The 72089-nt window shown below is 30.3% G+C and overlaps 3 protein-coding genes and 1 long non-coding RNA gene across 4 annotated transcripts; all 4 read left to right on the top strand.

Annotated features, from left to right (window-relative positions):
- Positions 1 to 2851: 2851 nt before the first annotated feature.
- LOC129966600 (uncharacterized) lies at positions 2852 to 6173 on the top strand. Its single transcript, XM_056081092.1, has 2 exons — positions 2852 to 2987; positions 4734 to 6173. Exons 1-2 carry the CDS (start codon positions 2982 to 2984, stop codon positions 5424 to 5426), a joined length of 699 nt encoding a protein of 232 aa, XP_055937067.1. The 5' UTR covers positions 2852 to 2981; the 3' UTR covers positions 5427 to 6173.
- A 9914-nt stretch (positions 6174 to 16087) lies between these two features.
- Positions 16088 to 21139, top strand: LOC129966535 (uncharacterized). The gene is made up of 2 exons (XR_008784267.1): positions 16088 to 16267; positions 19874 to 21139. It is a non-coding gene; the product is annotated as an uncharacterized LOC129966535 (long non-coding RNA).
- A 5601-nt stretch (positions 21140 to 26740) lies between these two features.
- Positions 26741 to 37927, top strand: LOC129966800 (uncharacterized). The gene is made up of 2 exons (XM_056081366.1): positions 26741 to 26865; positions 36945 to 37927. The coding sequence occupies exons 1-2, from the start codon at positions 26828 to 26830 to the stop codon at positions 37660 to 37662; spliced, it is 756 nt and encodes a 251-aa protein (XP_055937341.1). The 5' UTR covers positions 26741 to 26827; the 3' UTR covers positions 37663 to 37927.
- A 751-nt stretch (positions 37928 to 38678) lies between these two features.
- Positions 38679 to 41053, top strand: LOC129966429 (piggyBac transposable element-derived protein 4-like). The gene is made up of 2 exons (XM_056080852.1): positions 38679 to 39599; positions 40937 to 41053. The coding sequence occupies exons 1-2, from the start codon at positions 38679 to 38681 to the stop codon at positions 41051 to 41053; spliced, it is 1038 nt and encodes a 345-aa protein (XP_055936827.1).
- The last annotated feature ends 31036 nt before the right edge of the window (positions 41054 to 72089 follow it).

The raw sequence follows: 72089 nt of genomic DNA, 5'->3' as shown, positions 1-72089 counted from the left end.
TACAGAACACAGAAAAACGACACTAAACAAAAGTTACAAAAAATTTCCGAAAACGAATGCAGTGAATAGATAAGCGAACAGTTCTTAGTATAAACAATTCTAACGTGGCAAACAATGATTCATTTATTGTGATGTACATTTCAATTAAATTTGGTATATGGTTTTTGAATTAAAAAATAGTTCCGAGACATTCAATTAAACGAAAGTGTATAGTTTTTCCTATTTATATATATGTGAATAAGACAACTTAAAAATAACAAGGAGATAGATGAATGGATTATATTTTTTTATACCAGAGTTATTGAGCCAAAACATTAGCTATTAATTTTACCAAAATTGTAGGCATAAAAGAATTTTTGAATGAAATGCATCATTGCGCTTAATGTTTTCCTGAATATTTGTTTTCTCTCTCTATATGAATGATATAGCTGAAAAGTGTACGTGTTCAATACATGAATTGTAACAATCTTATTTGGGCCAAATTATTCAAAAGCATTTCAGCTGGTTTAAATAAAGATTGGCTATGGGAAAGAAACACAAGCACAAACAAAGGGAGGGGTGGAGGGGGGGGGGTTAGTTCTCATTAATATAGGATGAAAGATTTTATCTTTTTATTTATGTGTCCTTTCAATGTGCTTATTAATTATTAATTAATATATTTACATTCAGTAATTTTTTCAAAATTGGACAAAGCACAAATGTCATCTATTAAATATATGAGAATGAAGTGATCGAGAATTTTTGAAACCAGTTGTTTCGAAAATTTTTATGCCGTTTTTCGTATTTTGATTTATTCTAATATTTAACAAGCATTTACAATTTCTAAAGAAACATATCATGATTTTGAAAGAGCAGCTATTACTGTGGCGTTTATTCTTCCATTAAGAACACGCAGATTCATTTTTTCGAAATTACATTAAAATAAAATGAACATCTTAAAAATTTGTTGTGAGAGTAAAAACTCAATAATATATTTTTCTTAAACATTCATTTATTTATTCCATTTAATATTGTTGAATTAAAAACTGAATATTTCTAAATTTATTCACATTTTTTTAACATGTTCCGTGATTATTCAGAATTAACCAATTATTCACAAATATTTTGAGATACAAAAGCCTTGATTATGAAACTGAAACATATTTTTAAAATGAATTCATCAAGCACTAAAATCACATTCATTTTTAAAAAGAAAGTGCAGTTTACCTGAATTTGTTCTCCATACCTCTTTAATAATTACAATTAAAAAGAATCTTAAATATTCTTTTACATTTGTAGAATAGCACAAACTTTTATTGAAAAAAATTAATTAAAGTCTAATTTTGAATATCATAATTAGTTTAGGATCCGGTTAAATATTTTCATCTTGGTTTATACAGTAATATTTCCGAAAAAAATTATGATTTAATTTTATGATTATTTTTTTATATTTACGTATTGTTTGATTTTTATGATTGAATTTTTTCGTGTCAAATCACACAACTGTTTTGTAAAAAGAAAGTTTAGCATTTAGTCACATTTTTTCTTGAAAGGTTAAAAAAAATTACAAAATACTGAAATGCAGATTTATAATCGCAGAAAGAGGAAAGGAGAAAAAAAGGTCAATAATAATAAAAAATGATCATATCTAGTTTTCTTTATTCCACTAAAGATGGCAGCACGATCTAATCCTCCATTATAATGCCTAGTTTTTTTTTCCAGTCCTTGTTTTGTGGTGCCATCTCTATGACATAACTTAAACGAAAAGGTAACAGTTAATGAACAATAAATATTTTATTTTGAAGATATGAACGAGCTATTTTTGAGATGAAAGAATAGACTTTATGTTGAAATGAGATAAGTAATTCTGAAAGTAATTCAGTGAAACAATCTCATTAAAGAATTGGAATTCGATTATTTATAAAATATAATTTCAATAATTAAGTTAGAAACGATCTCTATTATTTTCTAGCAATTCAAGTTGCCGAATTAATTCCGTTTCTCCAATTATATGGCTTCGAAAACAAGGCAATTTGTCATTAGAAAATTAAGTCTCCGTTTTTCTAAATAATAACTAAAATCATCCAAGCAAATGCAAAAAAAGTTCGCATTTATATCTATATTGCAGTTTTATACTGAGGATATAAACTGCAGCTAGAATCATTTATAGATTAAAGTTTCGCATTTTTTAAACATTTTTATGCTTAACATCTTAACATTTTTCTCATATAAAAATATAAATTATTCACATCATTCTTTTCATTTCTTTGATTTAATTATTGTAATTCAAGCTTTCCTTAAGATTATTTTACTCAAGTACTTTTAAAACAATTTCTTTAATTCATATTTCACAATCTTATTTTACAAAAAAGATCCCAAAACATAAGAATTGAAAAGACCTTGCATTCTTTCAGGAAATGAAAACAATTGATTTTTAATTATTAGGCATTTTAAGATGAAATTAAATTTTGCTTATTAATATTGCTCTTCAAACAAACAGCAGGAATTTCAGTTACAATTTTGAAAATGTTCTCAGTGAAAAGACTCGAGGACAGTATGTAACAAATTTTTCTAATTTATTTTATAGATCCGGTTTCCTAATTCCTTTTACCAGAAAATTATAGCTTCTAAAATTATTTAATATGTAGTTGCTTAAGTACATTGTTGAAAAAAATTATTTCACACTGCAGCCCTATTTTATTTCACATTTTTTTTTTTTTTTTTTTTTACTTTATGCAATTATTCCAATCTTAATAAAAATTTGTCTTCTGTCTTGATTAATATAATTTACTCTTCTTGCTAGGTTTTTGAGGTGACAAAATATAGATAAAGACTGGAGTCATAAAGAAGAAAAAGAAAAGGGGGGAAAAAAAAATGAATTGCTCTCTGTTAAGTGAATACAATTCAGGAATGCTCAATGTTTTATTCGCAGATGGTCCAACAGTAAATAACTCATCATTATCAGGGCGCATAATTACTTTCACTAGTTTCTATTTCACAGAATGTGGGTAAGATTTTTCTTTATTATAATGAGTTAATGAAGTTCATTTTAATTAAAAAAACAAAATTACTGCATGTGGGGCCACTTAAAGCTTTATGAATCTTGTGAGAGAAGAAGAGGGATGTTTTATGTGCTATTACATGAAGGAAATTAATTCCCAATTATTTTTTAAATTCCAAATGATATTATATGAAAAAAAAATATTTATACGGAAATGTAATTCTTAAAGTCTCAAAATCACTTCATAGATCCTTTATTTTAATGTTATACTACAAATATAGAAATTTATCAGGTTTATTATTATTATTTTTATTTTAGTTGAAGCTTAAAATTCTACCAGAAAAAGTTCAAACAATTCACAGATATTATTTCTTGTAACAGAATATAACTTCAATGACCCTTTTATGCAGAAGTAAGAAAATTTGGATGAAATAAATCGATTTTTCAAAATTTAATGTATGTTAATAAAAATTTAATATGGGGTAACATACAGTTTAATTTCTTTTACATTTCTAGCTCTGTATTAGATTCAAATTAATCTAAAAACTATTTTTCAGAAGATCTAAACTCAAATTTTTTCTCAATCCGATAATTTAATCACTTAGCATTATATATACTTTTTAGAAAATAACCTTTTATTTGTTTTATCCTTTTTCATATCACTTCTAAATTTTTTTTTTTAAAATTTTGTATTAAATTTATTGGCTAAAAATATTTCAGACCTTATATGTTCGATAAGCTGCTTTGTTAAATATTGAATGTAAAGTTATAAAGCATCTAGAAGTAAAGTAAACATATTTTAACTCAAATTTTGTTCTTAATATAGTTTTGATTTATTTTGCAGCAAGATGAAAAGTATAGAGCATAAATTTAGTATTTTAGAATTTGAAAGCTAAACTTTACTAGTATGTTGACTTATAATCTTATTTACCACCTTCTGTCATGGAAATGGAACTTATATAAATATTTACATAGTTTTAATCTATTGCAATTGAGAAATATCATTGTGATGGATTGTAAAATAATATTATACTCTTTTTCTATACAAAATATGAGTTTTGACTATAAAATATCATTTGTAAGTCAAATACGATTCACTATAAACCTAATGTTTTTTTCTGTTTGAAAAGCATAATTTTAAATGATAATACTACGAAGTTTCAATTTTTTTTTCTTATTGTAGCCTGAAAAATTAAGCCTTTTTTTTTTTTTTTAACTCTTCAACGTCGGTAGTATTGAAACAGTTCAAAAACCAATTCTTGTAATTTTTTTTTATTGGTATATTTCATTGATGTCAAATGATTTGTTATTTTTATCTTCCAACAATAGAATCAAAAATTAACAGTCTCCTTATAGATTTCGGATCCTCAAGTGATATCTGTAGTTAAGAGAGTTATTTTTTGCCGATTAACGATTGTAATCAATTGTATACAAATTATGTATAGATTTTACGTAATGCAATGATGAATTAAAAAAAATATATATATATATATATTATAGTAAATATTTTTAAACATTTTTTTTGTAGTGCTCAATATTTTTTTAGAGAAATATACTATGATTTATAAATCGTCCCTTTTTCCTAAGAGATTTATGATGTACTGATGAAAGTATACTCCAAGTTTTCTTTATTTCTTGAAGCTTATTGTTGTCATAGCAAAAACAATGCATCTAAACTTTTGCAATCGAATTAAAACACATCTTAGACTTTGTTAAGAATTTTACATGATCCAATCTCTTTTCTTTTTTTTAGGCCACCATGAATTTCAATATAACAATGCAAGATGTATCATGTGAACCTTTCTTCAACGTCTCCCAAAAGTACCTTCTCCTATGGAGTTTTTTAAACATAATGAAGTGCGTGTACGTCGGTATGTCAATAAAGAAGAAACGACTACCACGTTTGGTTGTGGCAACTCTATTTACCGGATTGACAGTCATTTACTTCGTAGAGACTCGTGCTTTCACCTGGTTATTGGTCTTGCAGATACTAGACCTCCTAATGATAGTGTACATAATACTCACCAGAAGAAACAACAGACTTTTGATAGGACTGCTAATCCTATCAATTTTCTTTTTGACGCCTTTCGGTTTCGTTATTGATGTAATTGTTATTGTATTCATGATAATTGATTTCCCGGCTATAATATTTGAAAATTCGCCGTTCTGGTTACTGATGTATGCGAATTGCTTAGCCGTGTCCGTGGCGATTGCAAGTATGAACAGTTTTGGACCTGCTCCTTACAAGCTCTTAGTGAATTCCCTCTACATTTGCTTTTTCTATATATTATCTTGGAATTCGGCTGATGTAGTAAAAGTACTTCCTGTGTTCATGACGATTACAACTTATATTCTAAAGCAATTTAATAGGGACGAGCCTATGAGGCTGGATGCTCCTGGATTTATAGAAATTTCGACTGATTTCCTTCCGCTTCACTTTATTTAAATTGATATTTAAATTGATTTAATTGATATTTATTATTTAAGGATTCAAATTAAACTCTAATTATTTTGAGGTACAAACGGAATTAATATACATTGTAAGATTGATAAATTTCACGCTTATGTATAATTCATTAAATTTAAAACAAATCTAAAAAGATTTACTCTGATATGAATGATCATTAATGTCTGAGGGGGATGGTGATATATTAACCCCTTTCATTTGTACAGAGTAAGCACTGGGACATATAGAAAGAGAATAATTTAAGATTAAAAAAATTTTGTTGATTGTAATTTAGAAATAAAAAATGAAGCATGCTTTATGAAATAGAAAAATAAACTGAGAAAATCCATCGTTAAAAATGTAAATGAATAAAATGTGATTTTTTTTCTTTTTTTTGCTTTATGCAGCATTAATATCGAGCAAGTTAGCGTTTTGGTTGTATTAACTTGAAACCGTAAGGTATACTTCAATACTTATCTACAAAAGTTTCGTTGAAAATATTTTACATTCAAGTTTTATTCAAATTTTTATTGGATTTCACGGCACCCACAATCCAATTGCTGTAAGATTTCAGAACTATTCCTATTATTATAAAATTCCCTTGAGTTTATGTTAAAAACTCTCTCTTCTAGAAATATAAAAAAAGATTTAAATTTTTAGAAATCTAACAAGTTTAATATTTGTTCAAATGGTTCAAAAAACTTTACTGTCATTAATTTTGTTGCACGTGTCTTCACGCACTGCTCGATTTTCACTTCAGAATTTATTGTAGCGAAAATAAAATTTTTCATTGTTTAAGATGTGTAAGTTTTTTTTCTATAACATTGAAGTATTTCTATCCAAAATTGAAAACGTGTGAATTTAGATATTTTTTTTTTGAATTTGTGATATGTGCCGCTAAAATTTTTTCTTGAATTTGTTATTTTGCTTACTATTGAAGCATGTTGCATTACTTATTGAAATGATGCAACAAACTTCAAAAAGTCATCCCTTTATTGAAACCCTTTAATCGATGCATAAATGATAATCGCTTACTGAACTAGTTATTAGTTGAACTAATCCAACAAATTCAAACTAATTTTTCAGAACAAGTTATAATATTGTATTTTCATAAAATAAGGTATTGAATTATATCTTTGTATTATTTTAACCATTTGACAACAGGACATATACATTCCACTAACCTTTTAAAATAATCTTAAATAGTTCTAAATAAAAGTTTTTTTTGATGGTGGGGAGAATGTATTTGGCAATCATGACCTAGCATGACGGGGGTTTAAAAACGTTTGCAAAAAAAAAAAAAAAAAAAAAAAAAAAAAAAAAATCGAATAGATTTGTCTAATACAGGAGCTATTATCTTCATTTTCTGTTCGATTGCAGAGAAAAAGATTATAAAGAATATTGGTACTCAAAGGGTTTGAAGGGAATACATTTCAAATTAGTGTTTTTAACTTAATTATATTTGAATAAATATTTTATAATGCAATGTTTTCAGATTTCTAATGATAATCCAGTTCAAAAATTAACAATAATTCTAGAAAAAAAAATCCGATGTATGTTAAGATTTGTTCTTCCTGAATCATAGATTAGTTAGTTATATTAAAGTCCCGTTTTAAGCAACACTAGGGCTATTTTAGGACGCACCTAGTAATTTTGAGCCGTGGTCATTTGACGAGGACGACACCTGAGCTGGCACCCTCCTCTCCACACCACACCAGCGGGAGAACGTTTGGCCTTAACGGATTTAACGTGTAACAGACCACCTTACACGACGGTTCTTCGGTGGAATCGGGTCTCGAACCTGAAACCTTACGGCTCACGAGCCGAGATCTTACCACCAGGCCACCGCGGCCCTCCTGAATCATAGATATCCATAAAAAACAGAATTCTAGTTTAGTGTCTCAGTTCTATGGATACGCGAAAGTATTGTAATCGTCAAAAAATTCAAACTCTAGATTTTGATGAATCTCCATGCCACTGAGTTTGAAAAACATATTTTTGGCACATATCAGTCTATCTGTGACAAAGTTAATTCAAACCCGCTTTGAATTAAACCAATGAAAATTTGATCTACGGTCTACATACCGAATTTTCAGATTTCTATCTAATCTAGCATTTTAAAAAGTACTAGCTATAAGTAAAGACTGGAAATTTAGGCAGTAAAAATAATAAACAAACCTACTAAGAATGCCATAAATACAAGGGGCATCTATAAACAGCATCCTACAACGCAAACGGATGAACGGATTGCAACGAAATTTGGTATGTAGACTATACACGAGATGCAGACCCGGGATTTCCGAAAAAAAAAAAAGTTCCAAAATTTCCACCAGAGGGCGCCTTTTCCGGAAAAGAATTAAATGTAACACAATAAACTACCAAAGTGCAATATAGAAACAATATTAACAATCCAAAACAAGAATTATGAGTAATAAGATGCAAAATCGGGAAAAGCTGTCAGTTCCAGAAAAAAAAATGTCGAGATTTGCATGCTTGCGAAGAAGAGGAAACTTTATGCAAAACAGGTTAGGGTATGAAACGTTTGCAGACGTTGTCATGCTTTATGTGGATGTTTCCCTTTGTAATGATGACGGTATCTTCAGTTGAAAAGTGCGTTATTGGTGAAGTTGTTTCACGAAAACAAGGGGAATGCTTCTGCTGCAGTTCGTGAATTTCGTTGTGTAAAGAACCTACGGCGTGGACCAATTTTCTACTAAGGTATCCGGGCCATGATTAAGCTACTTAAAAAGTGTGGTGTATCGTGGAGGTGTTGCGACGTTGAATGACTTAAAGAACTCCATAACACTTCATGTGCGAAGCATCACAACTGATCAGTTACGATCTACTGTTGAACATACTGTCCATCGATTTGAAATTTTGCGAGTGAATGAGGATGGTCACATGGAGCACTTTTCCCTACATCGTCCTGGACACGATTAATAACTGCTCCTCTTGTGCAATTTCGTCCTAATCTGTTCTTCCTCCCCTATAACAAGTACTGCTCCCCCCTCACCTTTACTTAATGTGGTTCGATGGCAAGGTGATCAGAAACTAGTCAATAAATGTTAATACTGCTTCTGTATTCCATTTTGGCCGTTTATTCTGTTAAATTTAATGTTTTTCCGGAAAAGGCGCCCTCTAGTGGACATTTTGGATTTTTTTTCAAAATTCCGTGAGTGCATCTCGTATACAGTTTAAAAACCAAATTTCTTTACAATCCATTCATCCATTTGTGTTGTAAGATGCTGTTTACAGGAGAAGTTTAATTATAACCACCCTGTATGTAAGAAATATTCAATACAAAAATGTATTTTCTCTGCTCTGTTTAATAATGTGTTCCCCACTTTATAAATTTAATAGGTTTAATTTTGAAAAATGACCATTCTGAGTTTAATGGAAATAGTAAATTAATACTAAATTCATCAGCTTATCATTATTAATTAATATTTATAAAGAAAATATAGTAGAAAATGAAAGCATTTTATAATAATGCTGTTTTCGCATTCTAGCATTTCGATGTTGTCGAAACTGAAAGAACTGCATGGGAAATGCGGAATGAAGATTTTGTTTTCTCGAAAATATGTCAATGAGACAAAATAAGAAATATATTTTTTATTGCGATAAATAAAAAAAAAAGGTAGTATACAAAAATATATAATTTTTTGAAATATGACAAGCCGTATTTGAGAAAATATACAAAAATCATGCATTTACTTAAAATATAGCATAACACATTTATTAACGATAATTTGCACAATTTTCTTATTTTCAACTGTTTATGATTGCAGAAAAATATTCGTTTTCATAAAAATACATTCTCTACCGAATTAAAATTATATTAGTAGGCGCCTAAAGAACAAAGTAAAATGTAACTCTTTAATGGTGGTCAAATGATTTTTCCGAATGGTCGAGCACAAACGAATGGTTGGCTTTGAATTTTCGAGACTTCTTTTGCCTCAGTTGAAAAAGGGGCGGCGGTGGCCTGTTGGTAAAGTCTTAGCTTCAGAATCTGAGGGTTTCAGCTGGAGAACCGATTCCACGGAAGAACCGTCGTGCAAATGGGTTTGGTGCATTTTAAATTCATTGGGGCCAAACGACCTTCCACTGGTGCAGTGTCGAAGTTTGGAGATGGGGCATCAGCTCAGACGTCGTGCTCATCATTTAACAGCGATTTAAAATTATCAGGTCTGCCCGAAATAGCCTTAAAACGGGACGTTAATATAACCGAACTGAATCGGGTGAGAAGGATCGATAAATGCCAGCATATTTTCCAATACGAATGATCGACGCTGGCCACTGGAAGCTCGGAGCTCGAAATCCCGACATACGATAGTACAAACTATCAAAAATTCAACGCAAGAAGGTTCTTGATGCATAATGTGGCGCCAGCTTTCGAAAAAGAAAATTTTCATGATAAATTTACTGAGCATTAGAATGGAAGATTGGATAATGAAGAACACTGAAGAATAATGCTCTGAAGATTGGATGAATTCCTTACTAGGGCATTCATATAGAATGGAAGATTGAATAATGAAGAATAATACCCTGAAAATTAGATGAATTCCTTATTAGGGCATTCACTTAAAATGATAGATTGGATAATGAAGAACACTGAAGAATAATGCTCTGAAGATTGGATGAATTCCTTACTAGGGCATTCATATAGAATGGAAGATTGAATAATGAAGAATAATACCCTGAAAATTAGATGAATTCCTTATTAGGGCATTCACTTAAAATGATAGATTGGATAATGAAGAACACTGAAGAATAATGCTCTGAAGATTGGATGAATTCCTTACTAGGGCATTCATTTAGAATGGGAGATTGAATAATGAAGAATAATGCTCTAAAGATTAGATGAATTTCTTACTAGGGTATTCATTTAAAATGAAAGATTGGATAATGAAGAACACTGAAGAATAATGCTCTGAAAATTAGGTGAATTTCTTACTAGGGCATTCACTTAAAATGGAAGATTGGATGATGAAGAACACTGAAGAATAATGCTTTGAAGATTAGATGATAATGTAATTTGTAGGAAGGAAAGGATAACTATAATCAATATATGAATTTAGAGAAAAACTACTAACAAAATTAAGGCAAAGGAGGAGGGTAAAACCAGCAATGTTTGTTATCTTTTTCTTATTTGAAAATAATTAATCAACAGCAAAACAACATTATTAGTTTTAGCAGTTTGATACAATGAAGAATTCCCTAATGCATACAATAAAGATTTCATTCAAAATAAGATAATCTAAGATAGAAGATTTCAGGATTATTTAAAAAATTCTTGTAAAACTTCTGAGATTTTTTATTCAAAAAATTCTATTCAAAATATAAGATAAACCTAAGGAAAAATAGATATGGAATTAAATTTTTAGAAGTCTGATTTGTACTTCTTGAAAGAACATTGCTTGTAATTATTTCCTCATATACGCATGCCTGTTTTGTTTGATTTTTAATGCAATACTGAATAAGTTTAGGAATAAGTTTAGGAATAAGTTTTATAAAAGCTGCGTTATTTTTTAAATTTTTTGTGTGCGAAATATACAAAATATTGTAATCTCTAAAAAATGCAAACTGTAAATTTTTACAAATCCCAATGTTTGAGATCTCTTCGAGTCAGAAAAAACATTTTTGGAACTATGTCTATCTGCCAATACGGTAATTCTAAAACGCTTTGAGTTAAATGGATGAAATTTGGTTTATAATCTTAACATGAAATTTCATAAATTTCTATCAAATTTTAAACAAAATTCATTTTGAAGTAGCCTGTCTGTTCAGTTGTTGAACTATAAGTTAATGTGATAACTACAAACCGAAGAAAGCTAGATGGATGAAATATTAACCTCAGTGTATATTGCTATTAAATGTGGAACCAAATACATCAGGAGATTGATTATCTGTCCGTCTGTACATTCAAAAATATGTAAACTCGATAATTCAAAAACGTAATGACTGAAATATATGAAATTTGGTATGTGATTTTGTGACTACAGTTACAGTTAAAATTTTGGTTTCAGTCTGTTGGAAAAGAAATTCAAAATTCACTTCCAATGTTCTGGAAGTGAATTTTGAATTTCTTCCAATTCACTTCCAATGTCCTGGAAGTGAATTTTGAATTTCTTTTACAATTCATTTCCAATGTTCTGGAAGTGAATTTTGAATTTCTTTTACAATTCACTTCCAATGTTCTGGAAGTGAATTTTGAATTTCTTTTACAATTCACTTCCAATGTTCTGGAAGTGAATTTTGAATTTCTTCCAGTTTACTTCCAGTGTTCTTTAATGGCGTGATAACCGTATTCCGGTGATTAATCACCAAAGATTGCATGCTAATAGTTGCTTTCGTGACTATTGTTAGCTAGTGTTATGCGTTTAATAATACAAAAGTATTTTTATGGAGAGTACACGAGAAAATTTCAGGAAGATCATCCCCACTGGTTTATTGAAGCAGTATAAAGGTCTTCAGATTAGAATAATTCTTTACTTATCTTTCACCAATATATCAATTTTTATGACTGCTAAAATGCAAACCAAATATTTTGGTATGCAAAGAAGGTTCTCGTTTTAAGCGATTAAAGTCGTCGCAATAAAGAAAAGTAACCTTTAAAGTTGATACAAATCCCGATAAATGTTAAAGGAGTTAATATTTGCGAAAACAGATTTCATTTTGTTAATATGTAAGCACATAAAGACAAATATATTTTAATCTAAGATATGGATCTACTTAAACTAATAGGTAACGAGAAAAAATAAAAATAAAATTGAAACAGTGGAAAAGGTATTTGATTATCATCTCCAATTGATCAATAATAGATAATCTATAACATATCAGCAATCAAAATAATAAATAATGCCATGTTTAAACCTGCTGAGGAAATTCCGTTGAAAATTGCTGTTTTAAAGACAGCGCATGATTAAATAGTTGAGATTTCTAAAATAATTCCTAAGATGTACCTTCTGAGGAGGACAATAAGAGTGTACATGCTAATGTAATTGGGAAAATTCAGATTGAATCTCTTTGAGACTATAGTCCCCTGGAATTTTGCCAGTCCTGCCATTCTATAACTATGCCATTGCTTAATGGGAAGACTAATCAAATAGATCAGTGTCTCCTTTTCAAGCATTAAATCTACAAAAAGGTACTTCTTAGTTTTGAATGTGATCTACTATTGAAAGCATTATCTTTTATTAAAAGTATGAGGACTTTTGAATCCGTTGTCACTTAGCATACACAAGACTTATATACACAAGGCATCTCTTCTACGAATGAACTGCAAGAATTTCATCAAAGTTCCATGGGCTCGTGTAAATCTGAAATATAATACTAAAGGGCACTCCTTCAAAAAATCATTGCATTTTAATGTTTCATAACATTTTTTTCTTCATCGTATATGACGAAATCTATTTTCATATCTGAAGAAAGTTCTGATGGAATTTATACATTTTTTTTGTAACGGGTAAACTATAATTACAATATGTGAAAAAATTAATATTATAATTAATATTCTACGAATTGAACAAGATTGAATTCCCCGATTGACTGGTTAAGATGTTTGAAATATCAAAGTCAGTTTGTATAAAATATAGTGAATAAACATTCTATCTATAAAAAAAAAAGCTTATGTTCATTTAACCAGTTGACTGTTTTCGACGAGTATACTCGTCATGAGGAAAGTACAGCATTTTGCTTTATCACGAGTTTATTCGTCAGGAGTAAATAAGTAATGAAAATTGGCAGCTTGAATTACAATTTTAGTAAAATCTCAAACATATGCGTAAATTTTAAAAATGTTTAAAATATTTTGAGGCCAAGTCGAAATCAAAGGAACAAATAAAATATTATTATACGCTGTACCATGGTTTGCTCAATACAATTCTCTAACAGCAAATTAAAATAATAAATTAATTTTTTATGTTTCTTTTCGTTTATGTGCAAAAAAATTTATGTAAATAAATAAATGTGATTATTGAAATAAAAAATAAAAATAATTTCATTATGACGTAATTTTATATCACACATACTCTGTGTTTGATCAGTATACACGACATCGCTAAATTTTTGCGACACAATTTAGATATACATTTTCCGAAGACGTCGAAACAGTTAACTCCATCGATTATTCCATCGATTAACATCACTAACATTTCGCAATTGGAGAAGAGAGTATAAGTGAAGCATTTCACAAGTGGAAATTTTTAACGTAGTTTCTTATCCTCGATTTACAATATTTTAACTATACGAGTGGCGCAGTTTAGCTAGGATTGGCTCTTGCGCAACTAAAACTCACAACCACTATCACCACAAATGGAAAATGTGTATTCAAACACAAATTTCATTCGCTAGCAAGTGCATATGTTTACTTGATATGTCTATTTGACTTGTTACAATTGGACAATAAGACTAACCCAGTCTTTGAATCAAGAAGTGAATCTTTTGTTCAAGTAGGTCTTTGTCGGAGGGAGAAATATGGCAACACTTGTTGGAGAAGTTTAGTTATATTAACGTCCCGTTCTAAAGCAACGGTAGGGCTATTTTGGGACGGACCTCGCGATTTTGAATCACGGTCAAATGACGAGTGCGACACCTGTGGTGGCACCCCCTCTCCAAACTTACACACCACACCAGTGGGTGGACGTTTGAACCCGACTGATTTAACCCCTTAACTGTTTCATTTTCTTTACTATCTAATAAGATGACACCTTCTATTTTGGGAATATTTTCTTATTTTGATTCAAATAGAAATCCATTGCATACTTGACTTATCTATGTATTTGAAGTAATTTTAATATTGAATTATAATCATCATGAATGGCTTATTTTTTTGCTTGCAACTATCAAAATTCGATAAATCGATGCACGTATGGCACTCGGGCAAAACAGTTAAGTGGTTAACATACACCAGACCTACTTACACGCTTTTCGGTGGAATCGGGTCTCAAACCTGAAGCCCTCCAAATCAGAGGCCGAGACCTTTCCAGCAGGCTACCAAGGTCTTTCAAACACACATTTTATTCGCTAATAAGTGTATATGTTTGCTTGGTACGTCTATAGTGACTTGTTGTAATTGGTACAATAAGACTAACCCAAGTCTTTGAAACAAGGATTGAATCTTTTGTAAAAGAAAGACTTTGTCAGAGTGAGAACTATGATAACACTTGTTGGTGAAAGCCATTTTGGAAACATTCAAGTGATGTAGAAGGTTTTAGATCCAGATTATGATGATAGGTTGTCTTTCTGAGACTTTCAGGGAATATTGGTACGCATTTCTTTTTGCTTCAAGGAAAACTTCTGTCAACCAGTTGGGGCACGGTGGCTTGGTAGTAAGGTCTCGGCTTTGGAATCAGAGGGGTTCAGGTTCAAGATTCGATTCCACCAAAGAACCGTCGTGTAAGCGGGTCTGGTGCCATCTTTCGGGGCCAAATGTCCTCCTTCTGGTGTGGTATGGAAGTTGGAGAGGGAGTGTCAGCTCAGTATTCGTCCTCGTCATCTGACCGCGGTTCAAAATTACGAGGTCCGTCCCAAAATAGTCCTAGCTTTATAAACGAGATGTTAATATAACTAAACTAAATCTGCCAATCAGTCCGATTTCAGAGAGTAATACATTGCTAAAAGTACGTCTATAAACTAAATTTGAATAGGGCTGGTAGAAACAGTCTGAGTATAGATATTTCAATTTTCCGACTGTAGTTCAACAGATATCTGAAGCTTTAATCCTTGTTTACGTTGAATCTGTTTATCGGGGAGATGCATTCTAAATTCTTATTGGAATTTTAAATTTGCATTCGAATGTATTCTCTCACACACTATTCAAAACGGTGCATCATTTCGACATTTTATTTTTTTCTACTTTAATGGTTCAAAATACTTACAGAATGTTATAATGATGGATATTCATTCTTTAGGGAAAGGCAAGGAAGTTGCATGTATTTAATATTTTCGTGTAATAAACAGGTTCATGTATTATGCATCGAATTATCTTTCCGACTGGAAAGGTTTAAGAGTGTAGCGAAGGTGCATCTCCCCGAAAAAGACACTGCTACACCGAAGACATTTAAGCAATAAGAAACGTAATCCGGAATATTCATTATAAAATACAAGTATTTTCGCAAATCTTTGCATAAAAATCTCTAATGATACATTTTTTTCGAAATTTATTACTCATTCTAAGTAATGAACTGTATAATGATATGTATTTAGTTCGCCTTTTATAGCAAACGACACAAAATTTAGTACAGTTTTCCTTAGTAGATCAAGGAGGGCCGCAGTGGCCTGGTGGTAAGATATCGGCTTCGGATCCGGTGGGTTTGAGATTTGATACTCGATTCCTAAAAATAAAAGTCGTGTAAACGGGTCTGGTGTATGTTAAATCCGTCGGATCAGCCCCAAAATAGCCCTAGTGTTGCTTTAAAACGGGACGTTAATATAACTAAACTGAACGAAACCTTAGTAGATCAAGAATGAACAAATCATTACCAATTTCGAATCTCAAAAGTGTATCTGGTTCACAGAGGTCACAGTAGTCAATGATGAGACTACGGGTTACATGAAACTTCTCTGTTCCCTTTCATGATATATTTAAATAAGACATTCTATTAATCCGTATAATTTTGATTTTTAGCAATGGCAACAGGTAGTGCTTACGCTTGGCCAGATGAAGCATTATATACTTTCATTTGCAAGTTTATTTTTAGGCTTTTCTGTTGAAATTTTCATCTGTATCGTTTATAATATTCGCGGTGAACATTAAAATTTATTTTAAAACAGAAGAACTAAGTAATTGATTTCATTATGGAGCATATAACAGCAGAGACAAATGGAAATCTTATATCACAGTAAGTACATAGTATACCATACAGAATGAATTTTACCCTTTAATCGCATTATTGGTCATTATGACTGTTAAGATTGCCCATTATGACTGTTAAGATTGCCCATTACGGCTGTTAAGATTGCCCATTACGGCTGTTAAGATTGCCCATTACGGCTGTTAAGATTGCCCATTACGGCTGTTAAGATTGCCCATTACGGCTGTTAAGATTGCCCATTACGGCTGTTAAGATTGCCCATTACGGCTGTTAAGATTGCCCATTACGGCTGTTAAGATTGCCCATTACGGCTGTTAAGATTGCCCATTACGGCTGTTAAGATTGCCCATTACGGCTGTTAAGATTGCCCATTACGGCTGTTAAGATTGCCCATTACGGCTGTTAAGATTGCCCATTACGGCTGTTAAGATTGCCCATTACGGCTGTTAAGATTGCCCATTACGGCTGTTAAGATTGCCCATTACGGCTGTTAAGATTGCCCATTACGGCTGTTAAGATTGCCCATTACGGCTGTTAAGATTGCCCATTACGGCTGTTAAGATTGCCCATTACGGCTGTTAAGATTGCCCATTACGGCTGTTAAGATTGCCCATTACGGCTGTTAAGATTGCCCATTACGGCTGTTAAGATTGCCCATTACGGCTGTTAAGATTGCCCATTACGGCTGTTAAGATTGCCCATTACGGCTGTTAAGATTGCCCATTACGGCTGTTAAGATTGCCCATTACGGCTGTTAAGATTGCCCATTACGGCTGTTAAGATTGCCCATTACCTTAACAATCGAAACATGTGTTGGTCATATGCAAATTATGTTTGGAACTCTTCCATTCAGTAGACTGAAGAATTCGGCCCCTTCTCATGAAAGAAAATCGTGTTCTTTTTCTGAGTGGCGTCTTAAATTTTATTTTTGCATTAATTAAGAAACGTATTTAGTGTAACCAGGTATGAAGAAATGTTTAACGTACACGGTTAACTCGTAGAAAAAAAAACGACTTGAGTAGATGTATACACAAAAACAGCCCATTTGCCTTTAGCTTGATAGTACAGTAAAAAGGATTGAATCCTCTTTCCGTTTTTACGACTTTGTCCAAAATTTGAAACATTTATTTCGTTTGGATGTAAATGTGGTCAAATTTATTTTTGTCATGTTAATGCACTCGCAAACGAAAAAAATACAAAGTCAGGCATCCGCATGTTAACGATTTTGATAATATATTTTTGTCTTCTGACAACATATCAAATATATTTAATATACCACTTTTCGCATTTACTTTCTGTTTGTTAAACTTTTTCTCGTATAAGGAGGCATTTTACCAATGATCTTGACTTACAAATTAATGACATGTTTCAAAACAGTATGGGAAGTATCGAAGTGTAGGGAAGAAACATAATATTATTGGTTCACGTTGTTGAGTTGGTTATCCATAAACGGCCTCTAAGTTAAATAGAAAAAAAAAAACCCGAATAAAATAATAAGTATTAAAAAGTGTTGCAAAATTAACTGTTGAATGTAATGATTACTTCATTAGATTAGGAGTAATTTTTTTTAATTGTGCAAATTTGGAAATTTTTATATTTTTACCCCAGTACATCAGGTATTCCCTGTAATTTACTTGTATATTGGGATTTCCCTGTAATTTACTTGTATATTGGGATTTCCCTATAAATTCTTTATTTTCCCTGTGTTTTACTTTACTTTGCTTTATTTTACTTGTGTAGTTTTGGATTTTTCCTGTACTTTATTTTACTTGTGTAGTTTTGGATTTTTCCTGTACTTTATTTTACTTGTGTAGTTTTGGATTTTCTGATCGCGCATTTTAGCTTACTGCAATCGTTAACTATGAAGATCATTCATAATTTGCTTCGCGGGAGCAACGTAATACTCAGCCAGAAAAAAAAACTTTTCTTTTGTCGAAAATACTTTTGTCGATATTAACGTTAGTCGATCATCAAACCCTCTTCAGAAAATATTTCTGCAATATTATAAGACGGCAAGGTTTGTTTGGAGGTAAGGTTTATATTTATATTGTTTCGGAATTCCATGGTGAGACAAAGTGGTCACGAGCACCTCCACATCCACAATTTGGAATATCAATTATAATTTTGTGAGTTTAGGGAAAGATGAAAATTAATTGAAACTAGTTTAGACGAGCGCATAAAGCTCTAAAGTCATGAAATTTGGTATAATTATTAAAGTGGTGTTTCTATGTTATAATTAATATAAATATTTTTCTTATTTATGGGGGATGGAGAGAATTAATGGAATTACATTGCACGTGTTTTATATTCTGGGGACTGAATTAACTATTTTGATTAGTTATTTTTGGGAACATCTAGAAATTTCACGTGCAGCTCATCGTAGATATCTAATCCGAAACGGGGATAATTTTGAGAGATTTTAATCCAACGGATTTTTAATAAGAAGAGATTTTTAATAAGGTTTGCTTATTAAACCAATACCACCAATATTTACATTTGCTTCGTTGGCAACATTTTTTCGCATTTTTTAAATTTTCAATAACAATACCTTTTATTTAATAATTGTATATTTATTTTATCTAATGAAAATCAAATTTTATTCGCTGTGCTGTGGTTTTTCTCTCAAAAATTATAATTTTTATTAGTTTTTACTTTCTGATGATTTTTTTATGCAATCTAATATACTGCGTTCGATGTGTATACATTTCGTCATTTAATGAGGGGAATTTCTAAAAATTCCACAGTTAACCTGTTAGCGGGTTTGAGCTGCTTTCGCTATACGATAACGATTCAATCTATACGAACAAACTAACCATACTATATTATCCAAAATAATATTGGATATCAAAGAAAAAGCTATTGAACTTGGCGATGAAATGATCTGGATCAGAACTCATCAGGGGGTGTATTGGAAATGAAAAAATCAGATTCACTAGCCAAGGAAGCTTTAAACTTAAAATCCCAAGGAATGTTTTTCCATGAGTCCAAAATCCAACTCGGAAATGAGATTAACAAACTAATAATTAAGGATTGGCAGGAGAAAGGGAATAATTCCATCAAGGGGAGAACAACCTTACAACATTTTAAAAACATTTCGGTTAACCGAATTAAGGGCAATTTTTATCAAAACTAAGTATGCTCATTATATTTCTCGCATGGCCTCTGTCTAGGTCGGGGTATACGATATGCGAACAGTGGTATACGATAACGCAACCCAAGCAGGTGCTATGGTGGCTTGGTGGTAAGGTCCCGGCTTTGGAACAGGAGGGTTTCAGGTTCGAGGCCCGATTCCACCGAAGAACCGTCTTGTGGGTCTGTAAGTTAAATCTGTCGGAACAAAACGTCTTCCAGCTGGTGTGGTGTGGAATTTTGGAGAGGGAGTGCTAGCTTGGGTGTCGTCCCCGTCGTCTGAATGAGACTCAAAATTACGAAGTCCGTCCCAAAATAACCCTAGTGTTACTTTAAAACGGGACGTTAATATAATTAAACTAAACTCAACACAAGCTTTTGCTTATTTGCATTGCAATATCTGACCATACTCGAAACAAAAAAAAAAAAAAAAAAAAAAAAAAAAACACTTTTAATGCTCATTTTTCTGTTTTCCTATTTTTTACCATCTTTTCCTCTTTTCAGGAAAAAGAATTCTTTATTTACTGGACAAGTACCAGGAAGAACCTTTCCAATGCAGCCTTTTCTGAATGTATCAAGAACAAACGAACATCTTTACATAACGCTTCTGTTTGCCAAGATTTGGATTTTATGTTTCGGAATATCCCATATAATACCGCAGAGATTCGCAGTGTGGTTGCTAATAACATTAACTTTCGTCAGAATTGCATTTCCAGAACCACAATTCCTTTTAGACGTGCCCTTCATCTGGGCAAGTTGGTTTCTGGTTTTGACTTTGAATTCGGATTTCAGTCTAGTGGATCGTCCTTTCCTCAATTTTCTTTCAGATCAAATCAAAAATTGTTTAAAAATTTATCTTCTGTCTATAATGCCAACTTCTTTCTCAGTTTACTCTGCATCAGAATTTATTATCGATGTTTTTTGTATATTTATTTTTGTATTCTATATCTTTAAGATCATTTGCGGAAGGGTGATTGAAGAGGATAGGTGCCTCCCAATAATTACAAGTATCATCCCTCTTATAGTATTGGACCTGTTTTTTAATGCCTATGGACTTATTTTTTTTGTGACTAATTTTTATATGCGGTTTCTTGATTCTGCTATAAAAGCTATCGTTGAAGGAAAACCATTACTTTCCGTTATTGTGTTAGCTGTCTTTGCTTACTTTATACATAACAATTGCTATATTCGTATTCTGTTTGAGACAATGCTATATAACTGGAAATATTGGATATTCTTTTAAACTATACAAAGTTTTCAGATGCAAAAATGAAAAATTATAAGAAAGATTCCATGTAGAGGATACCTTCACGGATTTTCAGATCGCGAAACTCCAAAAAATATTTAAAAAAATCTCTTCTTAAAATATGCGTTGATATTAAATGATTTTTTTCCACTGATTTATAAAAGAGAATTTTTAATTCTTTACTTGATTTAAATATACCTAGAAACTAACAATTTTAGATTCAATATAAAAAAAAATGCTACTTGTGAAATTGTGCTTACTGGCAAGAGATATTGATAGAAAAATTTGCATATACTTTTCAAAATTCATTTTCTTTATACGGGGTGGAAAATAATCAAAATATGTTGAATTATCTACTTGTCAGAGCACCCATTTCGCTGCATTTTTTCCAAGAAATATTTCATTTCTATTTTAGAATTATTATGCTTTATTAAGTTTTTCACATTATGTAAATATTTCGAATTTATGAATTGTATGAGGATTTTAATGACTTTTGTGATTACAAATAAACTTTTTTCAACAATCAGACTCTGTTTCATATAAATGATTTCTAAGCATGGTTATATTCCTTTTTATAGTTTTAAAAACTCATTAAGTTGCTCTCCAACAAGCATTTGTTTAAAATGGTGATGTTTGATCGTTCCCAGGGATGCCAACACGTCCAGGAATCCAACAAAATAGAATGTTAAAATTAAGATCCAGAAGTCTGAAATATAATTTTTCTGTACTGAGCACCAAAGGATGGTTTTGTCTGGATGAGTTCAGAATTGCTTCAATTGAACTTTGTGAATCGGTTTATATGATCCAATCTTCCTTCGATAATAGTCTGATCGCTCTCAAAGCCGTGCAAATGTCAGAAATTTAAGAGTTAAAAACAGAAAAACGTTTGTTTAACATTTTAGAAAGTGCAATGTGACCAAATACTACAGCTGAACCAACATGTAACCGAATTTGGGACCATCTGTAAAAGTAGTGCCGTATGTTTCAAACGATTGCCTGGAATCACAAAATAATATTTGTATGCAAAACAGATAACCCAGTTGTAGATTTGTGTAGTTTATTAAAATCATTGACAGTAAAAATGTTTCGGCACGTCCAAGGAGGATCTTCTTCAAGTATATTATCAATGTTCTTCTGGTTAAAATTATCTAAAAGAGGGCTGATTCTAAAACCAAACAATGGAATAAATGAAACCTTTTTCTCATATAATGGTCCCTAAATCGGATTCAGGCTTCTGTCATATATAGGATGGGATGAATTTTGATTTTAAAGCATTTGAGGAAAAAATATCTGGCGCAGAAATTTCCAAATTTGAATGATATAACTGGCGAAACGTACCATATTAAAGAGGTTTCCTTTTTATACAACTTAGATTTCATGCATAATATTTAATTTCTATTTTCACTTTGTTGTTTTAACTTTGCATCTGATTACTATTTTTTATGAGTAATTTTTTTGTTTTTTAGATTAACACGAGTTTGGCACAGCTTGGCCGATATTTGCCCTTGCGCCAGAAAAGAATCATTCAACCTATAATGCCGAACTTAATACTATATAATGATTTTGATAACATTAATTAAATTTGAAAACAAACAAAAGAATGCAGGCTTTGTGCACCAATAGCAGCCCGTTAAAATCTTCACTTTGACTTTCAACTTCTTAAATATTCACCTGTTAGTGGAGAAGAGGATTAAGGAAATAAATTTTCTTTTGATACAAAATTGAAAGAATGGTAAGATTTTTTATTCGCTAAGGGCTGTCAAGTCAAGTGCTATGTAATCGTAAAGCGTATCAACAAAAAATAATTGCATATCATTGCTTAACTCGCCATATTATTATTAACCTCTTCAAATTTTATAATGGGAAGAGGGGGGAAGGACTAATTATTCTCAACTAGTGAATAATTCTGGCTATTTTTCATACCTTTTATGAATTAGCTGGTACCCTGCGCGTTGCTGCCGCAGAAAAATTAATTTTGGAAATATTATTTGAAATAGCTATTTTATTTAATTAGGAATGACAGAAAGAATATTTATTTTCTTGTCAACAATGAATACATTCATTGAAATTGAATGACGTATAAAGGAGAAATATAAATAACATTTATTCTATTATTTGACTTTATTATTCAGGGTAGGCAACATATATGTATTAGGCCTTAGGGTAGACAATATATATATTGTACTATGCCTATAACCTTTGTGCAAGTGCAAGCAATTAGTTGACCATGTTTCATCGCAATCGGATAAACAACGGTACGGCCGCGTATAAAATACTACCAAAAAATCATTTTTGTATATTAGATACTAGTCGCCTCTGGCGACCAACCTGTTCGCCAGTGCTAATGCTCGCTAAAAGTTTTATGTAATTTGATTTCTTGATAGAGTCAGCAAAATATTTTTAAGCTTCAAATTTAGTACTCTTATAATTCCGTCATACTATTATGAAAGCGTTAAGCCATGTTCATTGTACCATGCATTACCTTCCGATTTTATGTCAGCTCCCATAAAATTGTAACTTTAAATTAAAGTGGAAATGATTAAACTGCAATTAATAAAAAAACATTTTTTTTACTGAATTCATGTATTTTTCCGTGGTGCAAGGAATGCAAGTGCAAGTAATAAATTAACCAAGTTTTATCGCAGCCGAATGAACGACGGTACGGTTGCACATAAAACATTAACAAACAAAAATTCATTTTTATATATTGGATATCTAGGCCTTTGCGTATAACTGTACTCACCTTTGCGCAAATGCAAGCTAAAGTTGACCAAGTTCCATCGCAATCGGATGAACGGTACGGCAGCGTATAAAAGACGAACAAAAATTCATTTTATATATTATATAAGAGAAATAATTGTTCATAACTGACATGAAAAATGTCGGAATTTTAAAAATTGTGGTAGAATACGTTAACTGTTAGACGACTGTATATTACAGATTTTGTTTTCTGTTGAAACTTGAAACTCGTCAGAGGGCATGGAGTGGATAATGGAATTTTTTTATAATGATGTATTACAAAAATTAATCCTCCTGCCAGAAATTAAAATGAAAGACATTGAATTTTTTTGTTCTAATCTTAACCACTTCCAGTGGAAAGATGTTCTACTCACATCGAGATACTTTTGTCACAAAATTGCCAACATCATGCTATGTAGTTAGCAGGCAAAAGTCACATAAGTAAAATGGATATTCGTGATCCGAATTTTATTTTTCAACAGCCGTAATAACTATAACTTTTTCATTTCAAACATGAACATGATTAATGAAACATCAATGTGTGTTTAAATGTTATGTACTCTAGATTTGTTGTTGTTGTTTATAATGGCACTTGCCATGGTCAAACTCGCTGACGAAGTCAGTGATTTTAAGCCAAGGGAGCATCTCTTGTTTTAGTAGCGCCAACTAGGGCCAAGAGTACGTCTTAGCTATTCACGCATCACATTTGCTTGCACAATCCCTTTTTACAGGGAGTCCCATTCTCACAGATAGAACAGGAAGAACAACCATGCCCGAACCGGGACTCGAACCTAGGACTCCCAGCTCACGGGGAAGACGCGCTACCCCTATGCCAGGACGCCGGCGTACTCTAGTTTTAGTTTAGTTAAATTAACGTCCAGTTTTAAAGCAACACTAGGGCTATTTTGGGACGGACATCGTAATTTTGAACCGCGGTCAGATGACGGGGACGACACCTGAGCTACACACCTTCTACAAACTTTCACACCGCACCAGCGGGAGGACTTTTGACTCCGACGGATTTGACATACACCACACCCGCTTACACGACGTTTCTTCGAAGGAATCGAGTGTCGAGTCTCAAACCCTCCGGTTCCGAAGCCGAGATCTTGCCACCAGGCCACCGCGGCCCCGTTATGTATTCTAGGAAAATACTTTGTTGATAATTTACGACTGATTAACTCTATTGAGTTACTATAAAATAACAATGAGTGAAAACATGAAAATAAAGTTTATCGATGGTTCAGAAGGGATCGACAAATTCTCCAGATTAGTCACAAGTATGCACACATTGCCAAGGAAATTGTGGAAAATTTCTGTCGGGAAATTGTCATCGAGATTTTAAATATAATAGAGAATAAGCAATGATTCAATGAGAAGTTAGCGACCGGAGTTTTTAGAGAGCAAGTAAGTCGTGTTCCATAAAGATAATGAGTGATTCGCAAATCCCTGCTGGTGTAAAAGTACTTGCCAAAATATCGCATTACGGCACTTTCTTAAGAGGCATTTTTTTGTTGTAAATTTCGTTTGGGATGACGGTGGCTTGATGGTAAAGTCTCGACTAGGGAAATGGAAGGTTGCAGGTTCGAGACCCGATTCCACGGAAGAACCGCCGAGTGAGAGGGTCTGGTGCACGTTAAATTCATCGGGTGAAACGTCTTCCCACTGCTGTTGTTCGGAAGTTAGGAGAGGAGGGTAACTGCTCAGATGCCGTCCACGTCATCTGACTGCGGCTCAAAATTACGAGGACCGTCACAAATTAAAATGAATAGTAAATATAAATGAACTGAATTTGATTACGTTCCATTTAACTTTTCTCAATTCACTTGAACGAATAATTTGTTTAAAACAAAATTTCTTTTAGATTCCGAAGAAGGGCAGCGATCAATGACGAAGACACCTTAGGATTTAGTAACAAGAGACCTGCTATCCGTATATATACTCTTTCTCCTGATTAAAATAGAAGAATGAGTTATGAATTAATGAACGAAGAATAAATTAAGTATCTTTACAATAATTAATTATAAGTAAACATCATATTACAGTTGGCTCAATTTTTCATAATGAATCATTCATATTTAACACAGTGCCATTAACATGTCTAATCGGGATTTATTTCTTGTTTGGTGTCTATAGGATTGGTTCACATAATTTTAAATATCATTAAATCAGATAGTTTTCGTGGAACACCAGCATGGTGTCGCTGGATGACATAGTGTTAAGTACGGTTATTTTCACATTTTGCATTCGACTGGTTCTGTCACGATGATTTTATGTTCCATGCTTAGCAGAGATTGATAAATCATTAATACATTTCATTCATTTTTTTTTGTTTCGCGCCAGTAGGGCAGGTTCAAATCATTTTAAGTATCATTAAATAAGATAGTTTTCGTGTAATACCAACGTGATATCGCCAGAAGGCATAGTGTTACGTAGGATTATTTTCACATTTTGCATTCGATTGGCTCCATCATAATGACTTTAAGTTGCATGCTTACCATAGATTAACAACTTACATATTGTTTTTGTCAAAACAGCCTAGACAAGCTTTTACTGAGACCGATACTAAAATACTGATAATTATTCAAAGTGATTGAGTTTATTTTAAGGAATTTGATATACACAAATATGATTTGTATATGCACAGTAAGCATCTGATTAATTTGGAGAGGGCAGAAGTTTTATAGCGAATTCAACAGAAATACAAAGTATAAAAACAATTAAATAAATACGAAGTATAAAAACAATTAAATAAATACGAAGTATAAAAACAATTAAATAAATGCAAAGTATAAAAACAATTAAAGAAATGCAAAGTATAAAAACAATTAAGGAAATGCAAACTATAAAAACAATTAAGGAAATGCAAACTATAAAAACAAAATATGAAAACAATTAAATAAATACAAAATATAAAAACAATTAAAAAATACAAAGTATGAAAACAATTAAAAAATACAAAGTATAAAAGCAAAGTATGAAAACAATTAAATAAATACAAAGTATAAAAGAATTAAATAAATACCAAGTATAAAAACAAATAAATACAAAGTATAAAAACAATTAAAAAAATAAAAGTATAAAAACAAATTAAATGAATACTAAGTATAAAAACAATTAAATAAATACGAAGTATAAAAACAAATTAAATAAATACAAAGTATAAAAATATGCATACAGAGTTGTCCCACAATTGGATAACAGCGCCCTCTTCATAGTGGTCAGATCTCTCTAGAATTTGATATGGAGCATCTTAATAAGATATTATTCTAATAAATAACTTAACCGAACCAAAGAATTTTTTTTGTCAGTGGCAACAAGTAATATTTACATCTAATAAAACGACTGATTAAACGTTTATTAACAAATAATATTGTTACAGACTTCTGCTTAAATTTTTCATAGCATTTAACTGTTATATAAATTACTTCTATTCATTTATATTAATCGAAGAACATAATTATTAACTGATAATGGGAAATATAACAACTAGAAATGAAACATCACCTCAGTGAGTATATTATATGGCATTCATTAAGTATTTGAAAAGATCTTACTGTATATAAATATAGTCATTTTTTGCCCTTGTATGAGGATTTATATATTTGACACTCGCATTATAATAATTTTAAATTAGTTACCGATAATAATAACTTTGTGGGATTGTATTTTTATAATTCTATTCCTTATTAATTATGCTGAAATAAATCTTAAGAAATATTGAAAGAATTTTTGAGTTGAGAATGACTGAAAATTTCTTGTGTTAGTAATAGATTTATGATTTTCGCATTGATATAAACTGTCTTCTGGTATCCATCTTAATCTCAATGAAAAAATTTAAATTATATTATCAATTTAAATTGATATTTTAAAATATCATATTGATATTTTAAATATTATCATTTAAAATATCAGTACGATTTTTATCCTCAATTTTTAGATAATTGAAGTAGTGTTTTAATTTGTTCATACATTATAACTGGCAACATTTAAAATAATGCTGTAATGCTTGAAAATTTTCTAAACTCGTAGTGAAACGTAGAATTATTATAAATCCTATATTTAGTCTTATATATGATACATAAAATTTCGTCCTTGTTTCCTAAAACTTTTTTACACTCAAGATTTTAATTTTTGTATAATACGCATGTCTTTAATATATATAGTGAATAAATATCTTCGAAATGCCAAATTTTGCGAAAAATTGGCAACAGATCTATTTATTCACGATAAAGAATGCAGAATAAGTCACTAAAATATAAAAAAAAATTTATTCTTTGGAAACACTGATTCCAAACGTTTCGTTCATTGCAAAATTTTTTTTAAGCTTTTGAAGTTGGTAATCCGATTTTGAAGTCTACTGATGGTAAAGTGGTTGAAAGAATGAAATGGAAGCTCAATGAAAAATCAATTACAGATATTCAATTTATTCACATTAAAACATGAACAGTAAGGTGGAGCGAAAAAAAAATCAATTTCTGATTTTTAATTTGTAATAGCGCGGAAAAGTTTCCTTTTGATGTAGATAAAATAAATTATAAATAGGAAAAATACTTGAGTAGGTCTTGAGGTGCCTCTAGGACAATATAGTTTCATAAAATTTAAAATTTTTACTACATTTAAAAAATTTTTTTACGAAGTAATCAACTTTTGATTTTTAATTTCTAATAGCACGGAGAAGTTGTTTTTTTGGTATAGATAAGATAAATAAAAATTATAAAAAATATTAGAGTATATCTTGAGGTGTCGCAAGGACGTTAAAGTTTCATAAAAACACACTTTTTGCAACTTAAGGATTTTTGCTTGTCTTGATTATGAAAGGAAAAAGCTTTCATTAGCCATTGCCATAAAGTATTAAAATAATTTTACTATTGTACTGGCATGGCACTGAGTCGTCACCGGAATGGTTGTTATTGAGGTAAGGAGGAGATTTGTCTGCGTCCGGTGACAAGGACAGAGTTGGTTTCAAATCAGTAGCTTTGCCGTGTTCAGTTGAGTTTTCATCTCCCCTCTGTCTATTTTGTAACTGATTTGTTAGTTTGTGCTTGTATACTTTGCTGTGAGTCGCTCAGTCTAAATTAGTGAAGACAAAACAAATATCGGAGTTTTCTATTTTTGGAAAATTTAGGGATTTGCTTAAAGTTGAATACAATACTGGCGAGTATAGTGCTACTGTTATATTAGACATAACCTCAAAATTGCTTCAGAGGAGGATCCTTCTGAAAACGAAATATGTGACACTTTAGTTCCCATAATAGAACAAATATGGTCAAGAGCTTCTATTCCCGTTTCTTCTAGCAAAAAAATTTCACAAATGATGAAAGCTTATCATGATAAATACAGGAATTTATTAAAGTCTAAAAGCAGAAAATGTTCAGATAATTTTAATTTGAACCTCACAGAATTTAAAGAAGGTGGACCTTTATTTGATATTGCTGATTTGTATAAAAAAAGGGCCAGTTATGGAATAAAAGGTTCTAATCGATCAATGCTCTAAGAGGAAAATGGTTATTGGTAATATTGATATTGCTACCACAAGCGCTTTGAGAAAGTAATAAGCAAAAAAGACTAAAGAACTACAGAGAATAATTAAGTTTATTTAAGAACGGGCAAAAAGTACTATTGCATCAGAAACAATTACTGGCGACAGTAACAACGCTGAATAACAAGAGTGTTCTTTACAAAAAGAGGAAAGCCAACTAGAGCCATCAGATAGAAAAGAAGTGATAAAATTACCAAGTGCCTGTGAGGTTCAATATTAAGTTAAAACTTTATACATAAGGCATCTGAACTGAATCAAATAATACAGGGGACTCGGTTATCGACTCTCCCTGGCTTCCTTGTCGCATGCAAGCAGCGGAAAGAACTGTGAGACTGGTGGTCGAATCGGCTCAAAATGTCTGTGATTCATTCTGAAGAGAATTATACATAAAATCAAAAATTGACTCAAGTGTGAATATACCAAATTTAATTTTAAAAAACTGTTTAATGTGGCAATGAAGTAGAAAGAAACATTTTGCAGCTGTAACACTTGTAATTATTAAGGATACAGAAGCAAGAAACGCAAAATTGGACATAAAAATATTTTTTATTATTATGCTTTATAATTTATAATTTTTTCGAATTTTAATGCTTATATATGTATTTAAAATCATCTTTTGTAACATAAGATCGAAAAATTCATAAAAATATTTTTCAAAGTTTACAGTTTTTCAATTATTTTACGAACTTTAAGCTTTTTTCGGCACCTCGAAATATTATTGTATTTCAACTAGAATATTTTAAAATTCTTTTTGAACCTAAAAGTTTACTTTTCACCACTATTGCCAAACTAAAACCCAAGAAAAAATTTTAAATTCTTTTTAAAAACTTCCATTTTCAATTTTTTTTTTACAAATGTCAAGCTTTTTGCGGCACCTCAAGATAATATAATATTGCAACCAAATTTTTAAATACTCTTTTTGAACCTAAAAGGCAACTTTTCCGCTCTATTACTAAATAATAAAATCTAGAAAAAAAATTTAAGGCCATTTTTGTTCTATCCTAATGCACAATATATGAACAAAAGTATCCGAGCACCTTCGATTATTTATTCGAGTATTTTTTCGAATTTGGATAAATTGTGCTTAAAATCCAACTATGTAAAACATATAGTTAAATTTCCATTTTATTGCGAAGATTCGGAGATATTTAAAATACCAACTAGAAATTGATGAAGAAAATGATCTTTTCTCCCTCCCCATGTTCCACAAATATAATATTAATTTGGAACTTTGAACAATAATTCTTTTTATTAAGGACGATATTTGCAAATATATTTTGTAAAAATAGGATGCATTTGTGGAAAAATATAAGGGGCTCAAATTTTTGAAAATTGTAGTTTAAAAAATCCCAAATTTTTTATTTTTGTTTATAAAACGACGAGTTTTCAATAAATAAATATACAAGATTTTCTGAATAAATAATAAAATGTTATTGACGTATTATATTAAAATTAAAAGTAAATTCTATATATATTCGTGGTAATATGAATTTTTTCAGTAAATATTACTAAAAATGCTCATATATGAAATACACGAAGTTAACGTTTTTCCTTTTCATAATTTCTAAATCAGATGTGAAGGGAAAAACTTATTTCATTCCATTTAAATGCTATTGAAATTCAGGCGGGGTAGGGAACTCAAGTTCGATTGCTCTCAAAGCGAAGCTAAAATACAAGATTTTTTTTTGACAAATTAGTATATTTTAAACTTGATTCTTCATATAGTTTTACTGAAAAAGCCAATAAACAATTGAACAACTAAACTTTAAAAATAAATATATTAAATCCTTTTCCTTCTTATATATTAAATATGTTGTATAACTTGTAGTAAATTAAGTTCCATAAATAAATTATATATTAATTTTTGGATTAACATTAAACTTCCGCCATTATGTAATTTGTTTTATAGTACAGTTTAAAAAACAAAACTCGGGCATTTTTATGTTGTGATTATTCTGTAGATGCACCGATTAATATGTGGCTTCAGTAATTGTTGCTATTCTATGAGGATGTCTCACGACTTATTTCTGATATGTTTCATCAGGAATTGCACCTTTTTATATTGTTAGATGTCCTATTCTCTACCATCTCTTCGCTAAAAAAGGAAGAATAATTTAATGAAAGAGAAGTATGCTTATGTATATCAATCGTGACAATCAATATCTTAAGGTTATATCTTAACCGCAGCAATTTCAGATAAATTATACATTTTAAATCACAGTAATGCTGGGCTAAATATGCCTCATAGCCAACTTGTTCTTGATTAGGGATGCATCTTAAAATCACAAATAATTCAACAGTTTTTTTAAACTGCAGATATATCTTAAAGCAGTGTTTAAAATTCGTATCTTGATTCAAATTATACATAAAAAAAGCAAGAGATTTTTTTCTTGTTTGCATGAATTAAAACTAGCAGATTAAATTTTGATAATATCACGCTTGTAGGAAGGATAAATGAACAATGAACTAAGAGCTCAGATCAATTGGAATGCCATTAACCAAAGGAACGTCTGAACTTTTTTCTTAATCAAATCTGCCCCGAGTTCATTTATCTGAGAATTCGCTTATACACACTTGCGTAAAATGTTAATCCAGGGATAATGATATAACTTCCATCAGTACATTTTGGAGCAGCTTCTTTTTTGTTTTTTGTGCCAAAGGTCGACCTATATTCATTCTCTTAATATCCTGCATTCTGTGTAAAATAATCTATTCAATTTCATTCATTTGACATTAGATATTTTATTAAACATTCCCTGTCAATAAAATAATTTTATTTAATGTATTAAATCTTTTCGTCTGAGCTAATATCCTATGTAAAGATTTAAATACAACAAACAATGCGCATTCATTTTCGCAACGTTTTTCTACTTGCTCATATAAGAAGTTAACAATTTGTCCTCGAAACTTCTATGAATCTCCTCGACTCGTGATTCGACTCGATTTTCCGTGATCCAAAATATATATTTTTGGAATTATGTTTATTTCAGAAAATAATTCAAAAAATATTCGAGGTATATTGATAAATACTGGTATGCCGCCGTTATATCAAGTTTGTAATATGTTGTACAGATTTATTATTTAAAACATATATATCAAATTTAGAATCAAACATCAAAAGATGGATGGCCTATTAGTCTGTAAATTCCCATGCATGAAACAACTTAGTTAAGTTAAAATTGGAATGCCATCCAGTTACTAATATTGTAGATCTGTATCAAATTTGGAACTATATTTATCAAAGGATGGACACTTATTAGCCGTAAATTAGAATGCATGAAACATGCTAATTTAAGGCTAGATAATTCAAAAACGTAACTTAGATAAAATAAAATTGGTATGTGATCCTGTTACTAATATTGTAGATCTGAATCAAATTTGGAACTAAATTATCAAAGGACGAACACTTATTAGCTGTAAATTAGAATGCATGAAACATGCTAATTTACAGCTAGATAATTCAAAAACGCAACTTGGATAAATTAAAATTGGAATGCGATCTTGTTATTGAAGTTGTAGACCTGTCAAATTTTGCTTTCAATGGATTGACAAATATATATAATATAAAAGACATTGTTTTCTTCTCAGTACTACGGAGTACAAAACCCTCATATGAGAGACTCTGAAAATAGAAATCTGATGCGTAATGAAATTTCATATAATCTCGGGGCGTACAGTCGCTCCAAGCCAAACTCGGACATCAAAGAAAATCTACTAATTAAGTAAAAAAATTTTAAATAAAAATGATTAGCAAAATAATTAAATGCATTTTCAATAATATATTTATTGCAGTATTAAAAACAGATAACAAAACATATAAATTATTACATTGTAACCAGAAATTATGGTAAAAAACAAAACAAAAATTAACGCACAAGCCAAACTCGGACGGCTAAGAAGATTTTTAAAACTAGTTAATATTTCAAATGAATTAATATTTTGTATGTGATCCTTTGTTTTTTATAACCATTTTAAGGCGTTTAGGCATAGATTGCACCAATTTTTCACAAAAATTAGGCTGAATATTGTCCCATTCTTACAATAATACTCTTTTCAACTCAGCTTTACTTGAAACAGCGTGTTCCCGGACTTTTTTGTTAAGATTATCCCACAAATTATCGATGGGATTTATGTCTGGGCTTTGGGGTGATGTTTCCATGACTTGAGGATAATTATATAGGAACCAGGAACTCACTCTATAAGCTTTATGCTTAGGATCATTATCCTGATAAAATCTCCAATTATTGCCAAGCGAAAGTTTTTACACACGTAGTGGCAAATTAGTTTTTAAAATGTCAAGGTATACATTCTGATCCATTCTCCCTTCAATGAAATACAAAGTTCCTGGGCCAGCAGCTGAAAATGATCCCCAGACCATTACTGATCCGCTACCATGCTTCACAGTTGATTTCAAGTTTTTTCTACGCAATTCCTCATTCGATTTTCTCCAAACATATGGCTTGCCATCTGATCCAAATATATTGAATTTGCTCTCGTCAGTAAATAATACTTGTTTCCAGTAAGAAAAATCCTTGTTTTCATGCTCCTTTGCGAATTCACGTCTTACTTTTGATTTCGCTTACTTATGAAAGGCTTTTGTCTGGCTTTTCTTCCATTAAGATTTTTCTTATGGAGCACATTTCTAATTGATGATGGACTAGCTTTTTTCCCTAATTCATTTTCAGCAATAATAGCTAGCTTTGGAGCTCTAAGGAAGGGATTTACTTTCACTTTTCTCACTAAATATCGCTCATCTGCTTCGGTGAAAATCTTGTTATGGGCTTTTTTAGGCTTATTTTCCACCTGATTATTGGTTTTGTAGCGTTTTATGATGTCATGAACCGTGGAATGACTTCTTTTGACAATCTCCGATATTTCTTGCACTTCAGTACTTTCCATCTTCAGTATGCTTAATAATCACTTTCCTTAACTCCATGCTCGTTTGGCCTCTTTGCCGTGACATTTTCAACAAATTAAGTTTTTTTCTGTAATAAATGAAAAAACATCAAATCGAGAACTCCATTGAACAACTACAATGTTGTTCATGAAGTTGTCTATAATTTTCACTCAGGGTTCCAATTATTTGGCGCTTTATTGTCAGATGTCCGAGTTTGGCTTGCGCTCTCTTTCTTCCGCAATTTTATTTTTATCTCTAAATTTGTCATTATAATTTATGAATTAGCGTTGTTTGGTTTGTTTTTAACAGAGCAATGAAATCACTACTAGTAAAACACCTTTACTTTTTTTGAATTCCTTTTAGTCGAAGTATTTTTGCAAAACATGATTTTTTCTATGGTGTCCGAGTTTGGCTTGGAGCGACTATATATGGCCTTTCCACATATTTTTTCGGGTATAAGTTGGAGATAGTATCTTCATTAAAAAATATGCGAGAAAATTTCTGGGAGATTGCTTTTTTTGATTCTTTGCTAGTTAATAATACGGTTCTAACTTCCTTTTATTTCTTGTGCATAAAGATAGAATTTTGAAATTTGTTATTCACCTACTTCTTAATGGTTTTGTGCATTTATGTATTCTTCTTATCAATGTATATTTTCAAAATTGTTTATCCATTAATTTATTGATTTAATCACATTTTACCAACACGATGTGCTGTCCTGATAATCATATTGATTTTTTTAAATTCTGAGTTACTATTTATAAATTAAAAGTAAGAAAATAATTAAGCATACTAAGAAAAGTAAATAATCACTATTGTGGAGATAAATGTCTACTGTTAAATTGAAGCCAGTGGTCTCTCTGAAACTTTCTAATGAATGTATTTGCGCATTATTAACTGTACACTTTTGGCGAACAATAATTACGGAAAAAGCCTACAAGAATGCGATCTTTGGCGATTTATCGCTGGAATAAAATTAATGAAAAATAATAGAAAATCGTCTGTGCATTTTAGACGCTTATTTTTATGTGGATTGAAATTTCAGTTTCACATAGAACTACAACTGTAGTCGCCAAATAACAAATGAAGTTTCATATATTTAAATCAGCGCGTTTTCGAGTTGCTTGTCTTTTACATACTTGTGGAAATATAGACTGTGAGAGGGTCCACTTCTTGATGGATTTGGTTCAAAATATGATGCATATTTACAGATGATAGGTAAAATAAGTATTTTTTTTATCCATTCTAACTTATTTTGCTTAATAGTTATATCTGCCCAGCTGTCCAAATATAAGCACATTATTTTCTGAATAAAATATCACTCAAAATTTTATAGAAGTCAACAAATTTAGAGTTAAGTCAATATTTCAAATTTTATCCTTCTAATTCAAAGTATTTTTGAGTTCCCATATTCACAGACAGACAGAATGACAGACAATAATAACTCCAAAAATGTGTTTAGTACTGGAATGTAAAGATCCGTAAAATTATCGAGTTTGAATTTTTCTTTTGACGATTATATTTTCTGCTTGCACATAATTAGATTTCTGACAAGGCAGAATAGGCATCTGTTTACTGCAACTATGTTAATAAGGAGTGTGGGGAGTTAAAAAAAAACTTTATTTTCCCAGTTTTCAAATTAAATACTCTGTAAAAAAAAATACAAATTCAGTGAATTTCAAAAAAAGGTTAGAATAGTATTCTTGCAAGACAATTTGTTAAGTATAATTGATCAGGCTCTTATTTGTTTCGTTAAGTTTACTTAATTATTAGAACAAGATCTGTGCTTCAATATTATTGTGTACAAATGTAGATATCGGGTAGTTTTAAGTTATAAGAGATAAATAAAAACAAATTCTTTTTAATTAGTAGTAATGAATAGAATAAAATAATTAAGTGTTAAAAACATGAAATGCGAAACTAAATTACCCAGATTATTAAAAAAAGGGCTTTATAATGTATACTCAAAATACCTAAATACGCCACTGTTTACCTATTTCGTTTTAATAGAAAGTAAAAATTTCTCTTTGTCAATCTACACACACACACCACTAACGCACGTGTCACAGAAATTGTGTTCATTATTTATTATCTAATGGCAATACTCAAATGTTAATAAACCATCTTACGAATTTCAAATTGCTGCATTAAACATTTAGCTACTTTATAGTTGCACTGAACCTAATGCTTAGCTAATTAATGCAGTTTCAAAATATTATTAGAAATTTTCGTCAAAAAGTACAGTACTAAAAAAAATGCCATATTAATGATATCAATTTCATTTTCGCTATACATTTTATGGATACTCTATCCATAAAAATGTTTTTAAATGCTATTATGGAATCCGAACTCATCCATCAAAGCATTGAGTTGTATGTTTTTAACAATCATTAAATCGGTATTAGGATTTTCGTTTCTGCTTTTATTTGCAATATATATACGCTTTAATTTGCAATGAACTGATTCAACTGAATGCATCTATTTCAGTCGTATTAGATATTAAAATAAATTTTTTTTATTTTTATTTAAGTGCGTTTCCAGAAATCTAACCAAAAACGCCCTTTTTGTCTGTGGGAATACTTAAAAAATCTTGCTTATCCAGGACGTCTTGTAATCTTGGACGATTTGAAAGATAGTATCATTCTGTTTGTGAGAAGCATCCCAATCGACCCATTACGATCCGCAGTTGAACAAGCTGTCGGCAGAATGCAGATTTTATATCTGGAAGAAGCGAACCATTTTGAGCAGTTTTTGCTGCATCGATAGGGTCCTTGTGATTGAATGTTTGATACGGTCGAATAAAACGTGCTACAAATGTGTATTTTATCTTTTCAACATATTTTCTGTTATACAGAGCCATCATTCGGTATTTTTGGAACTAATTTTTCTTTCATGTAATCCTTTTCCTCATATCTTGAATAGAATGTTCAACAATGTTTGAACCTTTATACTGAGTAGTTCGTTGTATAGAGAGCTAAAAGTAGGGGTATTTTAATTCTGACTAATTTGTATATTAATCATTTAACAACCTAAAAATCAATCTGGGCCAACAAACTGAACTGGTCATCAAAGATGACCAGCTATATTTAACACATTAATAAATATTTGTTTTAATAACATTCTTATTAAATTTATTTTAATTTCTTTTCAGGAGCCAGTTTCATCCACTTTCACTTTGGGGAAAAGGAATATCAGAGTCTGTTACAAAGTCAGAACAATCATTTCTCAATGTATCAAGGGAAAAATTCTACATCTACGTAATTGTTACGTGTTTAAAGAATGCTTTCATATGCTATGGAATGTCCAATATAGTGTCACCTTATACGATAATAGGGATACTAGTAACCTTCTCATGTTTCCAATTGGTATCTCTTATAGGGAATTACGTTGAGAACCTGTCGTTTATTTGGGCAAGCTGGACGGCGATTCTGTGTGTCAATTCGAGACTTCTCAATTTACCAACAATTACACGTTATTCGATTTCATTTATAATTCTATCTGTACCAATTGCTTTCCCTGTTCGCGCTCAGTTAATTTTTCTTATAGATATCTTTTACACAGTTTTTATGATTTTGTATATGCTTGATGTGTTTTGGGGGATTCATGAAGAGGCCATTAAATATATTTTTGCTCTAATAGCAGGTATATTGATAGCTTTATCCATCGATATGCATTTGAAAGCTAATGGTTTCCTTTTTGAAACGATTGTTGTTAGTATATTGTGTTTTCCCTTGATTAAAAAAGCTATTTTAGGAGGAAAAATATTCAATGCAGTTATGATAGCATGCCTCCTTTATTTAGGTTTGTACGATATTATGTTTAGGGCACGCATGCAAGGAATTAACCTGAACGAGATGATCGGCTTTTAAAGTACTCCGAATAGAATATAGAACATTTCCAGCGGCAGAGTTGACAAATGTTGAAGCTTGGACATAGATTTTATCTTAACAAATCTTTATTTGAGTTATCGATCTTATCTTGAAAAATATCTGGACGAATTTTCGGATTTGAATATATTTTAAAACGTCTCATCATCTTTTAATATTCAGTCACATTCTTATTTTTGCTTTCTTGCATGCATTTGGGGAGAAAAATTATAAGTTCATTTTAAATCATATGTATTCAGTTTTAACATGAAACAAAATTTTTTTAATTTCTTCATAATAATATAGTAATTCAAAGTTTTTGTGAACTAGTTTCACATTCACATAGAAAAACTTGCTGTGTTTTTAAAATTAATTTGATTCTAATTGAAGTTTTAGAAATGACTAGAATATGATGGATTCTGTAAATGTTAAGAATTTATCAATTTTATTTCACCATTTTTTCAATGATCAATTTCATAGTACTAAAAGTTTAATTTGGTATTTAAAATGAGTAATTTGTTGTTTTAAGTAATAGTCTTGTAAAGTAAATGTTTCGCATTTAGTTTATTATATTTTGCTGCATGTTTCACGTGAATAATTTTTTTCAACTAACAGACTTTATTCAACTAATAGATTTGGATATATTCATTATTTTAGGACAATTGTTGCTGTACAACAAGATATTTGTTTAATAATGAAATAAAATCAATGCTATTTTATTTGAATCGTTTCTTAATGTGTTTAACACTTTGTTGACCGGTGACGAGATAATTCGTCTTTTCATGCCCGAACGTTGTTGACCGGTGACGAGATAACTCGTCTTTTCATGCCCGAACGTTGTTGACCGGTGACGAGATAACTCGTCTTTGCACTTTGATATTTTTTTCTAAGTTCATGAAATGCAAATATTTTTTCAAAAACTTGCAATGCAAAATTTTGTCATGTTGGCTTTTCAAAATCAAAATTACTTTTCTGATTTCTGTTTCCATTGCATTGTAAAAATTTAAAAAATTTGAACCATGTCGGAAGAACTTTTTAGCGAGTTATATGCGGATGTTTTGTCGGATTGTCCGAGTGATTTCGAGTTCAGTGATGATTCAGACATTAGACCATCAAAACAACAAAGAAGAATTCTTTCCGATAGTGAAGCAGATAGTGATGAAGAGTGGAATGATATTGATATTGTTCCTTCTTTGGAAGATTATTCGAGAAATTCGAGAGTACCGAACTTCGAATGTGATCCACCAAGCATCGTTGATGTAATCGATTCGTTTTTTGATGAAGAATTTTTCAATTTAGTTGTTTCTCAAACAAATCTATATCGCACCCAAATGAAAGATTTGCATAAAAATTCAGCCAAAACTTTACAGTGGAAGGAAGTAACAACGAACGATATGAAAAAGTTTCTTGGATTGTTGGTATTGATGGGACAAACGAAAAACACTTGCTGGAGAGATTATTGGTCGACTGACCCTTTGGTGGAAATACCAATATTCCCTAAAACAATGAGCAGGATGAGGTTTGAACAGATCTTCACATTTTTCCACCTCAGTGATAACGTTGAAAATGTACTTAGTACAGATAGGCTTTATAAAATTAGACCTCTCTTAGACTACGCTATTTCCAAAAGTCAATCGATGTATGTACCGAAGCAGCAATTATCATTAGACGAAGCAATGATACCATGGAGAGGACGTCTAAAATTCAAAACATATAATCCTGCAAAAATTACAAAATACGGAATTTTAGTGAGAATGGTTTGTGAAAGTGAGTCAGGGTACATTTGCAACTTTGAAGTTTATTCTGGTGTTGGGAAAAAACTTGAAGAAACAATATTGTCAATTTTGCAACCGTATTTTGGATTTAATCATCACGTGTATCAAGAAATTTATTACAACAACGTTTCAACAGCTAGTATTTTACTTGAAAATAAAATACGTGTATGTGGTACCATTAGCGAAAACCGTGGCTTGCCGAAATTACTTATAGAAAAATCCAAAAATCTTCAGAGAAGGCAAATGACATTTTTACTAAAAGGACCGATTCTGCTCCTCACATGGAAGGATAAAAGGTTAGTGCGAATGATTTCAACAATTCATGATGCGTCTATGATAACAACTGGAAATCGAAATAAAAATTATATAAACGATAAAATAAAACCTTCATGTATAATTGAATACAATAAATATATGAAAGGAGTCGATCGTGCAGATCAATATTTGGCAAACAGCAGCATACTGCGAAAAAGCATCAAATGGTCCAAAAAAACAGCATTTTTTTTTATCAATTGCCTTCTATTTAATGCTTTCGTGATTTATTCGAAGAAGTGCCAAAATAAAATAAGATACAAAAAATTTCTCTTAGAAGTAGCTAGGATATGGCTATCTTCGGAATCAATTGAAAGCAACACACAACCAGCAAATACTTCTCATGCATCTAAAAGAGCTCCACACAAAGATCCTGTATCTAGGCTTTCAGGAAAACTTCTGAACCACGTTTTAGAACCAATAATTACTGCATCTAAAACAAATCCAACAAGAAAGTGTCGAGTATGCTCTTCAAAAGGAAAGCGCAGCGAAATGAGATATATTTGTAAGACATGTTGTGTACCTTTACACGTCGGTGAATGCTTTAATTTTTACCATACAAAAAAAATTATTAGTTATTATTATTGTTATTGTTATTATTATTATTATTATTAGTTTTACTATTGTTTTGTGCAAATAAAATGTTTTGAAAATCACTTCGAATTTTATTCAATTACATTTTTTGCCCCGGTGACATGAGATATTTTCTATATCAAATAGCGGGTGCTATGCACACATTTTTGTGCGAAATGGCCGGTCAACAAAATAAATTTTTGTATGAAATTGCCGGTCAACAAAGTGTTAAGATATTTCTGACATTCATCAAAATGAGGAATCTTTCGTTCAGTTATTTACATAGGCGCAGAATTTGAGTAATAGAAACACAATTGATTTTGATTTTCAACTTAATCTTAAAATGGATTGTTAAAGATGTAAAGTTCTGAAAGAAAATTGAATAGATAAAAGCAGATATTTGTAGCATCAAACTGAAAATAAACTGGTGAGCATTTACTGCAGATTTTCAAAGAAAAAAAATTAGAGTTCCTATCTTTTTAATTTTTATGAATTGACAGGAAGAAAAACATTGTTAATCGTCTGCCTGTTCAGAAAATAAGTTTAGCTGAACTTTGGAGTATAATATATTGGATTATAAAGAGACTTAGCTCAAAAGTGGTACATTTAATTGGCAGGATAGTGTAGTTAGTCAAGGACCAAAAGAAACGGGTCAAGTTCTTGAAATTGAAGCCCTTTATTTAATATATATATCAGATTTAGGATCAAGTTGTCAAGGAAAGGGTTTAAAATGAAAGGGCTGTAACGATTACAGATACTTCTTATTGAAAAATATGGAGAATATATAAAATTCGAGAGGAGAACATTTTTTTATACAAATGATTAATGTGTATGCATTTTTAGTACAAGAAAACTAATTCGTTGTGCATGTTTGCTGTTTTTAACTTTCTTGTCTGTTTGGTACAAACTGAGCAATAGATTTTAGTCCAGTTTCCCGATGGGAAGTTACTTTAACTTGCGACTTCATTTAACTTTTACTTACTTACCCGCGATTTGAACATAATTTTAAAATAACATAGCTTGCATTAAATTATATAACTTGAAACTTTAAACATATCACAAAATTGGAACAATAATGCAAAATTAACTAACATTCCTGTCTGCTTGGTACAAATTTTGTCATCGAGTTAAATCCATCAGGAAGTTAGTGTAAAATCGATTGCAAAATTTCAAATACTCAAGATTAAAAAGCAAAGTAATTATTAAAATATTTTTAACATGCCACGCTTTTAAAACGAACTGAAAAAATATACAATAGAAATCCTAGCCCAATACAGATTTATAACATTGAACAGATTGCCCTGAAATTTTGTGAAAGAGAATTTTCAATCACAAATTTTTCGAAGACCATCTGTAACGGGTTATTTTGAATTTCACTCACAATTTTTAGAACCATCCTTATTGGGTTTGAAATCCGAAAGAGACAATAAGAAACTATTTTATTTTTTAGTCCTTTTTAGAAACGTAGCATGATAAATTTTTCTCTATAAATAAGTATTTTTATCATGATTGATATTTATGTCAAACTGGTGAGTCGTCAAAACCTTCACTGTCATCATCTTTCGCAACTCTTCATGAAGCAAATATATTAAACACTTTATTTTGCTCACACAGTATGCTCTGCTTCAACACTAGAACGTCCGTCGGTATCGATTGGACAATGAAGCCTTTTTAGTTTGTTTTCCTATTCACATTTTAGCAAGGAATTTGAAATTTTTTTTCGACTTTTAATCATTTTCCACGGTGATTACACAGAAAAAGTTTTATGATTCTAGGTTAGTTAGGACAGATTTTACAACTAAATATACCTAGAACGTCCGCTGGTATCATTTCGACACCAAGGCAATGTATCATTATAAATAGCTGCCGTTCAACAAAAGATAGTTCACTAACAAAGGGAGGGCACGAGGTTGAAAATTCAGTTCGGGATTAGATTTAGTATGATAATATACACTTAGAACGTTCACTCACGAAAATATGAAAGCGCAATGGTCAGTCAATTTCGAGAAAATGGCCCTCAAACCTTCTTCATAGTTAATGTACTAATAATGTGCCGCCATTCCCGAGCCGCGAATAGTATAGTGGTTAAGACACTGGGACAGCGTTCAAGAGACCGCAGTTCGAATCTGGGCTAACATTTTTTTGCTTTATTTTTTTATTTATTTGAAGTTAATTTAGCAGTTTACAAACCGTTTTAATTAATGTTTTTCATTTTTTAATGCAAAAATAGATATTTATTCTCCTAATTCTAAGTATGAATAATAATTATATAAGAATGAAGTATGAATACAAAATTTTAAATATTTAGAATTAATTGAATTAACATTTTAAAGATGGTTTCAATTAATATGATACTCATTTTTATGTGGGAAAAAATAAATGTATTTTCTTTTAATACATAAGTTATAACTTATTTTTTAAAAGAAAAATAATTATGTTCATGCATATTGTTCTTGAATTATAACTATAATTTAGTTTTTAAATGCTAAAATAATTATAAATATAATTTTAACTATAAAAATATTTTTAAATAACTATTCCTTGTTGGATTTGGCTCAAAATTCGATAGATGTCTACGCTGTCGATGTTAAATCTGTGTGCAGAATCTTATCTATCTAGCTCTCTTCGTTTTGTAGTTATCGTGTAAACATATATTCGGATAGCAGGACAGACAGCATTCCTCTGGATAAATTTTGCAACTTTTATAGAAATCTACAAATTCTGAGTAAAGGCTGTATAATAAATTTCATCTCTCTAGTAGCCGGCGTCCTGGCATAGGGGTAGCGTGTCTTCCCCGTGATCTGGGCGTCCCGGGTTCGAATCCTGGTTCGGGCATGGTTGTATTTCATCTGTGTTCTATCTGTGAGATGTGTGAATATGCCCCCCTGTAAAAAGGGGTGTGCAAGCGAATGTGTGGGAGTTTCATGAGCTAGAAGTCAGACTTCTCTCTCGGGTGCTCAGGAATCGTTACCCTCAGAAGCTACTGCAACCCCTTTCAGTGGTAACGCGGACACGACATCATCATCATCATTTGTCTAGTAAATGATTTCAATGCGTTGTAGAGTCATATTCGTCACAGACAGATGGACATTTTCCAAAAATATATTTATGAACTCTCAGAGATCTAAAGCGGAGAGACTCGTCAAAATCTCGTGTTCGAATTTTTGTGACGATTTCAGAACTTTTCCTATACTTCGTATACGACAAGGTAAAAATTGATTTAAAGTATAATACTTTTCCCAATAAAATGCTTAGAATGTTTTCATTAAGTTGTGTGGTATACTAAAGATAAATAAACATCTATTTGTAATTTAAATGCTTTTCTCTTTGAATATTTATGTCTTAATTTTGTTTAGCTTTTAGCAAAAATGCATAATTGCTCTAAAATAAGTGCAAAATATCATAATCGTATGCTCAAGTCAGTTCTATTCTACATTTTTTTGTTATTGTTTTCACGAATAAACAGTTCACTGCACATGATCCGAAATCGAAGTCCAGTTTGATTTGATTCGATTCAATAGTTTTGTTATAGTTGGTGATATCAAATCTCATCTATTCTCCTTTTTTATTCTTGAGCTGCCGCACTGACATAATACAAACGGATGAGCATAATCTTGCATGTATTCGTAATACAAACGTATTTATTACGAATGCTTTCACAGTAATCTTATATATAGAAATATATTTATTTTTTAAATCAAAAGTTTTTTTTTTAAAATTGAAAAATGTTTTTTCGTAATACCGTACCGTAAAATATGACATTTTTGTTTTTATTACTGAAATAATTGGTTTTTTTTTAAATTTAAAATAATTTTGAGAACGAAATTGTAAATTCCTATATTTCATAAGTGATTGCTTCTCCAAATCGTCTATATTCAACGTGATTAATTTTAAAATGACAAATATTAAAAGAAAGTAAATTTAAAATAGTTAAGCGAGTGATGAAAGCGCAAGTTTCCTATAGATACATTATTATAAAACATCATTGCCCATATATAAGAGCTAGTGGAAGTGGTCTCCTGAAACTTTCTTATACTGAATAATAAAGATTTTATACCTATATCTCCAGCATAGAGCTATGGACAGTGAACACAGAAATTAAAGTCATGAGAACTCGGATTTTTATTTCCAGAATCTCGCACATGAGAGTTGTATGCTTCGCGTGTAACAAAAGAAAAAAAAAAGATACTTGTGTATTTACCCCTAGGCCATTGGTGAACAGTAATTATGAGACAGGTCATTTGCCAGCGATCTTTAGCTATTAATCACTTGCAAGAGGGCAATGTACAAATACTATAAAACTGAATACGCCTTTTGGCTGTTTTGTTTCCAAATTTTGCATGAAATTGAAATTGTAGTAAGAACATTCTATACCAATTTTTTTGAAATAATTGCATTTTTGAGTTATCGGTTTTACAAATATGCTAAAGGGAAGATAGACAGATGGTCAACCCTTTGGTGGATGCTCTCCAAATTTGAGAAATATCTACCTTTTAGATGCTAAGATGTAAATTTGTGACATATCTATCTTTTAGAAGCAAATTTGAGACATATCTGCCTTTAAAATGTTAAGAACGAAATTTGAGACGTATCTACCTTTTAGACGCTAAGATGCAAATTTGAGAAGTAACTACATTTTAGGTGCTAAGATGCAAATTTGAGACATATCTAACTTTTAAATGCTTTATTTGAATGGATTTTATTAAAAATATAATAGAAATACAGAAATTTTCTTTTTAAGTTCAAATGCTAAATCGCATCCGTTTAGATCAAAGCGGTTTTGACTCATTGTGTTCACATATTGACAAAAGGATTTCCTGTGAATGGAGTTCAGTCAAAATTTGATAAAAAAAAACATACACATTTAATGTAGTGGCTTTATACTATATTTCATATGTCTTATCCAAAGAATTTTTGAGTTATTGTGTTAACATACAAAAAGCACAATTTTGAAAATTTGTTTTTTAGTCTGAGGGAGAATTGAAACATAGAAATTTATCGAAATCTCGTGTTAACAATTACAATAGCAATTACAATATTTGAATGTTTCGTTTACCAGAAAAAATGTCACTAGTAAAATCTGAGGTCACGTGACTATAAATACGTTTGATTTAGGATTTTGTTCAATAACTGCAATCGCATGAGGGGGCGAAAAGTAGTATACATTTCTGTATTTGTTTTCAGAATAGTTCAAAATACTCTTTTCCGTCTTAAAAGAATATCTATAGTGGTACTGAAGACACCGAAAGACATATTCTGCTGAAATTAGGAACCATTTTATGATTATGAATAAAGAAACTATGTCGAAACAAGAAGTGAATCAACGGTATTTGGCAATAACTGCTATGAAATGTTTCCTATACATTGAAGTGTCAGAAATTTCATCGTATTTACTCAGAAGAGATTTTAAATTACTGCCAATGCTAATCATATTTACTTCTTTGCCGCCAAAATATTACGGATTGCATATTTTGTCGACAGTGGCGTTTGGTATCGGCCTGTTTTTAAGTTACTGTAGACGCAATCTATACTTGTATATGCTTTTTCTCTTGCAGTGCTTTATGCTTAAAATAATTGAATTTGTGTTATATGAAAGTTTAGTTCGGGCTGATTTAAATATGCTTGAAACTTTTAAAGACATCTTCAATTCTATGATAACTGCTTGTTTAATCATCTGGTCATTTGTCAACTGCGCAGAGCTGTGTTTCATTATATACATCTATTGTTTTCTGGATGTTTTTAATCATGTTACAGCAAAGAGTTTTAAAAAGTTATGCTTATTCATTAGTTTATTTTATATTCGTAGGTGGTTTTCATCTTTAGATTGAAGAAATATTTGAAACTAAAATGAAGGATATTTGTGTATTTTATTTTTACAAAGTGTGTAGTTGAAAATTTTTTATTCACTTCATAAAAAGAGTTTGTAACTTGTATCTCTTCTATGTATATTAGATTAGCAAATGAATTATGCTGAATTTTATTGTTTATTATAATCCATTTATTGACCTTTCATTCTCCACTAGCGCCATTACAGTGACATTGGGTAGCATGCACACTTTAGGCTTAAAACATATATAATACAATTTTCTTATTGAAAAGAATATAAGCACACATTTCATGAGATCCAAGTTATTAATTTTGGGGATTAATTTAAGTAATTATATTATCTTTTAAATTAATCCATAAATGCGACTAAAAGAAGCATTATAAGAATTTAATTAGATGACATGGAGACCTTAATAATTCTAGATGAATTAATAATTCAAGAATTCTATTCCAAACATTTAATTTCAATACTGTTGTAAATAAAATTATTCAAATAAATCGTATTATCCACATTATTATTTGTTTTCGCTTCATGCTGGCATAACTCAATAAACGGTAATAAGAAATATAACTTTTTTTTTTTACAAATAAATAATTCAACTTGCTGTTTATATTTGTTATCGTTGGGTTGATTACTTAAACCATTAACTACCATTTTTTTGAAAGTTTTGGTCGGAGGAATTATATATATATATATGTACAAAAAATTATGCAACAGTATGATTACATTCAAATTATGTTTTGTTTTCAAAATATTTGATATTTATGAAAAAATGCATCATCATAAAATGATCAATTAAATCCTTCGAATAAAAAACAAAAGACGGAGCAAGTAACAGATCGTTGTTATAATCTCTAAATTACAAATTTATGTACGGTATTTCATTATAATATAAAAATTAAAAATATTATGCTTCAAAAATGACAATTCTATTCCGTTTACCTTACAGAGGAAATTCAAATTTGATCGTTTGTTATAAAGAAATGGAACACAGAATACACATTTTCTGCTACACACGATATTGATCGATATGTATAGAATAAAATTAAATTGTCAGGAGAACCAATTATATTTTTGGCGCCGAGTAACGTACGTAAAATTTAAAAAAATCACCAAGTCGTGGTAGCTAATGGGTTGAGGAGTATTATCCTTAATAGTCCTTAGTTCAGTTATTTTTGCAACATAATATACTGTGTTATAAATCAGTTATTTTTGCAACACTGTGTTATAAATCAGTTATTTTTGCAACAGAATATACCGTGGAAACGCAAAAGACGACCACTACGGGTGTGTCGCTGAATTAAATAAATAAAGGATACACAAAGGATACATTAAAAAAATTATATTCCCTTAATAAATTTAATTTGAAAATCGCAAAAAAGTGTTTTTAAGTGCATGCAGCCTTGTCACAACTTTACATAGATCTGTTTTTTTTTTTTTTTAATATGGCTGTCAGCATATAAAAAAAATTGAATCACAGGCTAGACGGTTAGAACGGCAAACTAATCTTGGGTCTTAATATGTAAATAACAAAACAAAACAAATATTCATAAAACAGATGCTTACATGCACGATCCTATAATCGACAGCAAAATAACTTGTCTTTCTGTGTTTACCCTGGTTTGTAAACAAGCAGTCGAGCTCTTTGTATAAGTACGTTGCTTGAGTTTCCAGATATCGGACTCAGCAAAATTCTGTTACGAAGTTTCAAAGTATCATTATAGATATGTTACTTATCTGTGGTACAAGGGAAAAAAAATTTAAGGAATTTATGGAAACGAATTTTTTACAGGAGGACACATTCGAACATTTTTCAATAATTTTTATTTAAATGAAACGGAAATTTAGTTTAAGAAGGCATTTTCAATACTTTCCATCGAAAACATCATCCGAAATCCAGATTTATTTTATATAGATTGAAATTACGAGTTCTATAACCATGAAATGATATTTTATAATAGATTTATTGTATAAAACTGGCTTATTGCAACTTTGAACCAATACACAATTATTTAAAGAGTAAAGCAGGGTTCACACGAAGCCAACTATTGCACGCAATAGAAGATCATGGCTACTTTAGAAAAATCATGTGATCGCAATGGAACAATGGTAAATAGTTGCCCGATGAGACAACCATTTGCCATTATCCCGTTGGGGTCACGTGATATTCCTGAGGTAGTCGTGGCCTTCCACTGCGCGCAATAGTTGGCCTCGTGTGAACGCTGCTTAAAACGCTATTTCGAAGGGATTTTATCAATATAGTTGATAATGTGTGCATCCTTCGTATATATGAGTTATTCCCATAAAATCCTATACCAATACAATAAATTAAATTATAAAATTAATTTTTTTATAAGGTCATTATTTCTGGAGTTTTATGTTAAGTGCATTTTTTTATTGGGATAAAGTAAATTTTGCCATTTAAACTATTTTTTTTGTCAAATTACATGACTAACGCACTATGTCAGTTTTTATAATTTAAACCCACTGGGGGGAAATTTGATTCAGTGAGATCGAATGCCACATGGGGAACTCTGCTATCATTCTTCATTTTCACATTGTAGGATTAATGGAAACTTATTTAATAATTTCAGTGAAAAAGAAAAAAATTAGTTCTAATCTTCTAATTTGTTGGAAACAACTAAATCAGAGCTTCTTTAATTATGAATTATGAACCACGAATGAATTATGAATAACGAAAATCACCGAGAGGCCAGCATACGATGAGTGAATCATATTCAAGAAAACCATAAAGAGCAAACGAGTAAGAGCATTTTGATTAAATGCTTTAATCTTATCAATTTCTTACTAATTTTCAACAGCTAATATTTTCTTGCTATTTGTGTTTTCCAATGGGTATGCATGGAAAAAGATCAATTTATTAGTTTCAGTTTTGAAGGATCATTAGTTTGATACCAATTTCATTCATGATCCACCATATATATAAATAAAGACAAGGTCTGTCAATGATTGATCGCCTTTTTATTGATGTGATATGGAATTGAATTAAATTGATGATAGTGTTCTGGAATAAAATGCAGTTTTGCCTTGATTTGAGACCCATTTCATTCCCTCTAACAAAGGCTAAACAACTTTTTATTGACGTGATATAGAATTGTGTTAAATTGATGATGGATTCAAATGTAGACTGTATCTTTGATTCGAGATCTATTCCCTTACCTCTGCCAAAAACTAAAAGTCTCTTTATTGATGTGATATGGGAGAGCGTTAATCTGGTGATAGTATTGTGGGTTCAAATGCGAACTGTATTTGTTTCGAGACCTATTCATTACCTCTGTCAAAGACTAAACGTCTTTTTAGTGGTATGTAATGAAATTGTGGTAAATTGCTGACAGTATACTGAAATTCAGTTGCGGATAATCTTTGATTCGAGACTTATTCACACATGACAAGAATTAGGCAAAATTTGACCTAGGATCAAATTTTCTTATGTTAATATGATTTGGAACTATTGGGAGTAGAATGCGAATCAATTAACGTCTTTTTTTACCTACATAATAATCAAATATAAAAGCTACATTCGAAGCAGACCTTACATAGCTTTAAATAATAGGATACTTTAAGCAACACTAACAATATTTTTTAAATGAAAAAGTGATTGCCAGTGAATGAAAATCCAATAAGCTATGCACTTCGAATTACGATATTTATATATATAATCGTCCTGACAGGTCAATATTTCATGTAGACAAATAAACTCACATTTAACTAGCTGAGATTTGACTGAAAAAGTAAGTACTGTTTTTAAAGATTATGTTTCTTCTTTTAACTGGTAGAATTTGGTAATATATTTTACTGTATTTTATTTAAACTGTAATTCGAACGTTTCATTAAAACTTAATGTATTATGCATTTAATGTATGTTTTGCGGTCGAAAATCACTGCATGTAACAATCTTAGTGCGTTATTATTCTTTTCTAACTCCCTAACTAGGAACATCTTTTCAATACCCCTGTAGTACCAGTATTATGATCAATTTTAATTATCATAATAACCGGTATTGTTATACATACCATATACATGTTTATTCACTGAAATTTTATAATTCCATATGAAATTTCGGTGAATTGGAAAGGAAAAATTATTTCAAAGAATGATCGAAAGTAATACTACGTAATTTACATAATTTAGAATATTAATTTTTGCTCATTAGCTTTTTTTAATAAATGAAAAATTTTTTCCTTCTGGGAAAATTAATATTAGTATCATATAAGTTATTGCTTACAGAGGTTGGTTAAAATTAATTTTTTCTGGTTTCATATTAAATGTTAAGAAAAACATTTAAAATTCTTTAGATATACAAAATTAGAATGTAAAATGTATTTGAATTAAACTTGAGTAAGTTCATAATAAGAAAACGTTGAATCTTTTGTAAATCGACATTTCTTAAACTGGAGGAATCTGTTTTCTTCCAAAAAAACAAAACAATACAAAGCACTGTTAATCTTTTAGAGTGTGTGACAGATCTAATACATTCTCATGCGTTATTACAATGGTTTTAGATGCTGCTCTCGTTCGAAGATCAAAATTTTGAAATTTGTTTTCTGTTTCAAAGAAATCGTCTTTTTAATGCATTAAAATCCTTGACGTATTTTTTAAAAGGACTTTTAATTTATTTTGCAATATCTGCTAGTTTAGTTTCTCGGTATTTATTTCATGTGCAATAAGTGGAAGAGAAAAAAATAATAAGTTAATGAAACATTCAATATCATATGACTAATTTTTATCTGAATTATTATTCTGCAGCAACTAAAAACTGATTTTTGCTAAACTGTTCTTTTGATGTTTGCTGTACGAATTTTTTGAAATCCATTTCATATTGAATGAGATAAAGTAATGTAAAGAAGTGACCATTTGTTTTACGCCAAGTTTTTTGGCATTTTTGAGAAATTCATAAATGCGCCAATTGCGGTACCCAAGTTTCAGTGTATTTTCGTGCACGCTTGGCACGTGTTTTCTTCTGATTGGTGTAAATGGGAAAGAAAATTATTTAAAAATCTTTTGACCCTTATACTTTATTTTTTGGCTGAGCCAACAGTAGTAAATATCGTTTTCTCAGGTGAATTTCTTTCCTTTTTGTTTACATTTCAAAATTCTCTCAACGAATTCCAATGTCATTAGTAATGTTGAAAATATGAATGCATGTTAAGGATGCTGGATATTCTGAAACTTTTTTTTTATGTTGCATGCTTTAGGCAAGAAAGTTGTGTTAATTAGAATGGTGAATGAAAGAAGATTTCATTAAATAATTGAATTTTTGTTTTACACTGGAGACATTTCAAACAGGAATGTTGCAATCTTTAGCGTATTTTCGCCTTTTGTCTCCTTTAGATGGCCGCGTCTTGTGTCAGAAGGCAATTTTGGAAATCGCGTAAAGTACTGGGCAATTTTCACTTTCTTCTAAGATCCAAATATGCAGGGAATGCAGAAAGTGTTCCAGAAATTTCGGTCCCTGTCTTAGAAGCATTAAAAATATTTCGAATGTGTAACATATAAATGGATCATTGTAGATTCAAATAATTCTGCAAATATGAGTTAGAAAATACCAAATTTGTATCAGTTGGCTTTAAACGCTTCTTTTCTATGCACTATTATATTATATATGACTGATAACATTTGGAAAAAATAATGGCTGCATACAATTTTACATGCTCCATATTAAAATCATAGACATGCTTCAGTTTTATACCTAAAGCAATCAGATGGACGATCATATCTGGGAATAATCTCAAAAATCATCGCCAAAGATCACATGATAAATTCAATAAAAATGCTGGATTCACGTCAAGGATCAGTATTTCGTAACTATTTCTCGCCAATGCCTTGTAAAGCATTCATGATCTTATCCAGGGTCCACAATTTTGACGAAGGGAAAAGGAATGTCCCCTTTATTAGAGAGTGTACGATAAAATTTTCGGAGGCCATATTTGCTGATTTCTTTATCCTTCTTTGAAGTAGGAAAAAAATAAATATGTCAACGAGAATTAATTTTTAAATGATTAAGAATTTAAAATAAACCGTTTTAAAAATAACTCTCAAATTTAATTATTTCATGAAATAGACTTTAAAATAACATTCTCATTTCCGAAGTTTATGAAAAAAAAAATTAGAATTTTTTAAAATAATTTTGGATTTGTCTACTCCCACCTTCTCCTGATTGATAAACTAGCTATTATGACTTTTCTATTCTTCTGTGAGATTCATTCCGTTTCTGTATCGGAAACTTAACGAATCTTGTACTTGTATTGATTGAAAAATGGAAAAAGATAATTTAAAAATAACTAGCCATAGCGAGTTAAAGGTTAGATATATTTAAAACCCTGAATTGGTCAAGAAATATTATTCATTCACATTTTACTCTCATAAACACAAACAAAAGCAAAAATACTATTGTGTAAAATTAATTAGAATTGTGTTTAATTTTGGTATGAAAATATCACCGCATTTCATGTGCTGTTCGTTTCAGTGTCCAGAGATGACCACGTTTTGAAGATTCTATTTCACTAAGCGGTGAAAGGCGAAAGGATTAACTTCCGGAATTAACTTTATTGCTAAATGTAAACGTTCCCTTTCATTTTTCCACTCACCCCTTTTTTGTCGAATTAAACCTATCGTAACACTACGCAATAGCTCAGAGGGTTTTAGAATCCATTGGCAAATAATACCTGGTATGTTGAAAACAAGGAATTACAGTTTGAAATGAAAAGTTTTAAGATTTCATATTATTTGAAAATTTTATACCGATAATCAGTTCATTACTTTTTTAACTTTTCAATGATTTTTATAATTTCTGTGAAATACATATCAGTTGTGACTAAACACTTGTCTTCGCTAGGTCTCATTTTCATATTTTTACTTCTGTCCTTTCTTCTCTAAAATATTTCCTGAATAACATTAAATTTTAATATCTAGCAGTAATTTAAATATTCTTTTCTTTGATTGACATTAAAGTTAACTTGCTTTTTGCTTAGAATTTTCTTTAAAATCAAATTGTAAGCATATTTTTATTATTTTTTTTTCAGAATGGATTTTATTTGGACGATGCCATATGATTTTACTATTTCTCAGTTCAATGTAAGTCCAGAAGCTACTTTAGTCTATATTCAAATATTAGCAATGAAAAGCTTGTTATTAGCAAGGCACTTTCGAAGATTTTTGTCGTCAGAGATATATGTAAGGTCTACAATTATTTTGTTGACTCTTGTGAGTTTTTACTTCTTATCATGTCTGCAACATAAATGGGAACTGGAAATATTTATAATTATTTTACAAAGTTTACCTCTATGCTTCAAAAATTTATTGTATGAAATATCACCCATTTCAACATACATTTTCTTACTAATTATTTCCTTTTACTGTAATGTAGCTGAATTAATTATCGATGTTTATATTTTTGCATACCTGGCATATGAACTGATGATTTACACGAATTTTTGCAGAAATCAAAATACAGTATTTGTGATACTTGTAATCGCTGCATTACAATTTCTAGGCATACAAAATATTGCATATTTGCATGCTTTTTTAGTATCTTGTGAATGTTTACTTTTTGTACAAAATAAACAAGTAAATTTATTGCATGTTCTTATCATTTTATCACTTTCTGTTTATATGAATTCTTTGAAATATTTTGGATGTTTGGGTAAAAAATATTTAAGACAGCTTTGTGAATGCTCAAGATAAAGCTAATTTAGGACTGAGTAATATTTTTACTGATATTTTATTAAGAAAAATGACAAATGTGTTTTATTTCATGCATGTTGATATCTAGAGAAAAATAAAGGATTTTTTCCTCAATACTCGTGCTCTTTCTATTGTAAATTAGTGTTATATTCTGTGAATATATAATTTTTGATGTGAATCAGTTATTTCAAAAATAACTCGCAGTTTATTCATTTTTTTTTCTATTTTAAGACGCTGATGGCATTCGAAAATTCTCTATTGTACTTTTATTCAGTTTTTGAGTTGATTGTCAAGAAGGTTAAGAATAGTTCACAAAAGTAAAGTTTGAAAAAAAAAAAAAACCCAACTGAGAAATATTTTTAGAATGTCAAATTGAAAGCATGAAATTCGCATTTATTCTTGATGATCATTAATATAAATTAGTATGGAAATGTAAAAGATTTCACTATTGATGCTTAAAATTTATTCTTTATAAATATTTACTTGCCAAATTTATACAAATAAATGAACTCTTGAAAATCCTAATTTAGATAAAAAACAAGCCATGATTATACAGGATTGCATTACAAGAAACTCTGCTCAGATGACTATAATGATAACCGCAGATAGAAAGATTAACCATACATTATAAAAAAAAATTAAGGGAGATTCTAATTATAATAATTAAGGGAGACTTAAAACATGCTAATACTTTTAAGTCTTGTTTGTTTCTTCATTTAAAACAATTACTCTTAACATTACAGTTGTCGCATGACTCATTTGTGTTTCACTTTTATCTAATTCGTTAACAAATATCTAATTAAATGACCTCTTCTCTAATACAGTTTAGAGAGGTGAAAAAAGCATGGCAGTAAACGTGTTAAACAGATCAATAATAACATGCGCTTATAAAATATATTAATTTTTCTACACGCGAATTATAAGGGCTGTAATTAAAGATATTATTGCAAAAGATATTTAAATATTCTTATTATTTACTTACAGTTGAGAAAAATTTGTACGGAACTAAAATCATTACGGAAAAGGTAATGTTTTGAGTTTTAAATTGATGTAAAGATGATTGTTATGCAAATAATATACTTCTTAGTTATAAAGGACCTTTTTTCAAAACCTTTATTAAATGAAACATTTATAATGAAGTATTTCTTTTTAATGCCTACTCTGTGAATGACTATAAGATGCTATAAGATTATTACCGGTATTAAAGCATTCTCAATTCTAAATATACCTAGGCGCTCTTTGTTATTTTTCTTACAAGGCAGAATCACATTCCTTTCTTGTATATGAAGTATACAGAAAGAAAGTAGTAAGACCATCAAAAAAAATGTATAGAAATTTTGACAAATCACCACGTTTTAGACCTCCCTAAGTTGAAAAAACACATTTTTGGTGTTATGACTCTTTGTAAACACGATAACTAACAATCCCCCCCCCCTTTGAACTACGAGAAGGAAATTTGGTAAGTGGACTTTGCACCAAATATGTTGATTTTCACCAACCTTCGTACGAAATCCTTTTTAAGGAAGGCCTTCTGTCCAGCAATCTGAATGGAAGTTAACATGATAAATCTAAAACGAAGGGAATTAGAAGGATTACGTTTAGTACATAGAGCTAATATCTAAATTATAGATGCGTGTCGAACTTGAAACTAAATATATCAAGCGGTTGACTATTTTTACATACATTAAACGCGATAATTGAAAACTTAATATCTTCATTAAATGAAATTTGATTCATAGATTTTGCTTCTAAAGTGCAGATCTTTATCAAAGTTTGAACCATATCTGTCAAAGGGTTGACAAAGGGTTTATTGGTCTGTACTTTCATATATGCTATAACTCGAAAACCCAGTGACTTGTATAAATGAATTTGGTTTATTATTTTGAGATTACAGTTGTAGTTTTGTGTTAAATTTTAGGGCCACGGTAGCCTGGTGGTGAGGTCTCGGCTTCGGAACCGGAGGGTTTCAGGTTCGTGTCCCGATTCCACCGAAGAACCGTCGTGTAAGGGGGTCTGTTGCACGTTAAATTCGTCTTGACCAAACGTCCTCCCGCTGGTGTGGCATGGTGTAGAGAGGGGGGTGCCAGCTCAGGTGTCGTCCTCGTCATCTGACCGAGGTTCAAAATGACGAGGTACGTCCCAAAATAGCCCGAGTGTTGCTTAAAACGGGACGTAAATATAATAAAACTAAAACTAAACTTGTGTTAAATTTTGGCTGCAATAAGCTGGAAAAAAGGCCCCCAAAAACATATTCGAATATATGATGCTTAAAAATTAGTTGTGTCCCAGTGGTTAAGCTCCAAACATAATATACTAATAGATAAACATAATATACTAATAGTTACTAAAGAACCTATTCTTTCGTAACTATTAATCGCTAGTAACATGCGTTTAATAATTCAGAAATGGCTGTTTTTTTTTCTATGATGCACACAGTTTTTATGGCCCAAGATCTACAATTCCATTTCAAAGGATTTACACCCTATTTGAATAAACCGGAGTTTTCATTATCATTCATTCACTTTATTTGGGATTATTCTAGAAATTTTTTATGAGACAACTATAGCTGGTTTCTTCTACAAATTTTGACAAATGCCCTGAGACTTCTCCCTTTCTATATAACTGATGTTAAAAAAAAGAAATCAGGATGTACAGTTACTTGAAATCAGCCATTAGTTGTGAAATATCGGCAATATATCCGCAGGAAAGAGGGCTTTAATTTTTATAAAGGATTGACTATTAAGGTGAAAAGCCCATAATAAACCTTTTATGGTTTCCTTAAAACATAATTTCCTGTTTACAATAAAAAAGTTTCGGAAACTGTATTTATCATGCCTATTTTCCAAATGCAGAGGATTTTTTTATGATTTTAATTTACTGTCTATAAAAGCAAATTTTAAATAGCAACTATACCAAACTTAAATAGTTAAACTTTGAATTGAGAATCACTTCCCAAAGAGAGTTTACTTCAATTTCTAATGTAATGTTTTTAAAAAATATGATTGTAAAATGATTTTGTATGAAATGATAAATCTATCAAACTTTTTCAAAGCAATCTAAATATTCTTATACAAAATTCGCGAAGACTGCTGATTTGTAAATCAGTAAGACAATTGGAGGAAAAAAAAAAGGAACACTACAGCCGCATTGATCTACAATGGAATTTTAAGGAGAAAAAAATCCCAATATTGCTTTGAAACGATTCTTGATAAATTTTAATTTAAAAATTTCAAATGTAATTTGGAAACGATGGGTTTTGCAAAACAAATGAAATAACAAAATTAAACAGTTCACTCTAACACGCACAAAAATCGAGATTTTAGAGTTTCTAGTAGTTGCCTGTTTGGTTATCTGTGACAGGTAAAGTGTTAAAAATATTTGTAGATGGTTTTAAAAGCAAAAATCTGGCATTTTTTGAAATTTATTAATATCCAACGAAATGAATGTAAAATATTAAATTTATCAATACATAAATTTTAATTATGTGATTTCAAAGTTACGAAATAATGACAGGCAGTCTTAAACAGATTATCAGAGTTATACTAGTGATACATTATTGGCAGACAATAATTCAATAATAACAATAATAACTTCTGAAGCAAGATTGACAAGATGCTATTGTCCCATTGCGACCACGTGACCGTCTATTGCGGGCAATAGTTGGCCTCGTGTGAGCCCTGTTTGACAGGTCATCGACTCAATAAAATAGACAAAACAATGGTGGGGACCCGAGAATACAATATGATTGCATCGGTTTACAGGGTTTTTGCCAGAACACGGATCTCTGATATTTGGTACCAAGAGCTATAATTTTTCCTTAAATATTTGAATGTGTTCTTTTTCTTGGCTGACTTTGGCGCTGCTCATTAATAACGCTACCCATTTGTTTTGCTTTTTTTGGCTGCCAAAAGCTGTTTCCTTATTTGAGTTATATGTATAAACTCAAACTCTGCATAAAATTCATTGACTGATATTTTGGACTCGGAATTATTTTTCAAACAAAAAGCAAAAGTTGAAAAGGTACATTTTGGGAGTGTTATTAAAAAAATCTTTGCCTCTGCTTAGTTATATTTTTGAAAAGGTAAATTATTAATTATTTTTTCTTGACAATTTCTTCGCCATTTTAAATTTCTTTTCAAAATTAACGATTTGTAACAAATATAGTGAAACTTTTGTAATATTTATTAGCAAACTTCATTGATCTTGTCGACTTTCATTTAGAAGGATAAGATTTCAGAAGCTTATTTGATATTTTAACTGTTTCGCAGTTGACCAAATTTCACTATTAAAGATTACAATATCAAATAAAATGTTCGACTTTATAATTTTTGTCAAATTTTGACTTTTTGAATCAGTTTAATAAAAATTCATTATCACTTTAATAAATTAAATATATATATATACTTTTTTTCTAATCATGAAATATTACAATAGCAAATATATATAGAGAGGTATTTTGATTATTTTCTGATATTCATTATGGTTTCAAAATTTGGATGATTATAAATATAATCACCAGAACTTTAAAATGTTTTCTTTTTAAAAATATTGCTTTTCAGTAATATCGTTTATATTTTAAAATTTTCAATAGTAAATTATTTTATTCATCTGCAAAATTTTTTATTTCAAAAGAATTTACAACAAAATTGCTACTTTAAAGAATAAAATGCCAATTCTCATTCAAATAAATCTATTTTTAGAATGGTTACTCTTCTCAATATAAGTGAAGCATTTGAGACGCCTCTACTGAACGTTAGGCGTGAAAGATTTTATCTTTACAGTGCCATATTAGCTGTGAAATCTCATTATCTCTTGGCATACATGGACGAACGCAGACATCAACAATATGGACTGACTCTTTTGCTATCTTTATTGATGCATCTTTTCCTTCGAACCCAAGTAGAGCAAAGATTCACCGCTGCATTATTAGAAGCCCTTGTAGTGCAACTTCCGATGAATATCCAACCAGACATAAGCAAGATTGTACAATACGTTTTCATTTGTTTACATTCTACAGTAATTGAAGTTTTAATAGATTTAATTATAATAATTAACATTTTAAGAGAAGTATTTCTTACTCTGTATTCTATTTTATTAATTTTCTACTATTACTTGCTATACTCAGAGTTTTAGACTGGTAAGTTATATAATGACAAAAATCCTTTTTATTGATATAAATATAAAACAAGTTAAAATTAATAATATTTTTATCTACTTTGTCTTTTAATACTATTTTAAAAACAACAAACATTGATGGTTTATGCAATAGAACGATCATTGAAAATTTGTACGATGAAAATACTTTATTGTTGGTTATTGTTTTGCATTTGCTAAGTATATTTTGTATTGACGTATTTCTTAAAACTACAGAGAATGTTTTAAACTGAAGGAATGTTTTAATTATGTAATTTTTTTAAAATTTCGTTTTAATAAAGTGTTTCAGTTTTCACGTGTTGGTATTTATTTTTGCTTACTTCAAAATATTTCCATCTAATAATACAAGCATAATCACAGATATTTCTGAATTTATTACTATTAAAGGCCAGAGAGTCAGTTAATAGATGTCAAAAAGTTTCAATGATCGAAATGTAATTTGCTGTCAGCGATTCTTAAAGCAGTTTTTGAGAACAAATTAAAGAGATGATTTCTTGGTGATAAAACATGGGCTTGTTCTAAAGGTTAATTTTATAAGTTAAGTATTTCAAGCTGTATGAGTGAATATGTTTAGTGTCATTTTTTTAGTTGCAGAAAAGAGAATAAGGATTATTTCAATGTCCATTTTTATTCAGTAGAGCTGGATTAATCATAATACAAGTAATAAGGAGAGTTGTAATTAGTTATTCTATGAATAACTAAAAAAACAGATAAATGAATAAATGTTACAATGATGGAGAGAAATTTTCAACAGTAATAATTTTTTTCCTTTAGAATTCAAAGATACTATTTGAAAATTTTCTCTTTCTTGGCGAGTACAACGATGATGTGAAGTCAATAATAGTTTGTGGTTGAGCTACCCTCTGATGACTGTAACTTATGCTCCTCCCCCGAAATTTGAACAATGGCTAATGATGGCTATTTGAGCTACATCATTTTTCTCTTATGGTTTTGCGATGATGTTCATTCAAATTTCCCCTGATACTTAGAAATAATCTGAAATATGTTATCCTTTCTTACACTAAGTACATGCGAAGTTGTAAGAAGGCATGTTTGGAGACATAGATGAGACATTTTACATTTTTAAAAATCATTTTAATCAATTACATTCAATTTTCGGGAAAGCATAATTATTTACAAGCAGAGACGCGGACAAAGCACGTCCGCTACAGCCAATGAGAAAGCAGAAGTCGGCAAGAAGAGCGAAATAAATTATCTCTCGTCATATATAACATGAGATATGGATAGGGAAAATATTTTTTTACAGTGGTAATATATTAAGATTTCGATAGGGATTTTTGCTACACGCGTCGACAAGGCAGGGGAAATATAGGGATCTTTTAAAAAAGGTTGTGCTTACTGGATATTTTTCTAGCCTTTTCAGCTGAGCGTGAGAATGTGTCGGCGTTTAGCCGATTCAGCAATTTTATAAAGCTTCTCTTGTATTATTTAAGTAGAGACAGTGGAATTGGATTAAGAAATAAGAGAATATTTTAGAATGATGATACTATGGGCTAAATTAAGATAAAACCTTGGAAATTTATTAAATTGAAATTAGAGTTTAAAATATCATTACATACATATATTAAAATATCATTACATACATATATAGGTCTGGTACACATTAAATCAGCTGTCGGTAGTCAAACTTCCTAATACAGATATAACATTGAAATCCACTGAGTAATGTACAAGTTTAAACATTGTTGCCTTCATCTAACCAAACCAAACCAAACCAATAAGGCCCATACCGAAAATGGCGCTATACGGCTTCAAAACGGCAGATTAGTCTAAAAATTAATCAATCTGGCTTTTGGAGTAAATTACTATAATAATAGATGCTTATTCAAGCTGGATCATATAGAGTCTTCTTTTTCTTGGCTGACTTTGGCGTTGCTTATTAATAACGCTCCCCATTAGTTTTACTTTTTTTGGCTGGCAAACAGCTGTTTTCTTATATGTATGAACCCATACTCTCCATAAAGTTCATTGACTGATATTTTATTTTGGACTCGGATTTGTTTTTCAACTAAATAATCAAAAGTACGTTTCGAGAGTATTATTATACAATCTTTGTCTTGGCTTAGTTATATTTTTGGAAAAGGTAAATTATCAAATTATCAATTGTTTTTTCTTGACAATTTCTTCGCCATTTTAAATTCCTTTTCAAAATTAATGATTTGTAACAAATATAGTGAAATTTTTGTAATGTTTATTAGCAAACTTCGTTGATCTTGTCGACTTTCATTTAGAAGGATAAGATCTCAGAAGCTTATTTGATATTTTAACTGTTTCGCAGTTGGCCAAATTTCACTATTAGAGTTTACAAAATCAAATAAAATTTAATGTTTGACATTATAATTTTTGAATCAGCTTAATCAAAACGCATTTTCACTTTAATAAACTAAAAAAATTATACTTCTTTTCTAATCGTGAAATAATACAATAGCAAATATATATAGAGAGGAATTTTTATTACTTTCAGATATTCATTATGGTTTCAAAACTTGGATGATTTAAAATATAATAACCAGAAATTGAAAATATTTTCTTTAAAAAAATATTGATTTTCAATAATATTGTTTATATTTTAAAATTTTCATTAGTAAATGATTTTACTTATCTGTTTCATTTTTGATTTCAAAAGAATTTACAATAAAATAGCTATTTTCAGGAATGAAATGCTTACTCTTATTCAAATAAATCTATTTTTAGAATGGTAACTCTCCTCAATATAAATGAAGCATTTGAGACGCCTCTACTGAACGTTAGGCGTGAAAACGTTTTTCTTTACAGAGCCATATTAGCTGCGAAATCTCATTATCTCTTGGCATACATGGACGAACGCAGACATCAACAATATGGACTGACTATTTTGCTAGCTTTATTGATGCATCTTTTCCTTCGAACCCAAGTAGAGCAAAGATTCACCGCTGCATTATTAGAAGCCTTTGTAATGCAACTTCCGATGAATATCCAACCAGACATAAGCAAGATTGCACAATACGTTTTCGTTTGTTTACATTTTACAGTAATTGAAATTTTAATAGATTTATTTATAATAATTAACATTTTAAGAGAAGTATTTCTTACTTTGTATTCTGTTTGATTAATTTTCTACTATTACTTGCTATAGTCAGAGTTTTAGACTGAAAAATTATTTAATGACAAAAATCCTTTTTATTGATATAAATATAAACCAAGTTAAAAGTAATAATATTTTTATCTAATTTGCGTTTAATACTATTTTAAAAACAATACACATTGATGGTTTAGTCAATAGAACTATCATTGAAAATTTGTATGACGAAAATGCTTTATTATTGGTTATTGTTTTGCATTTGATACATATATTTTGTATTGACGTATTTCTTAAAACTACAGAGAATGTTTTAAACTGAAGGAATGTTTTAATTATGTAATTTTTTAAAATTTCGTTTCAATAAAGTGTTTCAGTTTTTACGTGTTGGGATTTATTTTTGCTTACTTCAAAATATTTCCATCTAATAATACAAGCATAATCACAGATATTTCTGAATTTATTATTATTAAAGGCCAGAGAGTCAGTTAATAGATGTCAAAAAGTTTCAATGATCGAAATATAATTTGCTATCAGCGATTCTTAAAGCAGTTTTTGAGAACGATATAAAGAGAAAAATTGCTTCGTGATAAAACATGGGCTTGTTTTAAAGGTTAATTTTATGAGTTAAGTATTTCAAGCGGTATGCGTGAATATGTTTAATGTCTTTTTTTAGTTATATTAAAGAGAATAAGGATTATTATAAAGTCCAAATTTATTCAATAGAGCTGGAGTAATCATAATACAAGTAATTAAGAGTGTTGTAATTATTCTATGAATAACTAAAAAAATAGTCAAATCAATAAATGTTACAAGGTTGAAGGAGAGAAATTTTCAACAATAATAATTTTCCCACCCCAGAATTCAAAGATACTCTGGGAAAATTTTCTCCTTCCTGGCAAGTGCAACGATGATGTGAAGTCAATAATAGTTTATGGTTGAGCTACCCTCTGATGACTGTAACTCATACTCCTCCCCCGAAATTTGAACAATGACTAATGATGGCTATTTGAGCTACATCTTCATTTTTCTCTTATGGTTTTGCGATGATGTTCATTCAAATTTCCACTGATACTTAATGTAAGAAAGGATAACATATTTCAGATTATTTCTAAGTACATGCGAAGTTGTAAGAAGGCAGGTTTGAAGACATAGATGAGACATTTTACATTTTTAAAAATTATTTTAATCAATTACAATCAATTTTCGGGAAAGCATATTTATTTACAATCAGAGACGCGGACAAGGCACTTCCGCCACAGCACAGCACAAAAGCAGAAGTTGGGAAGAAAAGCAAAATAAATTATCCCTTGACTTATATAACATGAGATATGTATAGGAAAAATATTTATTAATTGTGGTAATATATTATTAAGATTTCGATAGGGAGTTTTGCTACACGCGTCGATAAGGCAAGCGAAATATAGGGATCTTTTAAAAAAGAATGTTCTTACTGGACATTTTTTCTAGCCTTTTAAGGGGAGCGTGAGAATGTGTCGGCGTTTAGACGATTCAGCAATTTTATAAAGCTTCTCTTGAATTATTTAAGTAGGGACAGTGGAATTGGATCAAGAAATAAGAGAATATTTTAGAATGATGTTACTATGGGCTAAATTAAGATAAAACCTTGGAAATTTATTAAATTGAAATTAGAGTTTAAAATATCATTACATACATATATTAAAATATCATTACATATATATATTAAAATATCATTATATACATATATTAAAATATCATTATATACATATATTAAAATATCATTACATACATATATAGGTCTGGTACACATTAAATCAGCTGTCGGTAGTCAAACTTCCTAATACAGATATAACATTGAAATCCACTGAGTAATGTACAAGTTTAAACATTGTTGCCTTCATCTAACCAAACCAAACCAAACCAATAAGGCCCATGCCGAAAATGGCGCTATACGATTCCAAAACGGCAGATTAGTCTAAAAATTAATCAATCTGGCTTCTGGAGTAAATTACTATAATAATAGATGCTTATTCAAGCTAGATCATAGACAGTCTTCTTTTTCTTGGCTGACTTTGGCGTTGCTTATTAATAACGCTCCCCATCAGTTTTGCTTTTTTTGGCTGCGAAACAGCTGTTTTCTTATATGTATGAACCCATACTCTGCATAAAGTTCATTGACTGATATTTTAGATTTTTTTTTTCAACTAAATAAGCAAAAGTTGAAAAAGTACACTTTGGGAGTATTATTAAAAAAAAAAAGCTTTGCCTTGGCTTAGTTATATTTTTGAGAAAGGTAAATTATTAATTATTTTTTCTTGACAATTTCTTCGCCATTTTAAATTTCTTTTCAAAATTAACGATTTGTAACAAATATAGTGAAACTTTTGTAATGTTTATTAGCAAACTTCGTTGATCTTGTCGACTTTCATTTAGAAGGATAAGATCTCAGAAGCTTATTTGATATTTTAACTGTTTTCACTATAAAAGTTTAAATTTCACTATAAAAGTTTATAAATGAAATAAAATTTAATGCTCGTTTTTATAATTTTTGTCAAATTTTAACTTTTTGTATCAGCTTAATCAAAACGCATTTTCACTTTAATAAACTAAAAAAATTATACTTCTTTTCTAATCGTGAAATCATACAATAGCAAATATATATAGAGAGGAATTTTTATTACTTTCAGATATTCATTATGTTTTTAAAACTTGGATGATTTAAAATATAATTTCCAGAACTTTAAAATATTTTCTTTTCAAAAATATTGTTTTTCAGTAATATTGTTTATATTTTAAAATTTTCATTAGTAAATTATTTTACTTATCTATTTCATTTTTGATTTCAAAAGAATTTACAGTAAAATTGCTACTTTCAAGAATAAAATGCCAATTCTCATTCTAATAAATCTATTTTTAGAATGGTTACTCTTCTCAATATAAGTGAAGCATTTGAGACATCTCTACTGAACGTTAGGCATGAAAGGTTTTATCTTTACATTGCCATATTAGCTGTGAAATCTCATTATGTCTTTGCACACATGGACGATCGCAGACATCAACAATGTGGACTGACTCTTTTGCTAGCTTTATTGATGCATCCTTTCCTTCGAACCCAAGTTGAGCAAAGATTCACCGCTGCAGTATTAGAAGCTCTTGTAGTGGAACTTCCTACTAATATTCATTCAGACATAAGCAAGATTGTACATTGCGTTTTCATTTGTTTACATTATACAGTAATTGAAATTTTAATAGATTTATTTATAATAATTAAAATTTTAAGAGAAGTATTTCTTACTTTGTATTCTGTTTTATTAAATTTCTACTATTACTTGCTATACTAAGAGTTTTTGGCTGGTAAAGCATAAAATGACAGAAGTCCTTTTTATTGTTATAAATATAAAAGAAATTAAAAATAATTATGTTTTTACCTACTTTGTCTTTTGATACTATTTTAAAAACAACAAACATTGATGGTGTAGGCAATAGAACGATCATTGAAAATTTGTATGATGAAATTGCTTTATTATTGGTTATTGTTTTGCATTTGCTACGTGTATTTTGTATTGACGTATTTCTTAAAACCGCAGAGAATGTTTTAATTATATAATTTTTTTAAATTTCATTTTAATAAAGTGTTTCAGTTTTAACGTGTTGAGATTTATTTTTGCTTAATTCAAAATATTTCCAGATAATAATGCAAGCATATTCACAAATATTTCTGAATTTTTTATTATTAAAGGCCAGAGAGTCAGTTAATAGATGTCAAAAAGTTTCAATGATCGAAGTATAATTTGCTGTTAGCGATTATTAAAGCAGTTTTTGAGAACAAATTAAAGAGATGATTTCTTGGTGATTAAATAGGGGGTGTTCTAAAGGTTAATTTTATGATTTAAATATTTCAAGCTGTATGAGTGAATATGTTCAGTGTCATTTTTTTAGTTACAGAAAAGAGAATAAGGATTATTATAAAGTCCAAATTTATTCAATATTGCTCGATTAATCATAATACAAGTATAATTAAGAGCGTTGTAATTAGTTATTCTATGAATAACTAAAAAAGTAGATAAATGAATAAATGTTACAAGGTTGAAGGAGAGAAATTTTCAACATTAATAATTTTTTCTCCCTAGAATTCAAAGATACTCTCGGAAAATTTTCTCTTTCTTGGCGAATACAACTATGATGTGAAGTCAATAATAGTTTGTGGTTGAGCTATCTTTTGATGACTATAACGCATGCTATTCCCCCGAATTTTGAACAATCGCTAATGATGGTTATTTGAGCTACATCTTCATTTTTCTCTTATGGTTTTGCGATGATGTTTATTCAAATTTCTCCTGATACTTAGTGTAAGAAAGGGTAATATATTTCAGATTATTTCTAAGTACATGCGAAGTTGTAATATAGTGGAGAGTATTAAATTAAGGACTAGAGTTATTTTAGTACAAGATCAATACTACGGATATTATATATATATATGTAACATTATTTTGGTTGAAGCAGAGTGCAGATTCGAAGAGATAGACGAGGCGCTGTATTTTTAATTCTCTTTAATATCCATCTCGTGAAAGCAATTTATTTACAAGCAGACGCAGTGCGGCACAAAAGCAGAAGTAAGAAAAATGCGCGAAACAAATGATCACTAGTCTTATATGACATAGGATTTCCGGCCATGCTCCAATGCAGTACACGTGGTGATCTTTGACACCTTTTCAAGGGCACCGAAGGTATCACTTTCATTTGAGACGTAGTACTGATGGCGCAATAGTCTTACATTGAAATCCATTGAGTAGTGTACCAGTTTAAGAATTGTTGTCTTCATCTAATCAAATCAAAAAGTACCATCCTGAAAATGGTGCTATACGGCTTCAAAGCGGCAAATTAGTCTAAAAATTAATCAATCTGGCTTCTGGAGTAAATATCTATAATAATGATTCAAATAAAGATGTATATTTATAATATTTTATTATTCTTAAATTTTGATTTTAAAGTTAGTTTAATGATTTATTGTTTCAAATGTTGCTGAATTTTCCACTTTATTTCTAATTGGAAATTTAAACATTGTAATAAATTCAACGCATTTGTTTTGTTTTAATTAGGGCCATATTTGAGGCACAACATTTAACTGAATAATTGTGTATCAAATTTCTATGGATATATAAGTTATTGAATAAAAACTTGCACATCAATGTTTTATAGCATAAATAACTAATGACCTAAATAATGCGAATGACTTCAAATGTATCAAGATTGATAACTTATATGTCTATTTATACGAATCCCTATATTCACAACTTGGCTGCTTTGCCTACAAACCTCCTGAGGTTCCATGCTCCTTCTTCTCCAGTTTCCTCAGTGTCTTTTTTGTTTTGGCGGGCAATATCTCTTGGTGTCGGAGTGAAACAAGATAACTTGTGGTTGTTTTCTTTAAATAAGTTTGACAGTGGTTTCAGGAGTCAGTGCAACACTGATCTTCCCATTTACTGCTTCTTTAAGCAAAGTGGAAATAGCTGGTGTAGAATGAATAATCGTGTTTCAGTTGTTTAGAAGATGCGAGTCACTAATAGCTTGTTGTGAAACTCAAGATCATCCATTAGAATATCATCAATTTAATTTTTGAATCATATCAGCAGCTTGGTCCTTGCGACCAGAATAGAGAGCACACATATCATATGCATGTTAGAGTACCAGCACAACAATGCGCTTCTACTCTGAATGAGTGTTCAATTGAGATGGAAGATTGAGAACTTACTTGAGAGCTTTTGATGTAATGGCTAGTGGTTTAAAAAAAAAGAAAAGTGGAGACTAAAACGCCACAAATTAAGGCGGCTTGAGAGGACGTGACTATTTAGTAGTGGAATATGGGTATTTGCCGTTGTTGTGTGCAAACTCAATTTGGCTACTGACGAGAGGGTTCTCATGGGTTGAGATGTGATTAAAGAATTTTCTTGAGAGGTATTTGACTTATTCTTTGATCGAGTTCACTTTGAGATCTTTGTGGGTAAAGTAATGCAGTTTATTAAGTGCAATCTTTATAGCAATTACAATTTTATAAGGACAGATGAAATCTTGATTGAAAAACTGATGCTATATTTGCATTGGACAGCAATTGAAATCAATATAAAATCAAGTGATATGGCTGAAAATCTTCATACTCTAGCTTATTGGTACTATTAACAGAAGCATATATCGATTGGACCACATAGCATTATTCTGCGTTAATATGGGGCCAATTATTGCGTGTAATAGAATATCACGCCTACCTCAAGAAGATAACGTGATCACAATGGAGCAAAGACAAGCTGCTGCCCGGGTGAGACAGCTATTTGCCATTTCCCCATTGGAGTCACGTCATCTTACTGAGGAAGGCTTGACTTTTTATTGCATGCAAAAGTTGTTCTTATGGGAACGCTGCTTAATACTGAGTAAAATTATGCCTCGATGCAAACTCTGTTTAGCCATTGGCAGTTGAAATCCATGCGCAATTTTGAAAAATCATTTATCAATATTTTTACACACTTTTTATAGCATAATATACAGAATCGAACCGTTTTTTCTTGAATTACCATTGAGCAATTGATGGCGGAAAAGTAAAGATTAAATATCCCTTCTTAAGGGAAAAATCATCATCCAGTAACAAACTATAAATAAATCTGAATTGTTATTTTTAATTTCATTATTAATTTAGATTTCAAGAAATCGGGAGAAATAGGCAAGTAAATTTTATTTTTATTTTTGTCTTTTATGTTTTTTATGACTGGGTTCATTAATATGACTAATACTGCTGTTAGTACTTTAAGAATTTGAATAATTCTAAACAATCTTTAAAATATGTATTTAGAAAGGAATTCGTATATTATGAATTGTTTGCCAGAAGTTTATAACAGAAATTCATTCGAAAATTCAATTTTTTTGAAAAAAGACATTACTATTGGTATATCAAAGCATTATTTGATTCATATTTAATTACTAATCCATAGAGGATATTAATTGAGAAGAATGTTTCCAAAAGTTTGTCATTTTTTATTCCTTAAATATTAAATATAAATAAAAAAAAATTGAAAATTTACATGCTCAAATTTTAAGAAAGTTTAAAGAATTGTTGAACATGAGTTAACACATAACGATTTCCAGTACATTAAAAAAAAATGTATCACTGGAATACTGTCATAGCTTAATTTGTTGCATGTAGGAACAAATTAACCAGATAAACTAGAGGATAATGAAGAATGTCTTATTTTTCTGCTATTCTTAATTCTCTACTTTTTTTTTGCGGCATATTTTTGCCCCGTAACACTAAAAATTTGCATAGAACGCCTGCAATTTTGTTTAATCTGTTGTAATTTTTAAGACATTCAAACCTATGTTCCCGAGGACTAATGGTATAAGATATGTGGTTACTCTTTGATATACATAAAGCCCTCAGATTATACATTTCATAATAATCAATATTGATTATTATGAAATATTCGATTTCCATAATAATCAATATTTATTTATATCTTATTAGTTTACCATTCTTAAAGACATTTAACATTAATGATTGGGTTAACCTGACGACCTGATACCTACCCTGAATGTTTTTCTCTGCATACTTTTTGTTGTGTATGTATAAATATTTATTGATTTTAAGCTTCATAACCAGCGAACTCTTCTTGAGCATTTTGTAAGCACTGAGATCTATAGAATTTTATTTATAACGGTATCAACGAAAGAAATACTAATTTAGAATTGGCAGAGACAAAAAGGACAGAATACGAGAAATGAGCTATTACAAAGAGACTGACATCTTTTTCTTGAAAAAAAAAAGTTAAAACTACGAATCTGACATTCAGGATACCAGCTTAAAGTTCCAAAGACAGTATAGCACTGAATTTTCCGATTTTTCGACAAAAGATTATATAAAGTGTTGCAAATAGCACACATGGTAGCTGGTGGAAAGTTTAAACGTTAGAAATTGGAAGGTCATTTGATAATTAAAAACACTGGTCTTAATATATTTTTATTTACTGCGAGGTTTGCTTATAAAAATCCTTTCATTATATAAAAATCAGGAAGAAAGCTTAACATGATTAGAATATTTCCGTATATCTAAGAATAAAAATGTATTGAACTTTTCGCAGATATCGAAGCAAGATATTATATATATAAAAGAGAACTAATTTTGATTATATTAAACAATTTATTTAACAAAGATTAATAAATAAAATGTTTCTAACGATGCATGCAAAGGAAAATAATTTCACTAACAGAGTTCATTATAAATGTTAAATTTTTTACATCATCGGTTTGCAATGGTCTTGCCTACATTTCCATTTATGGTCACATTAAATAAACAAGAGAAATTAAAGTAATGAGCGGCGATATATTTATGTAATTTGTCTGTATTGTGAATTATCAATATTTAAAAAATATTGATAATTCACAATAATGATGAATAATGAATTATCAATTGTTAAATTACACTAATGCAATATTTATTGATAATTGTTACATATATATTATTTCTAGTTATTCACTCTATGCTTAGCTGTTAACCTGACATTTTGATCTATGAAAGCATTTTCCAATGATCCGATATGAAAAATAAACTGCTTCCCTCAATTTAATTTACGTGTTTTGTATTAGACGATATACTATAAAGCAGAAATTCAATGATCATTTTTGCCTATTTTTATGTGTGTAATTAAAATGAACTCCGGATTGGAGCTTTAGAATTTTAAATATGAAGGTAAAAAGTCGCAAAAGATTTAACAATGTGCATACACATGCTCAAATATCTTTCCACTTTTTGTGTTAAAATGTCAAATGAGCAATGTATTAATATATGGTAAACGAAAATAGTCTTCTAATCATCTGAGTAGCTCTATAGAGCATGTAACGAGGCCATTAGCTCGGACATTCTTGTGGTTAGTATTTTTTTAATTTTCCCAACAATTTTACTTTTAGCACTAATAATGTTTACTATTTTTGGTTCTCAAATATCATACTTGTTTTTTCTAATAATTTTACTAGTTGTAATCAAACCAAGAAAAATACTGGTTTTGACCCTCGACATGGTTGTTTGGTTGGTTGAGTTGTGTTTTCTTGCGCAAGACCCACATCTAACCATGCTGCGCCAAACACAAGATAATAGAACCACTTCATTCTTTAACTGTCAATTAAAAGGAGTAACGAATTGTATGAAATATGCTTTAAATGAACTTCTAAAGAAATGCTAAAAGGTACTCAAATGAGTTTGTCAATACCTGTATCTTTAAGAAAATTAAAGAGGTTTTGATGAGGATTTTCTCTCACCAAGTCTTTAAAGATAATATCATTCTTACCAAAAACCCCTCGCCATAGAGTCACACTGTCCTGGTGAGATAAGCTTGCGATTGGGCATTCACAGATTCCAGAACCGATTTTACCGGAGATTGTTTTCTGTGAGTAAGGTGCACGATTAGCTCTTGCTGTGCTCCCTATCAATAGTACATTGCTAAAGACTTGTGAATTTGATGGCAGCTCAGTTGTCGTCTTCGTCCTTCAGCAGAAGTTTAAATTTATGACAAAATCAAAAAATGAAAGAAAAAATTTCTAAATTTCACCCTGTTAAAATGAAAAAAATAAAAGTCAAAAAAATTTGAGAAGTTAGTAATTTGTAATTACTTGACTGATCAAAAACCATTAAAAAATTCCTCTCGGCAAGCAATAAGCCAAGCACAGATTCCTTTGCATCTAAGTTACTATCTGGAACATAGTAAATTATTGATGTTAGAAAAAGTCCATATTAGTGTTTGGAAATCCCATTTCAGTCCCTAACTTCTAAGTCATTTCAGTTAGCTAAAAACTTTAAATGCATAAGGTGTTGGTTTTAATGAGGCTATAATTTGGCTAATTGTTTTTTTCTATCTTTAGTATTAAGAAAGTTTTAGCGAAATGAAAATTTCTACCCCTCACCATTTCCACCCCCTTAGAGCTAGATGGGTCATTCAGGAACTCATCCGATATTTTTACATTTCTAACAACATATTCCAAGCCAGTG

Source organism: Argiope bruennichi, chromosome 4, assembly GCF_947563725.1.
Source record: "Argiope bruennichi chromosome 4, qqArgBrue1.1, whole genome shotgun sequence".
Classification (NCBI taxonomy): domain Eukaryota; kingdom Metazoa; phylum Arthropoda; class Arachnida; order Araneae; family Araneidae; genus Argiope; species Argiope bruennichi.
Note: the sequence above shows the minus strand (reverse complement) of the source record. Positions and strands in the feature narration are given on the sequence as shown.

Excerpts from the sequence above, each read along its gene's own strand:
- LOC129966800 (XM_056081366.1), top strand. The coding sequence starts at position 26,828 with ATGGGAAATATAACAACTAGAAATGAAACATCACCTCA. Across the intron at positions 26,866-36,944 it reads AGAAATGAAACATCACCTCA|GAGCCAGTTTCATCCACTTT; the intron begins GTGAGTATATTA and ends ATTTCTTTTCAG.
- LOC129966429 (XM_056080852.1), top strand. The coding sequence starts at position 38,679 with ATGTCGGAAGAACTTTTTAGCGAGTTATATGCGGATGTTTTGTCGGAT. Across the intron at positions 39,600-40,936 it reads TACTTGAAAATAAAATACGT|GATAGTGTAGTTAGTCAAGG; the intron begins GTATGTGGTACC and ends TTTAATTGGCAG.